This window comes from Tauraco erythrolophus, chromosome 4 (genome assembly GCF_009769465.1).
Source record: "Tauraco erythrolophus isolate bTauEry1 chromosome 4, bTauEry1.pri, whole genome shotgun sequence".
Lineage (NCBI taxonomy): Eukaryota > Metazoa > Chordata > Aves > Musophagiformes > Musophagidae > Tauraco > Tauraco erythrolophus.
In genome coordinates this window covers 56918626-56989538 of record NC_141468.1, presented here as the reverse complement: position 1 = coordinate 56989538, position 70913 = coordinate 56918626, and the positions used below count along the sequence as shown (strand labels likewise).

Below are 70913 nucleotides of genomic sequence, written 5' to 3'. Positions count from 1 at the left end.
TCAGAGAGCAGCTTCCATGTACTCTCTGCCCTGCTGCAACCGGTTCAGGAGGAGGAGGGTAAGTGGAGCTGCAAATTTGGCCAAGGTTTTCTTTGTTCATTGTCCAGCTGTTCTAACTGAGGGGGTACTTTCCAAAACTCTCCCAGCGGGGTTTGAAGAAATCATGCTCCAGACTGCAGCCCCTAGACATGCTGCTTTGCTGCCCTCCCTGCAGTGTAACAGCAGAATGGAGTTTAAGAAAGGAGGCACGCTGAATTTCCCTCTGGGCAGTTGATATGGGGATCTGCTGCTGGACACTGTGTCATATGGTGGGATGACTGAGCGTGGACTGGCTCTGGCAGAGGATCTTTGTAGTCACATTTGAACTTGTGCTTCAAGCACATTTATTTAGGGCCAGTATTACAGCACTGTGGCTACCAGTTAGTTATCAGACCTGGCAGAAGCTGACAAAAGAGCAGGGCCATGGAAAAGACCCTCCTTTTCTGTGCACGCTGCTTTGCCTCAGCAGAAAAGACTTACGAAGCATTAAGCATCCATCTTTGGATGGGGAGATAGGAAATGCTCTCCCTTGCCCTCCCTTCTGGAAGTGTAAAAGAGCACCTCTGGGTCTCTTACTTCTTCCTGCCTTGAAGGAAGGGTAAAGAAATCTCATCTTTTAGTCCTTTTTCATTACTTTTTTTGTAGGAGAAGAGGAGGAAGGAAAAAAATTAGGAGTGCCACACCCTGCATCCTACCCTGTGTTGTGCTGGGTGACAGTGCTGGCACCTCCCTGTTGAAGGGTACAGGCACAGGAGCCCGCTGAGATCAAAAGGGTCTAGTAGGGCTATTTCTTGCCCTGTGGGGCACTTGAGTATCCGAAGGCAAATCCCAGCCCAGCATTGGGTGCCTCCCCCTTCACCCTCGGGTGCAGCGCTCAGTGGAGAGCACCTGGCCAGCAGCCAAAGGGAACTCGGGGGGGGGCGAGCAAGTGGAAATGTGCCATGGAAAGGGTGTTGCAGCTGCTGCGTGGGGTTGATGGGGCCTGCAAAGCCTTGCGGGAGCGGGCAGGGGTGAGGAGGCAAGTCGTACTCTGCCATCTCTCCCACTTGTGCCCTGAGGAGCCTTAAGCAGGCGCAGGCTGAATGCCATATGCCAGCCTTGCAGCTGGGAAGGTGAGGAACAGAGAGAAGGATTCGTGCTTGCAGCAAATCTCCCCTGTCTCATTCTAAACAAGGCCCTGAGGTGGGTCTTTTACCAAAAAAAAAAACCCAACACCCACGCTGGCTATTATCAGCAGATCTCCCAGCACTGTTTCAAAATACAATCTCTGCTCTGCCCTAGGCCACCAAACAGTCATTCCTGCATGCACTTGCATTGCTCACACACTGCAAAATTCGCAGACCACTGCCTAGGCCAGCAAGGCCAGTTTTCCAAGCCCAGGGCTCTCTGTACTGAGGAGCACTAGCAACCCTCCAGCCCTGAGGCACCCGCTCCAAAACTGGGTGTTTCTCCACAAAACCCGGAGAGTCTCTCCTCCATTAATGTGTCCTTGGGTGTGGCTCGACTCCATCTCTCTCAGATGTCTGTCTTGGGATGGCACATGCTCAGTGGATGCCCAGCTCTCACATGAGAGCAGCCTGGATGAATGGCTCGACTGCGCGCCACGTGTTTGAATGGTTACTCATAGCTGGGGAGAGGGGGGGCTTCCGCAGGAGCCCGCGGGGAGGAACTCCTTAGGTGGGTGTGCAGTGCTCCGCGGGAAGGAGCTGTGTTTCAGAGTGTGCTTCCAGGCACCGCAGTGATAGTGATAGTAAGATACCTCAATTTTGATCCTTTTCCTATGCTGATCCTCAAGGGAGCAAATAGAAATAAGCTACCTTTAAGCCCATGCTTTCTCAGTGGATGCAGTCCCCAGGTTTGGCAGTTGTGTGGGGTGGGCTGGGTAGAGGCATTTAGCTGACTTAAACCCTTTTATCACAGGAACAAGAGCTAATGGGCTCCAAGTTTTCACACTCTTCATGCCCAGCTCCCTTCTGTGTGTTTGCTCAGAAAAGAATCCCACTCTGTCCAGAAATGTCAAGTGGGCAGTTCCTGGGCAAAGCTGCTCTCAGAGGTGCCTTGAGGAATTCAGAGCTTTTGAGTGAAAGTTGCTCTGTGGCCACAGCATCATTTAAATTTTTTTTTTTTTTACAAACTGCTTTCAATGTTAATCAGGGTAAACAACAACTTCCGAAAACTCTTTCTACCCAGACTGATTGCTGACTGCCCTGGAAACACTCGCTGCTGCAAGCCAGCTTCCCTACTACTCAAACACATCTGTTCCTCAGGCAGGAGGACATAGGCACCTCTGCATGACCGAGCCACAAACAATATGGCCAGAGGGGACCTCAAAATTCACAAAATCCATCCTTCTGCCACAAGGTTAAGGTCAGCTCAGCTTCTTGGCCATTCGTATAGTAATTGTCCAAAGCATCAGCCTAAGCCTCAGCCATTCTCAGCAGGACTGGGCTAAACACTGTTTCAGACTCTTTCAGACCCATGAAACTGTGCAGGGGCGTGCTGGGTTCCTGCAACACGAACCAAAGCCTGGTGCCACCAAACTGGCTTTGCTGCACTCCCTTTCTCAGACCTCAAAAATAGTTTCGGCATTTGACCACAGGATACAAACCACAGCAGGCAAATGTAGCAAGAGAACTGGTGAAGACGGGGAGAGAGGGAGGGGGAGGTTGCACGGAAAAAGGCAGGTGAATAGGGAAAATTGCCAGTCTCTGAAATCTTACACTTCGTGTCAGCGCCTCCCCCCACCACACCCCATCGTGCAGCCTGTGGTGCTCCTGGCAATTCCACCCGCTCCCTCACTTTGCCTCCTGGTGCTCCCCACTTCAGGATCTGTGCTGCTAAGGAAGGCATAGCACACATTGCTCCCCGTCACGTGGCTTTGCTTAAGAACTGGGGCTCGGCATCAGCCTCAGGGGCCGGGACCCCAACAGAAAAAGAGAACTCCTCCCATCGAACCCCAAAGCCTGCACCTTTGGGGCCTCTCAGACTTCACTTGGACTGATCATTGTTGTTTTAGATTAAAGCTTGGCAAACTATCAACCGAGAGGAGAGAGACAGGAAGAAAAATGCAAGTGAGAGCCAGAAACGCTGAAGCAGCAGCCCAAATTTCAAGCAGGCGTTTTCCCACGTTTGTAAACGCCACTTCAGAAATGTGTGGCACTTCCTACGGAGGGGCTGGCCCAGGTTGAGCGTCCCGTGCCTTCGCCCTGGGCTGCGCGTGCCCCGTGCCCTGGAGGTGACAGTAACGTTGCTGCTGCCAGTGCCCTACAGCTGCAAGCAGGGCGTCTCGCAGCGTCCCTTCGACCCGCAGCGCAGCTGGGTTTCAAAGCAAAAGCTGAAAGGTTAAGGTGCGTCCCGCAGCCAGCTTGAGTGCCAAGTTGAAGAGAATCATAGAATCATAGAAGCAGCAGAGCAGACGAGAAAAGCAGGCTGGAGCTGCTGGGTGAGAGGAGCAGCCACCAGTGAGGGAGAAAAGTCGCTGAGGATTTTCCAGAGCAGCTCTTACCGTGCGGGCTGGGGTCGGTCCTGGCACCTGTGGGAGCAGGAGCGTGCTGGGCTGCAGCGCTGATGTCCTGGAGCGTGGAGCTGTAGTGAAGGGGAGTGACCTGGTGATGGTTTAAGTTTCCTCCTGTGGTGCGGGTGGAGGGTGGTTCCACTCTGTTTTAAAGGAGTTACTATGAATCAGTCTGCCTTTTAAGAGAGGGAGAAGGGGGGGACGGGGGGGAGGAAAAATAAAAAAAAAATTAGCTACGCCCTGCTTTGTTGGCAGGGAGTCAAGAGTCGCTGGGAGGAAACCAGCGATTCAAAGAAATCTGTTCAGGGCTGTTCCTGAGTCAGTGTGCAGTACAGAGACCACAGCCTGGAAAAACGACTGACGCTGATCCAGCTGAGTAATAGAGGCCCACAACAGCATCTGTTTATAAAACTGAACTTCTGGTTGTCATAAAAAAAAAAAAAAGTATAGTTACGAATGTGGCAACGGGACTTCAACAATACAATCCTTCAAACAAACAAACAGCCGGTTGGCAGGGGGCATGGCAAGGCTGGGTGAGTCACCACATCCCCTCCCCATGCTGCACAGAGAGAAGCCGCCAAGGTTGGCAGCACAAGGGAATGCAAATCGGACCTGTGGGGTTGGCATGGACAAGACTTTTGGGAATATAACAAGGAGCAGAGATGCTCAAAATGCAGCTCTAGCCTGGTAGTGACTCTGGAGCAAGCTGGCCAGACGGTGGTGGTTTGCTTCCACGGAGAGAGAGCTGGCAAGGAAGATGAAATAAGGAGTCTGTGATCCATAGTTTTCTGAGGTCAGCATTTCTTGTCATCTTGAAGACTTCTAAAAATAGATCCTTTATGTTTGCAGAGAATTGACTAGTGTAGTTGTCTCGTGGATGCTACGCGCAAGACTGAGTGGGGGCGTGCTTGAGATGTGGGTGAAGGGGGAAGAAGTCTGTCAGGAAGCATCTGGGTTAAAATGTGATCCATACTTTGATACAGTTGGTGATCTGCTATTGCAAGGTATCAAGCCTGCCTTTGCAGAGGCCCAGAAATAGATAAGCAGATACTGATAAAATACCTGTCAAGAGCCTTTCCCACTTTAATGAGGAATACAGCGTGTATTGCCTTTATTTGAAAGACAAAGCTGGTGCTCTTTGAAGTCTACACAGACTAAAGGACTTTGCTATTTTTCAGCTTATTCCTTCTCTCTGGTGTTATTGATATGTGTCTAGACTAATTTTAGGCTATAGCAACCTGCTTAAAAACAGAGCTATGGACAAAATGCAACAAAGATGACGCATATGGTGGGCAAAGACATAGTACCCAGACAATCCCATGGGAATTTTGCCACTGATGGAAAATAAAGACAGATTTTTGTTCCTCGAGGATAGAATAAGCCTGTGTTTAATACCTATGGGTTAGAACCTGCTTCTTGGCGATATAAAAGAATACGATATCCAGGGAAAGGAAAATATATTCGCTTACCCTGCAGAAAGAGCTGCCGTTTGCATTGAGCTGCACTGTCCATTTTTCCTTCCCTATTCTCCCAACAGAGTTTATTGGAGGGCTGCTCAGCTCCATAAAAAATACTGGAGTGCACTCTCCCAAAGCAGACTCTGTGGACCAGAGTTCAGGTGTGGTGGAGCATCCTCTGCCTCAGACCTGTTCACAAGTGATTGCCCACCTGCCAGAGGGCAGCTGCCTGCACTCTCCCAGGATTGCTCATCTGAGACCCAGCAGCCGAAACACCTGCATCTAAAACACACTCGCGTGGGACAACAAGAGTGGAGCCCCCTAAGATGTTGGATATGAAGTGACCCGTGACTGGCAAAGCATTATTTGTCCAGAGAGAGCAAACTCGTCTTATACAAATTGCGCTCTATCCTGGGAGGCTGTGTCAGGCAATGGCCAACATCAGATGCTTCACAGGGAGGCAGTGGATTCTGCAGTGTCAGCAGTGGCTTGCCTGCAGGAGCGTTGCTTCGTAGCTCTGCATCTGGAAATGTTGGTGCCCAGTCGGCTGAGTAAAGGAAAATAACCAGACGAGCTACATAGGCTGTGACTGTGGCCCTGGAGAAGCACTGGGACTCTGCCAACAACCGACTTCATCCCTGTTGCTCTACCTGTCAAGCTGGGTATGCAGGGGGGGAACAGCGAGTGTCAAGTGAACAAAGGTGTGGATAGCTGCTCCTGCTTGTGGGCAAGATGATGGTTTAAGCAAGTGAGGGTGCCCTCCTAATGTCAGGGTACGGTATGGTCAGGGGAGAGCTCAGCTTCTACTGAGCAGATCAATAGCTATTTGGGATCTTTCCACTTTGCATCTGGACAGGGAGACAGAGTATAAGTGAGAGAATATTCTAGCAATAGGTAAAGGTAGGAGAACATTTCAAGTTGATAACATTTGTTGTATTTTCTGTAGCTATTTATCTGTGGATGAACTGTTAGCTCAATAAGCTTTTATGCATGTGTGACAGAGAACCAGCTCTATCCACCCATCTAGAGAAGAGACTGGTCTTTCTGCGTGCCTCCAGCAACTTCTTCCTTTAAGGTGTGTGGTTTTCACAAGGCAGGTTGCAATAGAAAACCCATGACACGAAAAGTCTCATCATGGGATCAAAAGCCTAAAGCATGCTGCCAGTTTGACAGGCTAAGTTTGAATTGCCTAAGATCCCCCCACCATAATCCATGGTGTCCCTTGACCTAAGCATCGGTCATTTCACAGGCTTTTGTGAATGCCTACAGCCAACTAGTAGGAGCTGGTCAGGTCAAAGCTGTGAGAATTTAAGCTATGGGAATCTGGATTGGCATTTCCATAGGCAACGAGAGGGTGAAGCTTTCCCATGTGTGCCAGGCCTTTGCTGAAGCTCTTTCCATACAAGCAGCTTGCAGCTGCTGTATGTCTGCTTGTTTTGCCATGCCCCACACATTTGTAGACATCACTACTATGTGTGAACAGTAGCCCTTGATGTAACAAGATGAGCAGCCACAGTGACTTTACATAAGACACACATTAAGCTTTTGCAAGCTCCGATCAAAGGAGGAATGGACGATAAGGAGTGGGAGGAGTGGGAGATGGGGTGTAGAGTTAGGAGTGGGGGAGGAATGGTCAGGCTTAGCTGGAAGCATCCAGAACAGACCATTTCTAGAGAGAAGGGTGCCAGGGGAAATAAGCCATGATGTCTCTGCACTTTCTTCAGATGCCAGAATCTATGCTTGGGAGAGGTCTGTAGCTGAGTTCCCAGGCTCTCTGGGATGATTTCAAGTACAAATTCAACATATGCTATTTGGACATGCTTTTCTGGATAATTGTCTGCAAACGCACACTGCATATTAAGCCCCCCCCAGTCTAAACACCACATCTTTACACCTAAAGATACTTAAACTCTTTCTTATCCCTTTTATGTGCTATTTACTCTGTGCAACATCCTGCTGGCTAGTTGCAGGACAAGTGGAAGTGATACGCTCCATGGTGTTTGCTACTTGTACGCTTGTCATGACATGGAGAAGGCAGGGTTGAGCCTGAGCTAATGTGTGGGTTTAAAAAAATAGAAACCAACGAGTTTCATACTGCTCTGTAGTGGTGTAACTGATGTGTGTTTATGTGTGCATCCTGGGGTTAACCGTGTGGTACAGTAATTTGCAGGCACATATGATACATCTCAGAGCCATATAATAAACTGCATTTGTCATGCGTGACCCTTCAGGGCTTCAAATGGGAGAGGAAAGGGCGACGGTTCCCTTATTTATAGCTTCACTCAATTCTGAGGAAGCAGATATTGGAAGTCACACCTTTATGGTTTTGGCCATTTGTCTAATGCGTCTTGTCATGTTCCTGCCCCCGCAAGGACTGGTAGACTTCTAGTACTTAAGGAAGCTGAGTTTACAAGCTCAGTGGTACAAGAAAGGAGTGGGTTGCAGTCATGAACAGATGTAACTTTTATTGTGCACAATCTGATTTTTAGGTTTGGGGTTTTTTTGATGGCAAGGATGATCTCTGGACAAAGTACTCGGGTAAACTGTACGAAGAACAAAACCTGCAGAAACACCTACATCTGATTTTTCCAAAATCACTAAGGACTGCTGAACTGACTGATCTTTTGAAAGTGGGTGATAGGTACAGAGTTGGAAATGTCCTGGGTGTATAGGAATGGTTTGTCGTAAAGCTTTAACAGGCAAAAACTGCAATAGTTCCTTCCAGAACGTGAGCATTATGAGTGGAGTCTATGCCAGAATGTATTCCCTGCATCCTACCTGCTACATCCGGGAAGCTCCCAAACTTTTCTTGTTTCGTAACAGGAGTAAGAAATTACTATGGGCATGAGATAAGGAGACCATTGCTACCATAATTTGCATAGTGGTTAGAATTTAGTTTTGTACTACCATGTGAAAAGGACCATAGACTTCGTTCTTACTTTGGAAAGGGAGATAAGGATGAATTATGATTCTTCTGCACAGTGTGTGGACAGACATTTCACACTGTCTTAGAGTACTGACGTTCACATTGTGGTCTCTGCAGTTTCTGCCAGACTGGGTAAATGGCAATCCGTTAACTGGCTGAGGGGTTTGGATTAGTTCTCAGTGGGGCAGTTAACCCAGGAGTGCCCTGCCTTCCCAGAAGCTGTTGGGTGGGCTGAATGTGATCTTCCATCTGAGCTTCTGAGCACCTGGAGGAGGTAGCTTGAACTGGCTGGTGCTGGGAATAGAGATCTGAACCTGGGAAAACATAACTTTCTTCCATGCTCTGGAGCAAAAGAAGGTGTGATGAGATGAGAGCCATCTGAAACGAGGTGGCGTTCCCTTGCTTTTCTGAGAGTGGAGGAACTGCACTCTCCATCTTATTTTCCCTTACTTTAACTTGTACCTCAATCTCTTCCTTTTTTCCATTGGAAACAGCCCAGCCAAAGACCTTTGCTTGCAATGTGCAAATGGTATCTCTGCCCTGGCAAACCCATCTGAGCTGTTACTTTCTCCAAGAACCTCTCCTATTCCACATCAAAGAGGTAGTGGCTGTTGGTATTCTTCACCTGCACATGAAGGCCTCTCTCATCCGTTCTGGCAACCGAGGAGGTTTTCTTTATTGCTTTCTCTTGCTCCTTTCTCATTTCTACCTCTGCTTTCTGTGGCTGTTGTATTGTGCAGTATACGCTACTGATTGCTTCACTGACAGGTTTTACCATGTTAGTGGGAAAAAAAAGTCCTGCAAGCACCAAGAAATGGCATGAGTTGGCAATGCCTTGTTGTTCTCCTTTCATTCATTGCTGACAAAGGAAATTAGCTGCATGACTGTCCTGCGTCCTGGACTGCAACTGTGTCATTGGCTGTAGAAACGGACCTTGGCTAAGAGGCCAAGGCAAGGGCAAGTGCCATTTGTGCTGTGGTTGAGGTTTGAGGATGAGACATCTTTCTGTTTACCTGCTGCTCCCATGGACTGTTTGCACGAGTTACCTTTACCCGAAGTTTGCTGGACTTTCTTCTTAAAGCAGATGTTGGCATCCTGAGAAAGCTGTAGGATCTCCTACTGCAGCCAGAGATGAGGTTTGGAGAGTGCTGAAGGCTAACAGTACTTGCTTCTCACTCTCTGAAATATCTTGCTTTTTTTAATCTCGGGATGCATTTAGTTAAGTAACATTGTAGTGTCACAGGTTCTACATGTATGCTAACCCAGGAAGATAAATGGCAGAGACTGTAAGGGACCTGCCATGTGAACAAACAAGCAGGCAGATCACTTACTCAACTAAGCTGGAAGAAAAGCCCAGGGGAGGTTTGCTAGGGAGGGCAGTGGTACCTGTACTGGTCAGCACCAAGCTCAATGCATAGTGAGAATGAAGGAAAAGGAAAACAGGGAAGCGTAGCTGAGATGGAAAGACAGGCTGGGCATTGACAGGGTCGGGTCAGGGCAGAGAGGGCTGAACACTGTGGCTGGTGCAGCCAAGAAGGAAAGAGCTTCTGAGCTCCAAGTCCCTGAGCAAAGTGCAGAGGGCTGGCAGGAGGCTGGGAAGTCCTGTCCCTCCTGTTGCTGTTGCATGGCAGAAGGGAGGGGACGATCTCTAGGTTTGCTTTTTAATTCCCTAACAACGAGGAAAATGATTCCTGTGACTGCAGAGCAATGGTTCCCTTCTGAAAGAGGAAACATCTACATGCGTCACGCTATGGGCCAGCTTCTGAGTTTATTTGCAGCAGTGCAGAACTGGAACAACTCGCATCTTCTTCATGGCAGTCTTTCTGTTTTGCATCAGGGATTGAAGCAGTGCCACCTTGTCAAGAAACTAGTGGAAAAGAGAGAATTTGTGAGGGGGAAAAGCTCTCACCTCAGCCCAGAGGCTGAGTATCGGACTAAGCTCGCTCTCCCTCCTTGCGACCAGCTCCTTTGCTTCTTGCCAGCTGCCCATTGGTCTTTTGAGAGGGAACATAAATTATGCTTTGCTTCCCCTCATGTACACACATTCCCTTTCTGTGCCTTACACATTTACAAAGACAAAAATTTTCATGACTCCATTCTTTCCCCTTTTGTAACGTACAGTCACCACTTTCGTGGCTCCCTTGTGTTTGAGGCAGGATATGGGCGGGAAATAGTAACACAAGATTCAAACTGGAAAAATGCAAACCTATTATCTGGGGGAAAATAAGCCCAAAGTTAGCTATTCAGAAGGCGGGAGCCTTTGGAACTTGCAAGAGAAGTAAAGCTGGAAGCAACTTAATGGGGACAGCAGACAGAGAGCTGGAGAAGAGCTTGCAACGTGATATAGTAGTTAGTGGGGGAGAAGGCAGCCAATGTCCTTTAGAGCTCTTCAGATGTTGATGTCCCTCTTGCATCCACAAATCTCACAGCCGTATTTCACCTCCAAAGAGGCCCTATCAGTGGTAATGACAGCAAAAGCTGTAGTTTCTCATTGCTGAGAGAATTTTCCTCAAATCTTGTGTCAAGGGATCACTCTAGTGTAGTCCAGCAGTGCTGTGGGACTGAGGAATTACCTGGCTGGTTTGTGGTACCTTCATACTAGTCAAAGTCAGAGGCATCATGTGCAGCTCCATGCTGGGAGCATGGGGGAAGACATGAGCTAGACAAGGGAGAGGAGAAAGGGAGCATTTACCACATTGTCTGGCTCTGAGGATGATGAGATAGCACAAAGAATTAAAAGCCTGGGCTTTTTGACTTCAAGTGTGCTTATAAAGGCTGATGCTTTGTGAGTGTGGAACAAAAATCAGCAAAATGTCTTGATGGCACAAAATGATTGCTTGAATTCGATAGGTGTGTCTGGGCACCATCACCCCTGTGAGATATATGATCAACCAGACAAAAAATGAGAATGAATTAATTTAAACCAAGAACATGGCAGACTGGTTAAGATTGCTGCCAGGTGAAGAATATGGACTCTTGGAGGTGAACTGAAGAAATGCTTGGGAGGATGTGGTTATCTGAGGGGATTTTTGAACCTTGGACTGAAGCTTAAGGGTAACCCCAAAGCTGCAGGTACTGCCTTGCTGAGAATAAATGTTAACGTCTCCTGTGATATGCAAGAGCGTGGGTCTACTTTATAATACTGTTATAAATAGGACTAGAGGATGAAACTGAGCAAAATGAGGCACAGGCTGAATAACCTGCAAGAATAGCTTTGTGGTGGCCAGATTCAGTGTGAATGATGAGTTTACTGGGTCAAGGTGAAACACAGAGGAGCAAAGGGCACCGTCATCTTCATCACTTCCAGAAGAACAGGGCAAAAGCCTTCTGAGTGCAGGGTCTGATCCTCTTCACAGTGCTGCTGTGAGTGTGTCAGGGTGAGCAGCATGCAGACAGGGTGACAGGCCACTCCAACATCCCATTTCTATTGTTGTGGCTAAAGAAGCACTGAGCTATGTGTCAGGAACTCCTGTGTGGTACCTGAGTTATATCTCTTATAGCTGGTTATATTCCTTAAGCTGGTAATGTTTCCTACAGGTGATGGGGAAAGAGGCCCTTCTGCCTCATAGACCACTTGCAGAGCAGCTGTTCCCACCAAGCATCACCAGCAGCTCCATCTGCCTGGCTGCGGAGGCTTTTCTCTGTAAGAAAAGTGGTCAGGGTGGAGGAGAAGGGAGGTACTGATCTCCTTTGAACCCTCCAAGTTTCATGGAAAGGATGGGCTCTGCGTGACTCCGAAACAGTGGTGCGGCTGGGCAGACCAGCTCTGATCAGGCAATGAACACTTGTGAGCTGCACTGCTGCTTATGGAGGTTCCTTGTGCTCGATATGGAGGTGATATTCATGCCATGGGCATGTTTTTGGTAGCTGGCATGCATCTCAGAGGGGTTTTACTGCTGTCTCTGCTGTCCCCTTTTTGGGGAGTAGGATATGTGGGTGCATTGGAGACACGAATTCCTCACCTTTCTCTTTGCTGGAAACTGATCCCACCCAATAATCACACAAGTGGTAACTGCTGGTTGTCCCACTCTCCGTGCTAGCTGGCAGCTGAGTCTGTCCCAGCAGCAGCTGATGCCACAGACCAGTGTGGGTCACTGGGTATGCACTGTGTCCGTCCCAAAATGCCTAGAGAGAGTCACCAAGCTGAGAGACACTGAGTCACAGGAGATCTGAAATCACTTCAGAGCAGTCTCTGAAGGCAGACTGCTGCTCAGCCCGTGCCTTGCTGGCTACCACGTACTATTTGTAAAGCTGAGCTCTCAACACAAGAAAGGCCAGCTTGTCACTGTAATTTAAAGTCCTTTTGCCATCTAGGGAAACGTCAGCAGGCAGAAGCAAGGAATGGGAGGGTTTGACCCAGACACAAAGAAGCTGTTGTTTTCTGCCTGTCCGGGCTGTTGGTGGTGTTGGGTTGCTCAACGCTGCTCAGGAAAGCAGCTTTGGAATTTCTCTGCCTTCCATGAAGGCAGAAGACGTGTGAAGTGTAATGCCTCTGCCTGAATAAACACCTGCCAGACTGTCATGGGAAGAGCTGGGATGCTGAAACGCAACAGGGTGAGGACGGGCACTGGGCCCAAACTGAGAGTCGAGGAGAATCCTCTGGCAAAGCTGACATCTTGGTTTGGATCACTTGGTTTCCACCTGCAGGTGTAATTGATACCCAGGTGGTGGAGTGACTAAACTTGCCCGCTGTTGCTGCTGCTGCTAGGTTTCAGCTGCACCAAGCAGCAGGCAGGAGTAGAGGGGAGGGAATGGGTGTGAGAGAAATTCCTGTCTCGAGAACCACAGAAGCATTTTCATGCCTGGGATACTTTCCTATTTGCTTTCCCCCAAGAAGGCCCCTCTCTCTCACCTTGGAGACAGTGTGGCACTTGAAACTGTGGGCCATATGACTGTGAACTTATTTACAGCTGCAAAGTCAGGAGCAGGAGACATATTTTGCAGGTCAGAATCCCAGCTGAGGGAGCCTGAGGGACTGGATGTGGAGGAGCTGGGGTGTATCAGAAGAGGGTATCAGGGTGATGTCCTGGCTCAGAGAGCCTGTGGCTTGGCAGAGGAGAGCGGAGGGTGTCCTTTGCCCACACTTGGCCCACTGATCTGTTTTCTAATCCATCCCACTTTTGATGGATGGCTCAAGGAGGATTCTTCTGTGTGCAGGCTTGTTCGCAGCTGGTGGAAACTTGCCCAAGGCATCCTTGCCTGCCATCACCAGCCCCACAGAGAAAAGACTCTCCCAAGTCAAGGGAGAGGAGTTGCAGTGAGATGGTGCAGATCTGCACCGTATTCCCCAGCGATGTGAAGAGCCCCAACATTTCCTGTGCAGTAACCCTGTTTTTCCTGTGCAGCCCTCACATCCCCTGCAACTCAGCAGCACAGAAACCAGCAAGCATCTGTGTCCAGCTTCTTCCCTTTCTGGATTTGCTAGATTTAAGGTCCAGGCCATTAAAGCAATTAGGTCTAGTTATCGCAGAGAGTGTCCTCACATACCTTGCTGTCTGAGCACACTGCATCTGTAAAAGGCTGGTACCAGGCAGCCCTGTGCACTGAACCGCTCTCAAAGGTGAGCCCTGGCTGCAGAGAGCTCTGCCAAATGGGATCACACTTGAGAGAATAAGCGTCAACCTGAGCACTTCAAATGGTCAGTCTCGACAAAGAGCTCATCAGAAGGACTTTGCAGGGCTCTGTGCTAACACTAGCGCTATTTAACACACTTGTGATCTGGAGAGGAACGTGAACAGCAAGTTAACAGTTTACTCGTGGTCCACAGTTATTCCAGAAAGGCAATATAAAGCTGACTGCAAAGGATTGCAGAACATCTCCTGGTGCTGAGTGGCTGGACACTCCCTGGCAGATGAAATTCAGTGGCAGCAAATGCAGAGGAGTCCTGTGAGGAAGAAAACAGCCTGGCTGTACAGATACACCGAACAGCTCTAAGTCAGCTGCTGCCAACAGTGAAAGAGATCTTGAATTCATTGCAAACAGCCTGCTGAAAACAATCTCTCAAGGCTCTGAAGAGGTCAAAAAGCCAAACAGAAATGTTAGGAATGAGTACAGAAGAAACAAAGAACATGATTACACCTCTGTGTACGTCATGGTCTGCTGAAAGTTTGAAAGTTGTGAGTGCTTCTGGTTACTCCTTTGAAGAGCATAGAGAAATACTAGTGAGAACAGAGAGGACATCAACAATGATCGGAAGTAGGAGATAGTTTCTGGGCAAGCACAGATTGCTTGTCTTGGAAAAGAGATGTCTGAAAGGGAATCACAAATGGTATGGAGAATGTCAAGAGAGAAATAACAGGCTGGAGCGCCTCTGCTACGAGGACAGGTTGCGAGAGCTGGGATTGTCCAGCCTTGAAAAGAGAAAACTTTGGGGGGACCTAATAGCTGCCTTCCAATACCTGAAGGGAACCTACAGGAAGGCTGGGGAGGGAGGGACTTTTTACAAGAGTGTCCACTGATAGGACAAGGGGAAATGGGTTTAAGTTGAAGGAGAACAGATTTAGATTAGATCTTAGGAAGAAATTCTTCAGTACGAGGGTGGTAAGACTTTGGAATAAATTGCTGAGAGCAGTTGTGGATGCCCCCTCCCTGGAGGTGTTCAAGGCCAGGTTGGACGGAGCCTTGAGTAGCCTGGTCTAGTTGAGAGGTGTCCCTGCCCATAACAGGGAGGTTGGATTAGATGATCTCTGAGGTCCCTTCCAGCCTATGCCATTCTATGATTTTATGATTCTATGCCACAAAAACTAATGACACCTGAAAAAATGGGTAGGCAATAGGTTTAAAACAAACAAGCTATGGAGTTTTCCACATAAGCATCAAGGAATAATGGAACTCATTGCCACAGAGTGTTGGTGGAAGGCAATGCATTAATGAGTTGGACACGTCTATGCAGCATATTTCCTTTGGTGACCGTTGAATGCAGCAGCACAGGTGCTACCTTTGCCCCAGAATTATCCTAAACAGCAGGCTGATGGAAGGTGAGCAGGTGTACTAGCATGTAGTTTATGTTTCCTCTGTTTCTTATGCTTCTTTCTGTAATACCTGGTGACCGCTGGAGAAGAGATAGTGGTTCTTCAGTCTAGGCTAGTACAGGTCGTCTCACATTTTTAGTAAAACTTTTTTTTTTTTTCTCTGTAGTCACTTCACAAATTATTATCTGACAGCAGGTGAGATATTACAGGAGTGGAAAGTAAACCAGTGAGCTGGAGAAGACCGCAGACTTCCAGATGGAGAGCTGACATCTCTTATGGACATTCCTAATGTTCTTTCCACTGGTGTGCTAAGCCATATCATAAGCCAGAAATAGGGACTTTTGAGTGAAAGTAAGAAAAGACTGTGGCCATATTTTTAAAATGAGAAAAGCGCTGTTTTCCCTATTAGCTTTGCCAGGGGAATAGATGTCCTTAGACATTCAGGAGATAGTCATAGTCTGCCTTGGTGGACAAGCGGTAACTATGCTCTGGCTGTCTGATCCAGACATTTACACCTGTCCAAGCAGAAAATGCCAAGTTCCATATCAGCAGTGAAATTTGGATTCTGCATATTTGCAACTGTGAGTAGAAGATTTACAGAAATAACTGAGAGCAAAATTTGTCCCCAGGGATGCTGGTCTATCCAGCTTGCACTGATTCATTGCTTGGGGCTGAATTTCAGTTGAGGAGAATAGTTTTGCATGAATAAGCTAGAAAGTGATATAAACTATCCACAGACAATCTTTGCAGAGGAAAAGATAACTAGCTACAAGCCCAGAACTGTGGGGTGCTGGTAAGAGAAACATGCTGGTTGTGGCTTAGCACAGTTTCAATCAGCAAGCGGTCCTGGCTACAGCTTCTCTGGGGACATTTCACAGTGTAAGATCCTGTCACAGCCCCGAGGAGGGAGGAGGAGAACGTATTTTCCACAAAGAAAACTACATTTTGTCTTATTTGGCCCTTTCCCTTTCAAATACCTTGATCGCTGATGTCTGCCATGTTGTTAATGACCAACCTCTACCCAGAGACTACAGCTTTTAAGATTATATGTGTCCTGAACCATTTCAGCTGTGGTTCTGCTTTTTTTTTTTTTTTCTCTGTTCTGTTCTGCCCAGTTTCTGACTCCACCTTCTCTGCCTGCCCACCCTCCTCGGCAGACAATGTTTTTCCGTTTAATTTTATGACACAAATATAAGGCATTCTCATCCCCTCCCCCAGGCCTGGAGAAGAAAAGCCCACATCTGGAGGCCATTCACAGCTGGAAGATCTCTTCTGGCATTCATTGCTTTGAAATCCAACTCATATAACCCCCTGTCTAAATGTTCTCTGCAGGCATGGCAGAAAGGGGCTTTGTGAGGGGAGTCCGTGGAGAAGCCTGTGACCTCTCCATCCTTTTGCAAATGCCAGACTTCAGGATTACGGACTTTCTTCCCCACAAGGAAATTGTTACTTGGGTTTAGGGCTTCCTAGTTTTGAGGTCTCCAAACACGCACTTTGGAAGCAATTCAAAAAGGGGACTTTATTCTTCTGAGGTGTTAAACATAGCCAGCAACAGTTAAATGAAGCTGTCTGAAGCATTGTGTAGGTTCCAACATCCACAACTGATTTTGTGGGAACGGTCCAGCCGGTGGCGTGTGGGATGCATTTGGTCTGTAGAGCAGTTCACTCAGGCTTATAGTGACTTTTCTACCACTGAAGAATATAACTTTAGGTTTCTTTCATCGTCCCTGACCACTTAAAGTAAATTGCTGTAATCTGACACCTGCTTGCCAGAAAGGTGGATAATTTGTAATTCCATTTTAAATACCTTGGAACAGAGACTTCCTTATTATCTCTGCGTTTGCTTAGCCGGTATATGCTTTCATATACGACTACGTTACTGAGTGCTTTACAACGCTAGCAACCACACTCATCATTGTCGTAAATGCCCCTGTCATGACTAATAGGACAAAGATTGTTGAGCTGCTGGTCTGGTATTTAAGGTCTGGCACAGAGGAAGCAGGTGTGTCTTTACCTCAAAAAAAAAAAAAAAAGCTAGAGGGGGTCCTGTGTGTTTCCCAATGGGATTCTGTCTGCTTTTACATTTTGATAACGGCCAGTGGCTCCCTGCATCCCGTAACACATCCCTTTCCTGGGGGAGCGCAGCAGTCCAGCTGTGCAATAGCCTCGGGTGTTTCACACTGTATTGAGTCTATTGGTTCTCGGGGACCCAAATGGGTCCAACTACCTTAACTTCTGGCGTCACACCAAGGTACTGTTGCACTTGTATGCCTGCTTGCCTGGAAATATCTGCCTCAATGTTCTTTCTTATATTTCAAATCTGAGCAGGCTAGAGAAGCTATATTCTTCTACGTTAGTATAATTTGGGAACCATTCGTGGTTAGTTGTTCAATTTTTACCCTTAAAGTAAATGAGACATGCTGACAGGGATAGATATATGTGTATGTACATGCACTCAAGAGATGGAGGCATATATTATAAAAGAGCTGTATCAGTTTTCTAGTTCTCAACCTCTGAGAGATGAAAGGTATCCATTCACCTTTTTAAAAGTGAACTATCACAGGATATGATATATCCTGTCCTCTTTCCCTTCATACTACTACAGACACTGTTCAGCTTGTGCATCTTAGCTGAGAGAATAGTAATAAACTGCTTAACAAAAGTGACTTAAACTATGCCACATTTTATAGGGACTTATCTGACTCAATTTAGCTTTCTAGGCTGCCTCATATAATGTAATGTAATATAATGATCTGCACGTATCTGGCCATATTCAGCCTACATGCTACCTCAGTTTGACTCATGCTGTGACTATTTCCTTGAGAAGATTGCTGAGGGAACAAGGTTTTGATAGCTCTGAGGAATAAATGACTTTTTTTTTCCTTTTATCAAGCTAGAATTGCTCTTTGTGTGATACAATCACCAGAACATCTGGAATAGGCATGTATTTTGGGGAATATGGCTGCTTGTGGCTATAGCTAAAATGTCCCTAAGGCTTCATATACCCAAAGGAATACCTTTGTAGCACTGGGATTAAATTTGCACTGGTATGAAAAGCAAGCACAATGCTCAATACTCTTACTGACACCTTATTCTAACAGCTTAAGGAAACAAACCAAACCATATTATTACTAATTATTATTACTGTTATTTGGTACTGTTATACCTGTTTTACTGTTATACTGGTAATCCTGAGAAGCTAGGGCCCCAACATGCTAGGTGCTGGTCAGAAATATAATGAGCCACCACTGTCCTTAAAAGTAAATGTGATACTGAAATGTAATAGTGATCACTAGTGTGGCCGTCACAGAGATCTGGGTCCCTGTTTCAGAATGCAAGGGTAGGCTTGGAAGGAAGCCATTTTCTTTTCATATGCTTTTCAGCTTGGGTGCTTTGGAGAATATTTCATCGAATCATAGAATCACAGAATGGTTTGGGTTGGAAGGGACCTTAAAAATCATCTAGTTCCAACTCCCCTGCCATGGGCAGGGACATCTTCCACTAGATCAGGTTGCTCAAAACATCATCCAACCTGGCCATTTCTACATCTGTGATGCTGACCTTTCCATCTTGGTTACTCTGTTGCTGGTGACCACATGGCTGTCATCAGCTGCAGTGAGATCTGCTTCTGGAGACAATCAGTTCGGTCACACTGAGATTGTAGGCTCTTTGCCTGCTGTGGGCAGCTGGAGATGGTCACGACTGCTGATCCCACAGGCTGCTCTGGAACTGTGGTTTCTCATCATAGAACACTTCCAGGGATGGGGCATCCACAAGTTCTCTAGGCAACCTGTTCCAGTGCCTCACCACTCTCAGAGTGAAGAATTTCTTCCTTAGATCTTACCGAAATCCACCTTCTTTCAGTTTAAAGCCATTTCCCCTTGTCTTATCACTACACACATTTGTGAAAAGACCCTCTCCAGCTTTCTTGTAGGCCCCCTTTAGGTACTGGAAGACTGCTAGAAGATCACCCTGGAGCCTTCTCTTCTCCAGGCTGAACATCCCCAACTCTCTCAGCCTGTCTTCATAGAAGAGGTGCTCCAGCCCTAGCATAATCTTCACAGCCCTCTTCTGGACGCATTCCAACAGCTCCATGTCCTTGTGTTGGAGGCCCCAGAGCTAAATCATAGAATCATAGAATCATAGAATCGTTAGGGCTGGAAGGGACCTTCAAAGGTCATCTAGTCCAACCCCCCTGCAAGGAACAGGGATATCTCCAACTAGATCAAGTTGCTCAGGGCCTCATCCAACCTGGCCTTGAACGTCTCCAGGGATGGAGCATCCACCACCTCTCTGGGCAACCTGTTCCAGTGTTCTACAACTCTTATGGTAAAAAATTTTTTCCTAATATCCAACCTGAATCTACCTCCCTCTATTTTAAAACCATTACCCCTTGTCCTATCACAACTGGCCCTCCTGAACAGCCTCTCCCCATCTTTCTTGTAGGCCCCCTTGAGGTACTGGAAGACCGCTATAAGGTCACCCCGGAGCCTCCTCTTCTCCAGGCTGAACAGCCCCAACTCTTTCAGCCTGTCCTCATAGGAAAGGTGCTCCAGCCCTCTTATCATCTTCGTGGCCCTCCTCTGGACCCTCTCCAACTGGTCCATGTCCTTCTTATGTTGGGGACTCCAGAACTGGATGCAATACTCCAAGTGAGGTCTCACGAGGGCAGAGTAGAGGGGGAGAATCACCTCCCTCGACCTGCTGGCCACGCTCCTCTTGATGCAGCCTAGGACGCGGTTGGCCTTCTGGGCTGCAAGAGCACATTGCCGGCTCATGTTGAGCTTCTCATCCACCAGTACTCCCAAGTAATGCAGTACTACTAAATGCAGTACTCCAGGTGAGGTCTCACAAGAGCAGAGCAGAGGGGCAGAATCACCTCCCTTGACTTGCTGGCCATGCTTCTTTTTATGCAGCCCAGATAGAGTTGGCTTTCTGGGCTGCAAGCGCACACTGCTGGGTCACGTTGAGCTTCTCATCAGGCAACACCCCCAAGTCCTTCTCCTCAGGACTGCTCTCAATCCATTCTCCACCCAACCTGTACTTGTGCTTGGGATTGCCCCGTCCCATGTGCAGGACCTTGTATTTGTCCTTGTTGAACTTAATGAGGTTCTCACAGGCCCACCTCTCAAGTCCGTCGAGGCCCCTCTGGATGGCATCCCTTCCCTCCAGCCTGTCGACATTATCACTTCTGAAAATCTGGCTCTTGCTCCCAGCATTGCAAGTGTCGTGCTTCCTTTTGACAGGGAGTTGAACCAGGGCAGGGCAAGGCAAGGCTGGGACAGGCAGTTCTTCTGAAAAGCTGGGCTTGCACACACAGTGATGAAATTTTGTCTTGGAAGGATGGAGGCATGTGGAATATGCTGCTTGAGGGAGAAGATCCAGAAGAAAATAACTGGAGTAATGGAGAGTTTGAGTGAAAGGAAATTTTCAGTTGAATATCAGAAAATCTTTGCTAGCAACTGACTATTGTTGGTGTGTGGAATAGCTTCCCAAGGGAAACGCAGTAACAGAAGCCTAGCCGATTAGTTCTAGTCTCCAAAACTGAACTGGACACAGAAGAACATGCTGCAGGCCAGGAAATGGACTTTGCTTTGGCTGGGATGAAGACTATGGGTGTGATCTTGCACCATAAAAAAACAATGCGAGTGTTGCCAGTGACCTCAGGGAACACAGGCTCCTTCTAAACAACAATCCAGTGATGATTTTCCATCTCTCTTCTGCACTCGAAGGTGTTTCTTGGCAGTGCAGTGGTTGTGGCAGGGTCACCAGGACATCCAAATCCATGCCTTTCCATTCAGTTTTGCTCCTTGTTCCCTTCAGGCAGCTGTTAAGGAACGGTGGGAATCTCTGAGATGCACAGAGCATTAGGAGGAAAGTGCCAGATGTACTTGTCACCAGCACAGGTGGGAAGGTGTGCACAAGGCCTGTAAACTGTGTTTATTTGACTAATTAAAACTCACTCTGGACTCTGATCTAGCAGAGACAGGGAAAGGGAAAGGAACAGATGCCAGGCTCGGACTTAGTTCACTTGTGCCCTCTGCTCCCCTGGGACCCCTCCGCCCAGTAGCCCTTACAGCAGAGGCAGGTGACACATTTTTGCTCTCTCCTGCTGATGACCGGTCCTAGTGGACATCTGTGTCTCCTGCCAGATGTATCTCTGAGGAGCCATCCTCCTAGAGCTCTTTAAAGTCCTTCCCGGTGCTCCCCATCTACGCTGAGGTGTGTTGGTGCTGGGGTGCACAGGGTGGCGTAAGAAGGGTGGAGGCAAATAACTGTGGTTTTAAAAGTAAATAATTCAAGCACCAATAACCTCTCCACCCGAGTGAGCAAACATTCTACATGTCAAAGGTGTTTCTGGAGATAAGAGTTACACAGTAAGTCTCCGGCTTTCTTAGCTTTATCTAGTGCTCAGTCCTTCATGCCACCCAACTCTCTGCTGAAGGCGAAGTCTTGTCCCTCTAAGCCCCAGTGCCCGGGTACAGGTTACCAGTCATTTTTCAAGGGGAATTCTTTGTGCTGACAATAAGATCCTGGTGTGGCAGGTATGGTGTTTTCCAAATGGGTCTGGATTTAAGCCCTAAAAGTTTGCCCTTGACTCAGAGAGGGCAGTATTTGTCTGGGGGAGGATAGAAAAGGGACAGATATAGAAAAAAACTCATCCTGATGGCTGGGAAATTCAGCTTCCTAGTTGCAAACTGCACTTGTGCTTGCAAAGCAGGCTGAGGCTTTTGTTTTCCCTTTTTTCTTTTTTAATTACCTACGTGAATGTCACTCGCTGGAGAAAATCTCTTTCCTGAGCTACTTGGACAAAGGGAGCTCTACAAAAAAAGTCCTGGAGACTGCTGTTGAAAATTTAGCCTTGTGACCTTCCTGCCATGTATTGACAGGCCACTGCCGTGTTGTGATGGTTGCCTAGGAAGGTGGTGACAAATGTGCAGAGGCACAGTGACAGCTATGCCACACCAGAGGGCTGGTGAGGCTGAAACTTGGTAGTATTTGTTTCGCAACAGGGTAGTGCTTGCATCAGCGTATCCCCAAGTTGTGAGCACGGGCGTAGTGACAGGGTGACGCTGTCTACGTGCTCACCTAACTTATGTCACTGAGTGCCCTGCAGGGGCTCCCTGGTTTGGTGCCACCGACATGCCCGTGAACAGAAATAACTGAGCCTCACTGTGCTTATAGAGACGAGAGGCGGAGTGGCTGAGCGGCAGTTCTGTAGACCCATACAGCTGAGCTTGAAACTGTGTTTAGGAGCAATGCCTTACATACAAACCCATCCTTTCATTTGTAATACAGTTATTTTTGCGTTATGATGTAATGATCAAGACCATGGCATGTAAGAGTCCATGGGCTGTGATACGGAAACTTTCTTGTGGATGGCAAAGTTAGAGGCAAAGATAACCAACACCACCTCTGTTGCATGACTTGAAAGCTTATCAATGGTTAGACTTCAGAAAATACCTGCGAGGGGGGATCCTGTTATCAGCAAGTGCTTCTAGTGGGGTTCCTACAGAGGTAAACTTTTAGCCTGATAGTATTGAACTCATTTATCAGGAAAATTTAATTGCTGGCATATTTTCATGTCACTCAAGTAATAGCAGGGAGGGCAACAACAGCAAGGTCAGCTCAAATCGCACAGGGGGAGAAGGATCTCTTGAGTGCATTTCAACAATGAAGTGCCACCGTTACCTTCGTGTATCAAAGTGTATATGTGGGATGTGCCAGAGAGACTGGAGACAGTATCTTGGAAGACAGTGACACTATAGAGGATATGGACATCACAGTAAATAATCTTCAGGCTAAAAACCTCAGCAATGTAGGAAAGACATCACTCTTAAATGTATGAGTGGAAAAGCAAGTGGGGCATTTTGATTTTTTCAGTTTCACTGACCTCCGTGTCCAAGCTGAGCAGTGGAAGTGTAACTTGGCACCATTTAAACTCTTGGTCCCCTGAGAGCTCATGTCAGGGACCACATTAGTGTATTGTCTAGTTGGTCCACACCTGCAATATTCCTGGCCATGGAAATGAGGTACACAGGTGAGGACAGGAGGACTTGTGCCTTGTGCTATGCTCATAAGGGGAAGGGAAGCTGAGAAGGACCTGGAGTAAAGGCATGGCTGGTGAGATCATGCTGGACTACTGTCTCCTATTCTCCTGTTTGTATTTCTCAAAGGATGTTGAAAACTAGAAAGTACTGAAAATGTAGTTTATATAAGAGAAAGTTAAGAATTGACTTAATCACAGTCTACAAATACTTGCATTGGAAGAGTCATTTCTAATATTAAACAACGCTGACAGAAAAGGTCTCATACAAATCTAGGTTACACCTACACCAGTAAATAAAGCAATCCAGGGTCAGTTCTCTGAACCTGAGGGCAGGTGGCACAGCATCTGTCGTGGTTTAGGCCGCTCCAGCAACTAAACTCCACAGAGGCGTTCACTCACCCTCTCCCACCCCCTGGGAATGAGGAAGGGGATTAAAGGAGAAAAGGGAGAGAGACCCGTGGGTCAAGATAAGAACAATTTAATACTACTACTACTAATATATGAATATATATGTACAATGATAAATATATACACACAAGTGATATACGGTGTAATTGCTCACCACCCCTTGACCAAGGTCCGTCTCGTCCCAAACTAATGATCCCAAAACAGATAAGTCCCAACACTGCAATCCTGGACAAACAGGAGGCCTGAAAATAGAGAGTGAGACAAAGAGAGCACTCCGAGAGTCCGAGAGTGACAGCCCCGGAAGAGCAAAGTCCCCTCTTTATGGCTGATCCTCATTTTATACTGGGCACGTCACTGTGTGATATGGAATACTTATTGGCCAATTTGGCCCTCAATCCTAAGTCTAAGCACAAATCATAAGGAGAGTCATGGACTCTTTGTCCTGGCCGTGCTCCTCCCTATCCTGTTGTGCTCCTGCACACTGGCAAGAACATGGCAGCTGAAAAGTCCTTGAGACTCAGTGCCAACTATAAACATCAGTGCGCTGTCAGCGTTCTTCTCAGAGCAAGTCTCAGACTAAAACCAAAACACAGAGCTTTTCTAGCTGTTCAAACGAAGAGCTAACTCTGTCCCAGATGAAACCAGGATAGTACCCCTCTGAATATAATTTCTTCTCCCCCAAAGAAGGTAGCCTTCCCCAAATAACCTTTTGGGAGCGATGCCTGACCTGTGGCGTCAGACTCAACCCTGCTGTATTTTAGCTGCCACAAGCCAAAACTTGCCACAAAATGTGTTAACAGTTTAACAACGCGACAAATTGCATGTCAGGACTTGAGTGCATGGTCTGAATGGCTCAGCTTACTGATACAGAAGTCACCTCAGTGGCTGGCATTGAAGACCATCTAGAAATAGAGCGTGCACTCTGAATCGCAAGGCTGGCTAGCCGGTGGGACAGTTTAGGGACAGTAAGTTCCTTGTCTTTTGAAATCTGTCAGTCCAGCTTGGATGTCAACCTAAATGGACCGAGATGTAAGAGAAACCATGGCCATAGCGTGGGCAGGAGAGAGCCCAAAGGTGAATGCTGTGCACAGGGTCAGAGCAGGTGTCTGCAGTGTCCAGAAGATGCACCTGTATCCCTGAAGGGTGTGATCTCTCCGCTACGGGGGGAGAACCTCCTAATGATCGGAAAGAGACTTATTCTCCATCATCACTGGTAGGAGCCCTAAGCTCTGTGGAAAGCACTTGATTAAATCTCTCTGCCTCTGGGACAGGAGATGGAAGCGGCATTCCCTGTGCTCCCTGCTGCTCTCTTCTGTGGCAAGTCTCAGCGTCTACATGTAACCTAATAGCCAAGAGGGGCTGTGGGGGCTCAGAAAAAGAGAGAGAAGCTTTTTAGGGGTGGACATAGGTATTCCAAGCCATGGCTGTTTTCCAAGCAGTGATGGAATAAGCTGGCTGAGATCCTGCAGGCATCAGGTCACTTTCCCTGGCTGTACGTTTTGGTCATGTGCCAGTGAGCTGGGTGTCTGAGTCAGGGCCCTGGTGAAAGCCAGAGAGTGAGGAGGTGGAGAAGGGATAGTACAAGAACCTTCCCATTAGGAAATACAGTAAAGAAGGCCAGATTGGAGATACGGCTCCTCTGACATCCCGGCCTCCGCTTCCCAGGATACATCCCCAAGACAGTAATTGGTGCTGTCTGGGACGCCTTGTGCCTTACCAGATTTGATCTACAACCCACAGGTTTTTTCTTTAGCAACAACAAAAAGAGGATTTCAAAACCTCTTGAGGACCACATTTGATCTTTTAAAAGAACAGTTCAGTGCAGAGGATAAGCCAGCTGTAAAAATGGCTACGAAGGGTTGTGAGGAAGTTCAACCACTCTAAATTTTAATTTTCATTTAATAATTATTAAACGCATTTTAATCTATGAGGAGAGGGGAACAGCAGATCTGCTCCAGCAAAGCTGTGAAACACACATTTAAGGTCAGTAACAGGCTGTGGGTGGAAAGAAAAAACAGTGAATACCAGAATGGTTTCGTTGAGAATCTTAGCAATATTGCACTTCAAACATCACCATCATCCCAAACCCAGAGCACGACGATGGCAGAGGGAAGTGTTATCCTGGACTGCTGTGTTAGCCCAAACCAGGAGGTATTCCAAGGCTAGAATAGTAAAACATGTGGTACAGTAGGACAGATGGATTTTCCTAGGGCTGATTGAGGATTGCTAAATACAAGTTGGACTTCAGGTGCCCATTAGCAGAGTCCTAGGGCATCCTCAGGTTCGAAACACAGACAGACTTACCAGGAGTGGTAAAGGGCTGTAGCACAGGCCAGTGACCTGCTCTGAGTTTCATGACAGGGGAGCAGCTGACCTGTGACTACAGCCAGTCATGAGCCGAAACGCCAGGGATTTTGAAAGTCAGGACTTGTGGTGCATTGGTAAAGATGCGTGTGAGGCTTCAGGACTGATGTGAGTAATTAAGGATGTTTGTTGTGACCAGCACTGGATTAATGAAGGGGTGAAAGACCAGGTCTGCAATCTCTGTTTTAATCCAACCCTCTGAAAGTTGTTTTTAAACCAAAGCAAAACAGAAGACTCTTGCTTTAAAAGGAAGGAGGATGGGAGAGAAACTCCTAATCAAATGTTCTGCTAGCTCAAAAATCCTTTCGTGAAAACTATCAGGGGAGAGTCATGCAGAGAGCTAGAGCTGAGCCTTCCCTCTTCTTGCCCAATGCTGAAGACCAACCATGAGTGACCGCCGCATGCTTAAGTAGGCTCACAGTTCTCTCAAAGCCACCCTCTTTGCCATTGACCTGACCTCTAATCCTTACTCACAGTGTCCTCGGCAGAGCTCACCTGTGTGTGCATCAGCCCAGTGGGAGCAGCCCCTCCGAGCTGCATTCCCTCCTGTTCTCTCCAGCCAGTCTTTCTAGTTTCACAGCCCCTGCGAGGCTGCAGGCTGCTTCTTTTTTGTGTCATCCAGGAAACACACCCACTTCTTTCTTTCCAGCCCCATCTTATGCTTCGCTCAGAGATTCTGTAACATGTGTGAAGGAATTTAAAGCAATGTGAACTACAGCCAATTTAAAAAAAATAATAAAAAGCATAGAAATTAGAGATGGGAAAATGTTGCTAGCTCAACCAGTTCATTTTCTCACATTCTAGCCCAGCCCAGTTCCTGCAAGATTCTTGCCTACAGTACATTTTCCAGTGCATTATCCAGTCTGGTTGTGTATGATTTAAGCAATGGACATCCTTTACTTCCCATGAGAGACTGTTCCACAGACGACTGCTTTTCACTGTTTGGAAGAGGTTTCTGAAGTTTTCTTTCCATTCTGCCTGACCTAATTTCCCTGAGCTCTGCCAGTGGTAAGACGCTAGCCAAATGTTCTCCTTCCTTCATGCTTACCCTGTTCAGGTGATGGCAAGTAATTCTTGTTCAGTCAAGCTGTTTAGCCACGACGCTTAATGCTTAGTTGTAAAGCTCAGCAATTATAATCCTTGGCTACCTGAAAAAGACTAATGTTGAGATTAGCATGTTAATGGGTGCACAGAACATAGAAGACATTGCTAGTAGCATTGCCTCTTTATTATAATAGTCACTTGACACATGCCATCACAAGGTTTGGCTTCAGTTGCTTTTGACTTGACTTTGCCAAACTTGGAGCCAATGTCTTCTAGCTCATGTCTGCTTCACTTGTTTTATTGTGTTCTTTTTGGTTTTGTTTTTAATTTCAGTTAAAACCACTTAGCTGTTTCTGAGAACAAGGCTGGCAGGGGAATATTCGGTTTTATTCACATTTAAAAAAAAAATCTTGATGACTTCTTTTTAAAAAACACCTTCTGAGCAGTGTCTTGCTATAAAATAAATCACAATTTTTCTGTCAGGATCACGCCTTTTGCCATCTATTACAAATGCCCCCCCCGCCCGAATTTGGCTAAATATTGAGCCTTTGAGCAACTTCAGCTTGAGCCTGCTCAGGAAAAAAAAAAGCCAAGAAGGACAGTTGTTTATTTTATTTTTTTTTTAACTGTGGGCCTGATGGAAATAATAGCACATGATTTCAGCCCAGATTACAATGCACTTGCACAAAAGATCCTGACTGTGGCTCCAGGGTCACCTCTCTCCGGCCTCTCCTGGCCCAGGATGGTGTCACCTCTCCTGGACCCCTCCTGCCCACGGCCAGGGCCACCGTGGGGAAGTGATGTCCCCGTTCCATGCATGGGACTGGAGTTGCCCAGACAAATGGAAATTTGACTGCGAGGGAACAGGGAGGTACAGATTGAGGAGGAAGAGAAAGAAAAGAAGAGAAAACCAACAACAACAAAAAAAATAACAAAAAAAAAGACAGCAGGTGAGAGGGAGACACCCAAGTTCTCTGCTGGCATGTCCAAACTATTTCTTGTTTCCGTTTCCACCGATCAGGGCCCTCCCTTTCCCCAGGGCATGTAGGGAAGCCTGGGTGCCCCGAAGCTCCCCGGCCATGGCACACACCTGCTGCATCTCCTAGCACTGCCTGCTCCCTCCAACCCTCCAAGGTGCAGGGTCAGGGGCCCAAACTTGAGTCACCACTGCCCTGTACCAACCTGTCCCCTCCATGGCACACAGGCAGCCCTGCTGTGCTGCCCGCTGCAGTGTATGAGGGCTCGGGAGGCATGAGCAACAGATATCGTGCTCGGCAACAGAACGTCTGTGAAGCCACAGCTCCAAAATACCATGAAGGAATGGAAAGGGATTCAAAATCCTCATTAAATCTGGGAAAAAAGGAGATGTCCTCAATCCTGGATAATTACCAGCACATCCAGAAAGATAAAAGCTGCAATTATAGTATCTAGCACTGTTGTTTTCAAAGCACCCACTGTAGCATAACCCCCCATGCTCAGTGCTCTAAATCAAGCTGGTTTCAGTGTTCCCTTTAGACCAGTGTATTAGACCTTGGCTCCTCTGACCTGTGTTGGCTACCGTCTCTGCTCCGTCAGGGAAGTCAGCCCGAGAAACTCGCTTGTGCCTTCTGGCCACCCTGGTTGCTGTACCTCTTGCCATGCTGCCTCTTTATTCATGAATCCTTCTCCTCCCAGTTTTCTCTCTCCCCTCCCCCTTTTTTTTTTTCTTGCCAAAGCAAGGAGTTTTTAATAGCTAAAGAACGAAAACACCTCCCACGCCTCACCTCAGAAAAGCTAAGTCTCTGTCTTACTCACTCTTTCTGATTTCTAAACCTCTCCTGCTAGCTTAGAGTCTTCCTTTGAAGCACTGGTTCCTCAAACGCTAGCGTGTGAGTATAACTTTGGTAAACTGTGTAGTTCAAATAGCCTCAAGGGAACTATCCATGTGAGTAAATAACTCAGATGTGGGATAGAGACCATGGTGTATAGCAGAGATGGGAAAGTTTTCTGTTGGATATTGTGATTTGATTGGAATTGAGATATTGCAAGGGAATGTATTGACTTCAATCCAGGATGGAGTAGTATCTGCCTTGCATAAAATTTTAACAATAGGCTTAAAGGTCTTCAGGGTGCCTAGGTCGTATTGATGCAGGTGGATTGACTAGATAATGTTGGGAGGCTTCCTCTAGCTCTGCTTATTCTGATTCACAATAGTGAAATGGAAGAAAAGATAAATTGAAGCAAAGAACAATTGCTTTGACTTAGACATTTCCATACATGGAACCAAAGTGCCATGGGGTTCAACTGTAGTGTTTCAATTTATTTTGTTTTGATTTAAAACAGACATTAAAGGCTTTTTTTGTCTCCAAGATCACCTGCGTATGTGATGCACTTTTTGCACATTAATTTTAGATCCTTGAGTTTTGTCATTATCAAAACAGAGTGCCTCTTTCCCACCAGCTTTGTGCTGATTCCAACATCAACAAGGATCAGCTGTGCCGCAGATTTGTGTCTGTGGGAATGACTATGAAAACCCAACTTTATAGTGTAGGGAAACAAGCATTATATTTGAACTATCAGTTCAGCCATGGCAATGTGGAGTTCAGCACAGCTCACTGTACTGTTTCTGGACTGAGGTTTGTACCCTGCATTGTGCTCCATATTGCTGGAGCGAAATTGCTAGCAACACCCGATCAAAACAAGCACTGAATGTTTACTCCCCATCACTGCCACTGCTTTGACTGCAGTGTAAATGCACCACTAATGACTTGGCCAATGGGAGGGGAAAATCATGTGTCAGAGCCAAGTACAGAACCAGGAATTTGGGCCATCAGCCAGCTCATTAGATCACACTGTGTGACTCTAATGAAATGCATTGATTTGTGACTCTTACAATAACATTTTTAGGAAATCATTTCACTGTCTATTTATCTGTGTGTTGGAGCAGCCTGTTGAGGTTGGAAAACTAAAGCAGACACTGTGCTTACAAATCAAGAGCAAAATTTTAAGAATGAGGTTAATTAACCATTGGAATAACTTTTCTAAGGATGCAATGGGTTTTCCATCATATTCTGTTGCACAGTCAATACTAGTTAGTTGTATAAAATATGTGCTATGGCTCCAGCAGGAGATATGTATATCGCTAGATGTGATTGTCTCAAGTTCTTTGGGTTCTGTTACACTCAAGATGAGACTATGTTGTTTTAACAGTCCCTTTTGATGATTAAAAAAAACATGAGCCTGTGACAGCCATTGAGTCTGGATGTTTGTGATTCTGTGGAGTAACAGACTGAGATCCCATAAGTGGTAAATTTAAACTTGGTGACAATTTTCATAAAGGGGACTACCAAATTACAGAGACGCGTTCTGCAGAAGGGGACGCCCTGCCAATCCTGCAGCTGATATAAAGTACTGTGATGAATTAGCGAGCTCAGAAAGAATTAACCCATCAATAAAATGACAGACTTGGTACATTTCAAAGCATCTGGTCAGATCTCATGGAATTTCTTGGCTGCTACATGTTCAGTCAGAGAGAAAGAAATAGTGGGGAGAGCCCAAGATCACCTTCGTAGTATTTCACTGGATGGCTCAGAAGAGCAGATGGGGATAGCGAGCAGTGGATAAGGTAAGCGTTTATCTACTCGGGAGTTTGTATGGACTCTTTCCTGGACTGACTCCTCTTTAACATCCTTATAGATCTGTATAAAAAGTTGTCTTTTTCTTGTCTGCTTGCAGTATATGGTTGGCTAAGTTTCATAAATGACATTTTTTTCTCTGTGCTCAGATGAACACATCCTAGAGCTGCCAGAGTTTAAGTACTCTGTGAAAAGTAATCCCCTTTAAGTAATCTTATGTTGCCTACCTAGAAATTGAGGCATCTAGAAGCTCTAGTGAGTCCTCAAAGTCTGTGTTGCTGCATTTGATTTTTTTTTTCTTGTCATATCTACTTTCTGTGTGTTTTTTGAATGGTTGATAATCATAAAGGTTAGAAAAAAATCCGGCTAAGACAGACTTGTTTTGAGAAAAAAGAAGGGGAAAAAAAAAAAAGTAGGGGGAAAAAAATGTAGTTAGATCCAAACTGATGACAAGCTTCTTCGTTTGTTTTTAAGATGCATTTACTTATTCCAATTCAATTTTTATTTCTGTTCTGCCACAGACTGGATGTCTAGCAATGTAAGCTGTTCACGTTTAAAAACAGAATTCACCTTTAAATGTGCTTAGAGTAGAAAAAATGTGCCTTGTGAGGTCATTTGCAGAGCAAGAGTTAATGCATCATGCAAACAGCTAAATAAAGGTTACAATCTGAGTGGAATTATTCAGAGCTCAGGGAGAAATCTGGCATTTGCAGTCTGTCACTGGGTTTGAGAAGCCTGACTGCCACCCGGAGACATCCTGCTTTCTGTGTGGCAGCAAGGGAGGGTCTGCAGCGCTGGACGATCTTCCCGTATAAACAGCAAAAACAGGAGCGGTGGGAAGTGTCATGTGCGAGGAATGTGTGGAATGAGGGGTGAGTATGAGCCCGTCTTTGTCCAGGTTTCACAGAGCGACAATGTTATGGGTGTAAATAGCTGCTCTTCCTCCTCCTTTTTCCTTTTCAGGGCACCTGAAAAGCCAATGTCAGGACAGCATATGATCCCTGATATCCCTGGGGAGGATTGATGCATGGAGGGCTGTGAAGAGCCGTGTGCCTCTTGAGACCTGCTAGTTAAGTATCACAATTTTTGGGCCCTGTTTGATAAGGGCTCCTCGCCCTTCTTTTCCACCAACACCCTTGGGAGTTGAGGGTGTCACTTTGGGGCAGGATACACCCAAAGTATGTATGTGATACAGCCAGGATAAAAATGCATCACTTGTAAACGCCTAGGCTGTTTTAGAGTTGGCAATCTCCATAGAGGTGTTGTGCTAAGATTGTGTTTTGCGTTTCATTTCCTTGTTTTGTTTCTATAAGCCAAGCGCTTGGCTGATTGCACAGGAAATCAACTGCTATGGGCATTCACTTCAATAGGCGAACTTTAAACGAGTCACCAGGGACTGGCTGCTGCTTAGTTCAAAGAGAAAGAGACATCCAAAACCTCTATCCAAGCCAAGTTATGGTGGGAAATATCAGATACAAAAAAGAGAAAAATGGAAGGCACCATAGGGTGAAAGACAGATACAGCTTGGTTTTCCTGACCATAATTGGTCAGATTAAGGCGAGGTTGAAACAGAGATTTTTTTAAAAAATAACAAAACAAAGCAAAAAACAACTCATAAAATTTTGCTGAGGGAAGTTGGTTGAACATCAGGAAATGTGCACTGGTGTTGATGTGCTATGAGCTGTGTTCAATTATCTGGGGATAGAAACGCATTGAGAAAGTTAATATGGTACTTGACAAAATATTGGAAAACGTATTAGAAAGAATAGTTCTGTGCAGGGCAGAAGGTGGAGCAAACGCCCTGCTAAGCTCCTGCATCCATTCCTCTTTTTCTCTCTCCCCAATGATTTCAAAAGTCTCCTCAGGCTCAGATAACACAAAGAGAAGGACCCATCCCTCCATATCGCAGGCAAGGTAAAGAGGTTGTGTTCATAAAAATGGAAAAAAAAAGAGGAAGATAGAGGGGAAAAAAAAATAAAGGGAAGGAACAGAAGTCTGAACTTGGGTGTTGCTTCCTCTCAGCATGCACAGGAGCAGCAGACTCCCAAAACAAGACTAGAGAAAGATTGCCATCTTCTGGAAGGATAAATATCTGCTATTACTCAGAATACTAAATCTGATATATGCATATTTTTGAAACCATAGCATATTTCTGATAAATTTATTTTTCAACCTGAATTCTTATCCATATAAATTTAATTCAGTCTCATTTCATCAATATGTATTCTGTGATCCCAGCTTTAGAAACTGACATAGTATCCTGGATTTTAATGAGGCTCTCAGCAAGCTTGAAATTAGGAACATGTTAACATTAGGGTTATCAGCAGATAGATGGACTTTATTTATTCTTGAGCCCCAAAACCAGGCCTTTTTGTACTGAGCATTTAGAAGTCAAACTTCTGTCTGGATGCAGAGAGACTGAACCATGAAAAAAAAATAAAAATCCCACTCTCCTTTTAAACAGCAGCAGCTGTTTTTCTACCTACTTCAGTAAATAAAGTACATCTGTGTCAAACAGAACCTTTTTATTAATCAGAAAACCTGCAGGCAGCCCATGGAGCACGGAAACGTTTAGCATTGCTTTCAGTTAGCCTGTCTCAGAAATGATTATCTATATTAGAGGAGCTTATGCAGTGACAAGGACTAAAATAGCTGCAGAGCTAGTGACTTCTGCTCAGGGCAGGAAGGGTCAGGAGCCCGTGATAGCACAGCCCACGTATGGGACCGTGGACCTGTTGGCTCCGCCTACTGCCTGTGCTGTGCATGGGCTGTCATGGGCTGTCCCGTTACCCGGAGCTGTGGGTACCCCTGCCTCCCAGCCTCCGGGCTTTCGTGTTGGAAGTGGGGGACGAGAGCAGATGGACCACTGATTTCCTCTGTCCCAGCAGAGCAGCAGGGCAGGCGTGTGGGGAATCTGCTTTCCTCCTTCCCAGTGGCGGTGGAAGCCTCAGCCTCTCAGAACGGGGCAAAGACGGGGAAGTGCGCCTTTGTGGGGAAGATGGGGTGTGTGCCTTTGGGATGCTCCTCTCCCTTGCGGTTTGATTCAACGCAGCACTGCTCTGTGCCTTCTAGTGACAGTTTGTTCTCGTGAGAGGTGATGCCATTCTTACTGTACACTGTTACAATACAAACTGAGGTATATCAACACCCTCAGATATTGTGGGAGCCTTATAACTTTCAAGATGAGAGCTCAGAGAGGACTTTGGGTGAGTGTGAATCTTTCTGTCTCTCCTTACTAGTTTCCCAAATTCTTCTGATGTGAAGCTGCTGGAAGCTGGGATTCCTAGTGAACTTTGCACCTTGGTAAAACCTGCAGCTACCGAGAGACACTGACAGTCTTCCTCATGCTCCTGTCCTTTCAGTATTTCACTTTCTTGACTCATCACTGTTTCACACACCTCTTTCACAGTGGTGATGCCATGATGCCAGTCTGCCACCCCAGCAGTGCTTCTGCTAAGGCGCTCCTTTAGTCTTTAAAATTGCCGGCGCCCATGGGGAGAGCTGGATTGATGTCTCTTCAGGGTCTGAACTCCTCAGTCCTCAGAGCAGATGCTGTCGCATAAACTTTCTTCTCCCCATTTTTTTCTTCTCCTCTTTCTGTGACTGGCAGGTCTGGCCAGGAAGATACCCCAGGGCTGGGGAGCTTATGGCCTTTGCCATTCTGCTGAGACAGTGCACAGGGCAAGGGATGACCTGACGTTAAGGCTGCTGGTAGTTTCCGAGCTAAGGTCACTTGTCCCTGAATCCTCAGCCAGAGAGCCGCCAGTCTGCTCTGTACAATTTCCCAAACAGCCACCACATGGAGATGGCTAGGATCTTTGTGTGTTTTACAGAAACTTTCTACTCAGTTAATACAGGTCACCCTTTTGCACTTAATCTCAACACACAGCACCAATCGCTTCCCGTATAATCTCCTAGAACAGCTGTGCTGTGATTGCATTATGGATTACAAAATGACCATTTTCCACAAAGCAGCTGCTGGCTGGAGGGATAGCATGTAATAATCACTGAGGGAGCAAGGGGAGGAGGCAAAAAAGAAAGGGGTTTTGAAGCAATTGGGTTTCTTGGAGGACCTAGAGATGAGCAAAACAGCAGACAAAGCGTGAGTCCCATTTCTGTATTGCTCCTCCAAATTAACAGGACTTCGAGGACTTGCTGCCAAGGTAAATTCAACTACCTTTTCTTTTGGGCCTATCTAGGTATTATGGTCAGTTATTGTCAGTAAGTGCCTGGCTTTTATGGAGGGAAACTTTTCTGATGATGTTCTCATGAAGGAGTAGTTCAGATTTGCTTCTAATTCCCTAAGTCCTCTGCATCCTTGATCCAGTTCTTTCTTTTGACTCGTTTCTTATATTTTTTTGCCTTTTTCATTATCACTTGTGCTGAAATTATATGGCCTTTCAACTACTATCACAAATCCACTGGAGATAATATTTTCCCCTCTATTGAAGATTTAAATTAGATTTTTGTCAATAAATGATTTAAAATGATTTTTGTCAATATTATGAGTGGAAAGATTTTTTTTTAAATAAAAGCATGAGCAAACCGAAACCTGATGACAGAAAATCTTATAATCAAGCATTGACAAAAAACTGAAAAACTTTGTGTGCTGAAGGTTTCTATTTTCAGATGAAAAATAATGTTCTTCAGGAGAGAAATTTCATCTATAATTTCCTTTTCAATCACAAGTCAAATTTTCCACTGAAAAAACTTTTGGTAAGGAATTTGCTACCAACTCTTAGCCAGAAACCTTCATGTAATTAACTGTTCCTAATAGGTATCTGCTCTGTGAAAACGGTGATATCCAACATGCCTTCAGATCATGGAAGTCATTCATTATGGTATCACTAAGATATTACCATCTCCAGGGTGCAGCATCTCTATTGCTGAAAGAAAGAAATGCTCTGGTGAAGAGACAAAGGAAGCCACAGCATAAAACAATACAGGAATTTTTCAGGAGGTGTGTATTTTCTTGCTTTCAATGAGGATGTTCTGGATCAGGCACTGTTTTCTCAGTGAGATGAGATGCTAATGAAGTCCTGCTTTCCAAGAGGAGCTTCAGCACCGTCTTTATTGACCATATTTCCAAGCTTGCTGGTCAGCAGAACAAATGCTTCTAACAGCACCACTTTTAGCTGTGGCACAGTCACAAACAATGCAAAGTTAAGTCTCGTATCATTTATTTATAGTAGTGTCCACAGCATGCTGGGCCTTTCTCACACATTCAGCATTGGGTGAGTCAACTGAAGAGGACCAGCAGCAGGCAATGTCTGTGCAAACTGAATCTATTCGTGGCCAAATAGATTTTGAGAGTCATAAATAGGAAAGGGTGGGAGTATCTGGACGAAGTTGCGCCAAACATAGGGAGTGCCGTGTGGGAAGAGGCATGCGTTGATTACACGAAAGTTGATATGTGGGTAGATGGCATCGAATCAATCCATAGAGTGATAAGTTGGGGTTCTCAGAAGTCAGTGCAGGGTTTTGCAGGAACTGTAAAATCTCGAGATTCCCTCTGAATGAGAAAGACCAGAGGACTCTGGTATACAAATTGCTTTCTGAAATACTTTTTCTGATGAGATGAAACTGGGAAGAGTGTTTGTGGCAACTTTGTGTGAGAGCAGAGACACTGTCATCCCACCACCCTACCAAATTTCTGATGGGCAGAGCAGTGCTTGCTCAGGTGGGAGGTGCTGCCCTGGGGTTTGAACTGGAGCTGCCAGGTCTGGGTAGCTGGGGGTCCCTCCTGAGCAGATCACTTCTTTGATGCGTGACCTTCAGTGATCTGCGAACATTTTCCTACCTTTCCTCACTGTGAAATCAATACACTCCCTACCTCCCTAGGTTCAGTAATGAACTGCCTGAAAAAGTGTTTTGGGACACTTGGCAGCAAGAATTCTCATTTAGTTGGACAGAGCATTCATCATACCCCATCTAACGGCAATGCATGGTATTTGGGAAAGTTGGTTAACAGTTTTTCCCTGTCATCTCAGAGATGGAGTGAATATGATGACCCTTGCATTTTGGTCATGTGCTCACACACCTCAGTGCACTCAGTACTGCTATGTCTACTGGGTCATCCTCTCTTCCCCAGTACACATATTCAGGGTACTTTGAAATGGTTGAAGCTGACCTATTGCTCCACCACCTTGGCTCTCAGGAAATGGTTCTTCCATGCTGGATGAGCTGTTGGGATGTTGTGAGGAGGGCAGAGTGCTCATATTCCTTTCTCAGAGGTGCACACTGAGAAAATTCATAAGGCTACGTGAGACAAGTGGCTGGTGTGACAGTCCCTCCTGTTTGTGTGTTGTAGATGGAGCTGCTGAAGGGATTGCCGTGGCGCCGTGCTTTCCTGGCTGTCATCCTGAACCTGCTGGCTCTCAGCCTCTCCACCACTGCCTTGCTCGGCAGCTACTGGTGCACTGGGACCCAGAAAGTGCCCAAACCTTTATGTGGGAAGAGCAAAGCCACCAAGTGCATCGGTGTCCCCATGCCACCTGACGCAGGTGCTAGCAACGTTTCATCTCAGGATGTGGTGCACTACAGCTGGGAGACCGGGGACGACCGCTTTGCCTTCAGATACTTCCACACAGGAATGTGGCTTTCCTGTGAAGAGAGCATGGAAGGGCCAGGTAGTATCTTGCCCAGGCAGCCACAACTTCTCTTGTATTTACGCCACAGGAATTTTGAAATGAAAGGCAGGAGGCTGACAACAGTTGGGAGAAAAGCCTTCTTTATTTTCCTAGATGGCATTAGTCCTGTGCACTGCTGCGGTCATTCTATTTCTGTCTTCTGTTGAGATGTTTACAGAGAGGAGCTAGGGAGAATGGTTGTCTCTGGTGTGCTCTTCAGTCTGGAAGAGGGGCTCCGAAATGCAAGAGGTGGTGGTGGCGGCAGTGACGTTGTGGTGGCATCGTTCATCCTGATGGGAATGGGAGTGAGCCTCCTTTCCCTTTCCCCATATCTCCATTCCCACATACAGCTTACTTCATGCTCTACAGGGCATATTTGTGCATGTTCCCTCTGAAATCTAAATGGAGTGATTTTATGCAGTGTTGTCAATTCATAGTTATCACTGTGAGGACAGCAATAGTTGGTGTTCTCCTTAAATCATCAAACTGAGTGTTTTTGTGAATTGAACAGAGACTGGGCTTTTCTTAAAAAAAATAATAATAAAGAGACAAAGAGAAATACTGCCTTACAGACAGAGAAAACCTGGAGGATCTGAATCCAGAGGAATTAAAGCTAGGAGGTAAATTGACCCAAGGATTAGAGCTGCAGTATTGTAATTTTTTTAGTTGCTTTTGTGATATTGTGACAGGTTTCATTTGTGATTTTTGACCATGTGAGACTGGCACTGTAAACCCTGGAGTGCCAGGGACTGGTTGTGCAACCTGTACTAGATCCCTTTGGTGCCTCCCTTCACCCTTGACTTGCTCCTGCCCAGCCCTGCTGAAGTCATTCTGCTGAAATCTGTGCCACACTAGCACAGGTGGATGCTCTGCAGTACATAGATGCTCTTTACGGCCTGACACACACGGAGGATCAGAACTGATCTGGAAGGTGGCCAATAGGGAGATTTATATCTAAAGATATGGTGATGAAAGTTGCTTTCATCAAGCCCGTTCCCCTGAGCCCACCGCCCTCCCTTCAGCTCTCCCCAAGCACAAACATGTCACCTTCTTTAACTAAGCCACTGTCCTAGTATAGCATTCCTCATTTTCTTATCTATCGCTGTCAGTTTGAAAATAAATAACTGGTGAATAAAAGCAGACAGAAGGGAGGTGGGAGCAGAAGGGAATGTGCTTGAAACTCTCATGTCCCAGTGAGAGGGCTGCTTCATTACGAGCATTTCCAGACATGCTGCAGAGGGAGATGTATTTATTTGGGACTGGTTTGGGTTGAGGTGTGTTTCCATGGTGCTTGTGGGAATGGAACTACATCCCTTGACAGCTTTCTCTGAAATACTTGTCTGGCCACTGGGCAGTCCTGGAATAACCCCGATGCCTGAAGGAAAACAGAGAGTCCGTTACATCTGGATCACAGCAGAGCACGGGGTAGAGCACATAGTCAGTCTCGGCCTCCTGCTTCCTGTAAATCCGGTACAACCCACCCACTGCTGTGGGTCTTTGAAGCAAGTGCAGAGACAGAGACAGCAAGAACAACAACAAAAATGGGCTACTATGAGCAAAAGGAGTTTGAGTTGAGCTGGAGAAAGGATTTCATTATTCAGGCTGATCTCAGGATCAGTTTAGATGAGCCATTACTGAATAACCTCATTAAAGTTCTAGATGAAGTAGCAAACCACAAGTTAATGAGGACTGCAGATGGCACTGAACTGGGAAGCGTCCTGAGAGCTGCAGATGACAGAAGTAATATGGGAGATTGGGAGAGATTAGAACCGGGGATAGAAATTAAGAAAATTAGATTCTTACATGAAAAGCGGCAGGCTGATACTTCTGCAAGAAAATACCGCGCCAAGTAGAGGAGAGGACCCTCAAAATGCACTAATGCAATATGCAGTAAAAGAGACTTACAGATAATAATTATAGACTCTCAGCTGAGACAAGAGTTTGCATCTGGCCAACATAAAAAGCCAAGGCAAATATGAACACCATTTGTCCAAATAGCATGCCTAAAATGTGAGAAGACCATATTTCTGTGTGATTCTCTGCCACAGAAGAGGGACTCACACCTCTGTCACACAGTATTTCACTTGGGAAGGTTTTTTTTTTCTTTCTTCTTTGGGAAAGAGTGCTAGAACTCCTCTGCTGAGGCTGGGGTGAGTGGCAATTCGCTCCCTCAGCAGAAGTGGTGGGTCTGCAGTCTGTTGTAAGCTGCACCTTTAATAGGCCTGACCAACAGTAATGTTGTGAATGAGTAGCAACAGATCTTTATATTCACCAGAGGCTTGTAAGATTTACAAACTGCTGATTTTTTTTTTTCTGGAAAGGCCACTTCTAGTTTTCCAGGCAGACCTTGCCTTCCCCTACCTTGCCCCAGTGAAGGTCTGGAAAGATGGTCAGAAAGAGAGTAGAGGTGAGAAGATATGATGGGTAGACTCAAGGGTGACTGGAGCTATGCAGTGAAAAGTGAGTGAGAGGAAGAGATTTTATTTTCCCTTATGTACCCTGCATCGTTTTGCAAACTAATACCTTTGTTTTTCTGTTTCAGAAGAGAAATGCCGTAGCTTTATTGAGCTTTCACCACCAGCAGAGAGAGGTAAGAGCAAAACCCCATACCTCACTGTAGCTGCCCAGTGCACCTTGGTGGGATGAGGGACCTGCAACATTTCACCTGTGTGAGGACAGCAGGGTGGGTCCCCAAAGAGCCAGGCACAAAATCTTGGACTCATGGTTGCTAAAAGAACAAAGATTTCCTCCCAGATGTTTGCCTAAACCACTGCCATCTGTGAGGTCAGTGCTGGAAAGCTCTGACCTCCTCCCATATGAAGTGGGATTTGCCTCATGTAATACATTGCCCAGTCTGTGCTTGTCATCTTGCTGTAGTCAGCAGGAAGGGGACGGATGCCACCCAAGCGCGGTCCCTCCCACATATGCCACATGTTGACTCAGTGCTTCAGTTTTGGGGTTTGATGTGATGACTTTGGAAGCTGAATGACCTCTTACTTTGTGGTTAAGTGATCAGGACATCTGAAAGTTACATTTTCAGGGTGAAGTCCTTGCCTCATTGAATACAAAAGTTCATTAGGGTTGGAGAGCTCACCCCTCCTGTCATTGTCACATGTTCCAAATTATTTTGGGGGTAACCGCAGTATACCTGGATGTATGAGTACATATGCAATGGAGATTTCACTTACTGGAAGCTTTTCAATTGGTGTGGGCTTGCTAATTGTTCCCTGAGAGGGAGGCTGGAGGCATGTCATTTCAGAGGATGTTCATATGTGATGAGAAAGGCCTGGGGTGCAGAGCCTGTGTCAGCATTCGAGCCAGGAGAGCAAGGGCTGGAACAAAGATTGGGAAATCACAACAGCCAGGAGGGAGATGAGTACTTTTGGAGAGCTCATCTTCTTCTTCTGCCTTGTTTCCTCTATTCTAAGAACACTGGCCAATAATGCTGACCTGCTTTTATAAAATGATGCACATTCCCCTGGGTTGCAAGTGATGTGCAGCGCCTTTGCTGTGCAGATTAACCTGGGTCACTCTCGGCACAACAGCAGGGTAGAAAAACGTCCCCTGCTTATGCTTTTGAGAAACAGTATTCACACAATACACACATTGTAATGATGGTGTTATGAGATCATTTTGAAGTCATGCAAATCTTCACTTTGTCATAAAATGAATGACTTAACTGCATTTACTGAATGACTCTTGCATTTACTGAGAAATGCTCACTTCACAGGGAGTAGCAATGTGTTTTTCTTCTTTCTCACCTTCTTGTGCTTCGTTCCCTGCCCAGGCCTCTGGCCCTGTTGCTTCCAACGTCTTCCTTATAGACTGTTTTCCTAAGAAAGGAGGTTTATGCAACCAGATTACATGTCTTTGTAAATCTTTCTGTCTGTCCCCCCTCACACTCTTCCTACTGCTCCTTGTCTAATTGCAGCCCAACACTGATAGAAAGGCCATGTTCTGTAAGATATTGAACTCGTACAAATTAATTGGAAGATCACTGTGAGCTTAAGCATGACACTCATAGAGACACTGTGGTCTTAACAGCTCTGTCACCCACTTTTGCGCCCTCCTGTACATAGAATCATCTTAAAATGACCTTAGCCTCCAGCACAACTGCCATCATATAGTTAGGCCAGCACTAGAGAAGTTGGTGTGACTGCAGCTTGCAGGCTGGGCTGGCTTAGCTGGGTGTGTGCAGAGCAGCTTCACATTTCACAGGCAGCATTACAAGACCAGATTACACAGCACGAGTGGTGAGCCTGGAATCACAGGGAAAGAGATGCAGAGACCTCTGTGCATAGAATCACAGAATCGTTTGGTCTGGAAAAGACCTTTAAGATCATCAAGTCCAACCTTTAACATAGCACTGCCAAGTCCACTAAACGATGTCCCCAGGAACCACATCTACATGTCTTTTAAATACCTGCAGGGATGGTGACTCAACTACTTCCCTGGGCAGCCTGTTCCAATGCTTGACAACCCTTTTGGTGAACATATTTTTCCTCATATCCAGTCTAAACCTACCCTGGCTCAACTTGAGGCCATTTCCTCTTGTCCTATCACTTGTGACTTGGTAGAAGAGACCAACACGCACCTCGCTACAACCTCCTTAAAATTGCGTGGTACCTGCAGCCTCCAGGACACTTTTGGCAGTCTGGCATCTAACTAAATATTCTCCCTGATGGTGCTGCAGCAAGCAAGCCAGTTCCTTTAAGCAGGGAACACAGCTCATGAATTCCTGCTAAAGAGCTGGGTGACTCTATGGCACTAATGACGTTGAGGAGTCAAGTCAGTGCCACATTAACAAGGGTTTTCTTCACGCTCCTTTTCCCCAGCTGAATGTCTCCTCTATGGCCATTAATAATTGCTAACAGTAGTGTTCACAGTGCTGCTTCATTTGCCAGATTAATATTTCTTCCTCAGTGAATCCTGTGCTCTTCCATGGCCTAGCATTACAAATTACTCATTCTCCTCCAAGTCCTACTGCACAGTGAGCTTTGCTGAGGGCTGTGATAACACTTAAGTCTCACTGATAATCCTAGCATGAAAATACTTGTGCTCTGTTCAAGCAGCAGAGTGAGCGGTGAATGTCATTGTGCTAGCTGGATATTCACCCCTGAATTCCAGAGGCTAGGTCCCAGCCACTGCTGCAGAAGAACCATACCGTTCTTCTCTTAACCAGTTGAGGCTCACGTTAAACGTAATTTGCTTCCATTGTTGTGATTAGAAACCTACTCTGAACATCACTACACTAATGGGTAAGAACCTTCAAACACCCAGCTCAGATGTGCTCATGGCCAGCCTATGACCACTAAGTCTTCTGCTAATACTCAACAGCTTTCCCCCTGCCTGTTTCCCCATGGCTTCTGCCTTGCTGTTTATGTATAATGTTGGCTTGTTTACAGATAGCCATTTTAGTTCCTTTCAGCTCTGCGGTGCTAGGCCAGACAAACCATCTTCTGAGACAGGCTCTCTGTCTCCTTCAGCATCCTTTGAGACCTTGCTCACAGGCTGGGGGGATTGCTTTTGGGTGTTTCTTATTTTCCTTCTTTCCCTTCTTCCCAAAGGACATAATTTCAGGATTGGGTTGGGAAGAGGGAGTACTCTCCCTTGAACAAGCCATCCTGTATTGATGTGAGGAGTTTCTGGTTCCTGGCAGGAATCCTGTGGCTGTCCCTGGGATCAGAGATGCTGTACATCAGCTTGCTGCTCATCAGCTTCATCCTTCTGATGGTGGAAATGCTGCATACTGGCAATCCTGTCTGTGGGTTGAAGCTCAATGCCTTTGCTGCTGTCTCCTCAGTGCTGTCAGGTAAGTGTGTTATTGCAGTCTTGGAATCACAGCAGCAAGAGAGCCTTCTCTCCCACAGAAAACTGAAGTATGCTGCTCTGGCTCTGACTGTAACTTCTTTGCTGTCTTGTCTTTTGCGTCCAGGTCTCCTTGGGATGGTGGCCCACATGATGTACACTCAAGTCTTCCAGGCAACGGTTAATCTGGGACCAGAGGACTGGAGACCACACTCATGGGACTATGGCTGGGCATTCTAGTACGTGAGCTCTGAAGTCACCTTCACCTCCCCAGCCTTCCGGGCTTTAGCCAGGCTACACCCTGCCAAAACCCATCTCCTCCCTTCTTGACATTCCATGTTTCCAAAGACAGGTGTACCATGGTTCTCCTACTGCTAATCTCCTGTCTTTGCCTCATCCCTTGCTTTAACAAATAGTTGCCAAGTTACTTAAATGAGTAGCTACCAAAGACTGGCAAACAATGGGGTCACACCTAAACAAGTGCCTTCAACCCTGCTGACTAATGAAGTTTGCCCCTATGCTGGTTTGCCCTGTTTGGTCTCAGCTCTTCCTTGTGTGCAGAGACCAGAGTCACACCTGTGATGGTGCTCTCAAACATGCCTTGCTTTCTGCAGTTTAAGTTGCATGCTGGTTTGGCATCTTCACTAACCAATGTCCAAAACGCCTATTCCTGCAGCACCATGCCTAGACAGATGCTTAAAGACATGGACATTGTAGCCAGGAAGAGTGGCTGCAGAAAACGGCGGCTTAGGGTTCCTTTCTTTAAAGCCTAAAGAAGCCACTTGCAGCTGACAGGCCATAACTGACTTGGAAAACAGTTGGATGAGCCTTGCCAAGTGCTCATAGAAAGCGCACACTCAATTTGCAATGCTGTACTGAAGATGACCACGCTGATTTTTAAGACTCAAGATGCTTTAAGATGTCAGCAGAGGCATCTGGTTATGCTCATGGACATGCCTCATGCCCAGGAAGACACTGAGCAGCCCTGCAATACAGAACTTGCTTTCAAACTGTGCTGTCCTGCTATGACCTGTTACAGATTTTCTTACTGCCCTTTTTTATTTTCCCTGTATCCCTCCCTTCCCTGTGACCAGGATTTACCCCACCTTTCCTATCTGTAATGACTCCCACATGCTCTCTTCTTGCTTTTTCCTCCAAAAGAAGGATCTCGTGGCGGGATAACCCTCAAGAACTGTAATGTTATGAGCCTGACACTTCCAGTCTTTCTACTTCACGTCCATGCTCAGCAGCTTCTGCCTGGCAAATCAGGGTTCATCGCAGGACAGGCAGTTCAATTCCTTACCCTACTTGGCTTCTCACAGCATGTGCTATTCTTGTGTCTCTCCTGTAGCATGGCCTGGGCCTCCTTCACCTGCTGCATGGCCTCTGCTGTCACCACTCTCAATACCTACACCAAGACGGTGCTGGAGTTCAAAAGGAACCACATCAAGGGCTATGATGGGAGCTTCAAGAATCAACCTCAGCACCACCAGTGCTTCATACAGCAGCAAATTAGCAGCTACTATGAGCCCCAAGACAGGCCCCTCCATTCACTCTCTGAGGGAGTCGACTTCTACTCTGAGCTGCAGCAGAAAGTGCTACAGCAGGAACCAGAGCTGGAACTGGATGACATCTTGGGACAGACAATCGGAGAGGACCGCTGTTAGGGATGAATGCACAGAGGCAGAGCAGTGGGGTTTGGGAGGCACAAAAGCTCTCAACCAAACACTTGCACCACTGTTAGCAAGTTCCTGGGGAGCTCTTCCTTACTCTACCATTTGGGGAGTAAGAAGGTGGGCACTGGGAAAGGGCAACAGCAGTGCCAACAATAGTAGGATAGGTCCTCCCTGATCACAGTTTGACAGGTGTCCTCAGCTGGGAAGGGTGAAACTGGAGGCACCTATCGTTGGTGCCAGCTGTCTCCAAGCTCTTTCAGACTTGTCCTAATCCCAGCAGTATTGCACCTGGGAATAGACAGTCAGCACCATCCAGCTGGCAAACTGCAGTGCTGGGCCTCTTTGGGTGGTGTCACATCAACCTTCCAGCAACCCCCCTGGTTCAGTGCTTCAGTGAAGGGCATCAGTGCCCATATTGATTGGCTGTAATCCTCTATGAACACCCTATTTATTCTTCATTTCCAGGCCCAACCTCCTCTTCTCCCTTCCCATAGATGAAAAATGCTGCTGCAGTAGGAATGGGGAGTTGCTTTCAGACATCCCTCTCCTCCTCTTTCCTATCTGTAATGACTCCCACATGCTCCCTTCTTGCTTTTTCCCCCAAAATCTCCCATTCTGAGGTACTTTCATGTTTGTCTCTTTCTACTGTGCTTCTCCCCAACCTTTAAGAATCCTTGGCTGTTTTTTTTTTCTTTGTTTCTCTTCATCTGTCCCTTTTTCCCCATTGTAAAAATATCACAAATAATCCCCAAATCAAGCAAACTCATAATCTCTCAAGGGTGAAACACTGGTTCACATGACACTCTGATGCTGTACACAGTATTTATTTGCTCCACTGCAGTTCACAGTTCAAATACATTTTCCCAACAATATACAGACAGACTCTTTATTCACAGTGGGGATGTGTGTGTGTACGGGCAGGGTGGATTCACATTATTGTGAATTGGGAATTCTGAAACTGGGAATTGCTGACATCGCTGCACTTGAATATCAGTTCTCTCAGGAAGAACCTCAGGAGAATAACTACTTCAGGTAACAGCCGTTTCACCTTTCCCAGCAAGGTGGTGGCTAGACAGGAGGGAAGGAGCACTCCTGTTTAATCTTCGTATGTTACTGGTCCTCACACTTTCAGTCCCTATTACGCAGCTGCATTAACTGACAATATATTATAAACACTAAACCCTGTCTGGAGGAAAATGCCAGGCCTAGAGCCACTGCTACAGTTCTGCTAATATATACAAAGCTATTTACACAAAAATACCATTAAACATATACAAACTGTTCAGAGGCTCTGACACTAAGAGAGCAGGGCCCAAGGACCAGCCTTGGGGCTTGCAGCTAATCCTGAAGGGCTATCCTGGAAGCTTTATATGGTGATGCAGGGAAGGAGAAAAGAGAGGGTGATATAGCAAGGAGAGGTGTCAAGAGCCCAGGAGAGCAAACTCACAGTAGGCGTGCACATCCGGAGGCAGAGTCAAAGTCCTGCCATCACCTCACCACTCACAGGGAAGTGCAGGGAGGCTGGACGGGCACGTGCCAGCTGAAGGACTGAAGAGTCCATTGCAACCCTCACCTAAACCTGGCTCTGCCTGATGTTAAAGGTCAGACCTAGAAAGGCATACTGGGAAAACAGTCCTATATTGTTGCCCTGCACTGTAAAGAGCTGCTGAGGCACCAAAGCAGTTGCTTTTTATATGGTCATTTCTATTACAAGAATATTCTTGTAGATGCTCTGCAACTACAACACAGGAGACTGATGGCATACTCAGAGGCACAGTTCAAATCACTAAACATACTGTGAGCAAATGTGCCCTGGGGGTGGTCCATTCCTCCTGGAACTGCACACAGGGGGGTAAAACACACAGAAAAGCTTTCTAGTTCTGCCTCTGTCTGAGCCTTTAAACCCTGAAGCAGTGGTGTGAGAATCAGCTTTGCTGTGACTGGATCTAGTGTGATCTTTATAGTGCCAGTGGGGATCTGCTGGGAATCTATCCTACAAGGGATGTGATGCATGTGCAAAGGGGGACTCAACCCACTGGACTACAGTGTGATGTTACAGTGACACTTTGGGCTCATAAAAAGCTTAGAAATAAGATAATAATGGATAGAAATAAGATGTTAACTATTCACTTCTACATCATCTACATGAATCTGTCCTGAATTTGGGATTGAGAAAAGAAATATGCAAGTGCAAAGGCTGGAGAATGCTATGGGGACAATCTTTCTCTAGATCAAGTAATTCAGCCAGAGAGCTAGTTGATTTGTGAGTTCGGGGAAAGACGGAGGAGAGGGCTGAGAGCACAGAAAAGGTTGTAGACAAGACTAACCCTGCAGGAAACAGACAGAGGCTTCTCTCCAAAAATATGAAGATTAAAGCCGGTGGCGTCCTTTAGCCACAGCATTCGCCTTGAGTCATCAAGGCCCACTCTAGGCCTAGAGCTTGTTTGACTGCCTGGGAATACTGTTTGGACACAAAAAGGAGTGTCCTAAATCTCATTCATAAATTAAACATACAAAAAATATACATATATTGTATAAATTTATATATATATATATATATAAAAAAAAAGGTTTTATATATATATATATATGTATATAAATTCTAAATTCACATTTCCGTGTTACCTGGAAGGAAGCATGCAAGAACGGCATATGGAGGGGGAGATGCTGAATAAGGTTCCTCCGGTACAGGATAGGTCTGCCTAGGACAAACCTGCCTCCAGAAGCATTCCCCAGAGAACTGAAGCAAGGGGAAGTGCTTTTAGCCCCCATTCCCTCTACACAGCAGTTTTCCTGAAGATCCACAGAGCAGCTTCCTGTATTCCCCATACAGGCCACAGGTCCAACCAAAATCTGAGGAACCACCAGGCTAGAGCTGGAGAAGGAAAGACAAACAAAAACTAAAGCCAAAACCTATTATCATCCAGTCTGGAAGAGAAAAGTGATAATTCACAAGTCAGCAACTGAAACTGGGCACCACTATATGGAGGACCCTTGTTTGCCCATGTCAAAACAAGTGATGTCTGTCCCACCTCTCTGGTCCCTCTGTGAGTCTCTCAGTCCCTTATGATGATCACCCCCGGTTCTTTCCAAGATTCCCTTCCCTGTCCAACTGCCAAAGTGCATCTGGGCCTCACAATCTGTCCAGCATATGCCCAAAGGGGCAACCAGTCATCTTGCAAACAGTTTCTTTGCACCCCATCAGTCTCTTTGCATCCCAAAGAGCACCTAAATGTGTCTGCAGGGAAGAGATCAGATGTTTTCAAAGGCCTGGGTTTCATTAGGGGCTCCTGCACCATCTCACCTTCTGAGGAAAGTAAACGAATTTCAGTCGGGCAAGAAATCGCCTCACTTCTCCACGGCTGATTTTGGGAGTCATGGTGTCCTTTAGCCACACCATTCGACCTTGACTCATCATGGCCCACTTCAGGCCCAGCTTACTGACTGACAGAAATCCTGGCTGTTTTTCAGAGGTTGCAGTTGTTGTCACAGTGATGTGAAATGCATCCTTCTGGAGATCGTTAATTCCAACTGGTGCATCAGAAAAGGGAGAGAAAATATTGGTAAGGAGTAAATTATTAAATTTGTTCCAAAAGAAATTTTACAGTCTTTACTCAGTCAAAACATCCACTGGACTGAGGGTATACTCAGTCTGGGTTTACAACTATATGTACCACAGTTAATAAGGGAAAATGATTTTAAGTTCAAAATTGTCCATGGAAATAAAGTGAAACTTAGGTCAGAAATGGAAGGGTTTGTTTCCAGGTGATGTTTTTGAGTTTGATATAGGAGATGCGCATATTTCAATAATGCAGTTCTTTTTCAGAGAGCTTTCCTTCCCACACCTGTTAGCAGTTATTGTTTTACCTCTATAGAAGGGAAAATTGGTAAGCATGGTTAAGTTAGTTCACTTCAGTCACTGCGGAATGATCTGAACAGACCTCAGAAATCCCAGTTTCTAATAAACCCCTCTAAAAATTATATTCTATTTGTTCTTGACTGAGCTGTGGTTTTGATACAAATCCAATTAGATGTATCACTATGTAGCAGCTTTTCTATGCTTCCCGGTCTACTGGACTCAGTGCTGAATGAACTGATCTTTTATCCCACACTGCCATGCTCAACAGGCTGGCTCTAGCTTTAACTGCTTTAGAAAGAGCAAGGAAATACAACAGGGACTGTACAATCTTGTACAGATGTTAAATCCAGACTTAACTTTTCCCTGAAAACACACGTTCAAATATTTTGGATTCCCCCTTTCAAAAAGAAAGAGGAAGAAGCAGCACAGCTGCTATTTCAGAGAGCAGGAGAAGATGGCCAACATAGGCAGAAGTGTATCTGAGGTGACAGAGAGAAGTTTCACAGTGATTCTTCATGCATTGCCTTAAATCATAAATAGCTCCATGGCAAGCAAGGGAATTTCTCTGGTATAAAACATGCATGAAATCAAACTCAGACCTTTCCTTGCTTAAACACATGCAAGAAACTTGGCGGGTCTTTTATTTGCAAAGTAGAGGTTGGACAGGACCTTCCTTCAGGAGGAAGATGAATCTTACTCCCATTCATTCTGGCCCATGTGTGGAGGACCTCAGGTGCTATCTCTAAAGGCACAACTACAACTCACTGTTTCTCACAGCTACCTCAGCCTTCGTATTTCTTTTAGCTTAGGTAGTTTCTCCTCCATTTGTACTTACCTGCTGAAGCAATGACTTTGTCTGTTGCATTGGTGAGGTCCAAAAGGACTGTAGGAAAAACAGGATGGAGGAGATAGAGGTGGTGCAGCACTGGGCGCTCAGGTCTGGGACCAGGTTGCTGTTGGAACGAAGGACAGAGAAAAATGTTACAGTGGGCTGGCAAAGAGGAGATTAGCTTTGCCAAAGAAATAAAGAAGTTTTCTAATGCCACGCTGTCTTTACATGGATCAGAGAATCAAAGGCTCTGTGGTTTTACAGAGATGAAATTCTGCAAAGTTTTTTTTCTAAAACAGAATTTGCTCCACTACTTCTGTTTGGTAAGGCTGAGATCTGGCTCTGTTAAAGCCTGCTTGATGGGCAAAGCTACTGTCTGGAAGTTTGCGTCTCCACGCCAATTCGTGCGCCTGCGTGCAGAGAAGAAGTGGTCTGGGGCTGGGAATAAATCTGCAGTAAAAATATCTCAGTCTTGCAGAAAAAAAATGAAATTAATGCAGAAAGTTTTGGTTTTGTTGACGTAAACTTTCTGTCAATAAAGCTTTCTAGTGAAGAACTTGCACACAAAAACTCCTGTGTTCAGGCTCAGAGAAGTCAGAGGAAGCAAGAGGAAAAGATGTCCCTGACAGCCTTTTTGTATGGCAGATTTAAAGTTCAATTATAACAGAAATAAAAGACAAAGACTGCATGTGCCTCACAGAAAAATCTCAAAGTGAAGAAAGGATGCTTGCTCACCAAACTTTGTAATACAGGCTGTGCTTCATCAGCCCAGAAGAGAAAAACAGACTTCTTGTCCAAAGTCATGACTGACAGTGCATCGAGTTGCTGCTTCTGCCACGGGAGTTCCTGGTTCCAAACAGGGAGTCCGGATTTGCCATCTATCACCACCACCTCAAGGCAGGGGAGAAATCTAGCATTAATGGGTGTCCAGGTGTGGCTGTACAGAGAGCCCTCTTGCAGTGGCATGGCCTGTACTGTTCCCTTTCATGCCTGTGGCCACACAGTGATGAGTGTCAGCCACAGGAAAGGGAAGAGTGAGGAGCAGGGAATGATCGTTCCTTTCAACTCAACCTCCCTCCCTCCTGTGCTGCCTTTGCCCTCCTTGCCTTCATTTGCTTTACCTTTTTATTCCCAGCTCCAGTCTGTGCTTGCAGCATGAAGTCCAGAGTTTGGTCAGCACCAAAGAAACCTGGTACAGGCTGGCTGCAAATTTGGAAAAACAAACACTCAGCCCCATGGCAGAAAAGCAGGGATTTCAGATAGAGGCGGCACAGTTGCTTTCATCCTCCATTCTACCTCTTAAAAAGGCAGGATTTGCCCTACTAAATAAGATCTTTCGTCCACTCAGAACTGTTCTGACTGGCAGGAACCATTCGTTGGTAAATCAGAAAAGTGAAAAATGATCAAGCGGCCCATGGTGCTTGTTAGCCATTCAGAGTCGTCTGAGGAGGGGCGTCCCTTGCTGGGCTGTGTAGACATCTGTTTATCACTCTGTGACATGACTCTCAATTATTCTTTCCTTAGCACAAGAACCTGTACAGTTTTTCTATGGTCATAAAAAATTACCCAGCCCTTTCAAAATGCATCAGCAGATTTGACCTCCTGCTGAAAGTATATTTCCCAGTCTGCCTTAGCTGTGTGAAATGGCTCTTAAAATGCTCACCATTAACATCAGCCCATGATTCTTTGTTTTCTTACTGCTGGTGGTTTTACAAGCCTTTTTATAACCTTTAGCAGTTTAAATGAAGTCCCCTCTCATCCTCTCCCTTCTGGGTGACATAACACTATTAATTTAATATCTCTCATTATAACTGTTTTCTAACCATCTTGCTTGCCTTTGGCTTTTTTAGTCTTATATATCTACCTTAAATTCACCACAGCTAGACATAAGGCTCTAAATAAGTACAAACAATTCCTCAAAATTCAGAATCAGAAATTTTATGGCAAGGCAGGATCATCAGAACATGTCCTCCCCCCTCTTGTTTATGACAGATTGCTGTATTTCACTCGATTAACCAAGTATCAGTAGGCTGAGTTTGACTAGATTTACCAGCCATGAGGCTTGCTACAGAAATACAAAGATGAGATTAATTCATCGCTTCTCATGACAGTTAGTTCTAATGATTAATCTCACCCAAAAAAACACGCCTGCATTTTCATTTTCTTGAACATGAATGCCTTTTGCCCCAAGGCACTTGTTCTTGCTACGGCAAGATTAAAATGCCTGTTAGCTCCCATTACTTACACAAGGTTATGAACTCACCTATCAGGCTTCTCTTTGATCATATAAACCCACTGACTTAAATCTTCCACGCTAAAGCATTTTTTCCAGATCTCTTCTCCAATTTTTTCCATCTTCCTCTTTAAAATATGCATACCAGAATGGTTCCTGAACAGCAATGTCAGAGTACAGCAGCGGCTTTGACTTTTTATAGTCACTGTGTCAAACAATGTAATTCGCTTTACAGACACCTTTGACAGCCAGAACCGACGCTTTCAAGGCAGTATCATGGGACACTCCTATAGCTTGAAAGCTCTCCAGTAGCAACAGGAAGTAGTAGGTAGCTCTATCTTATGGACATAAACTTAAAATCTCTCCTAAGGTGCCTCTTCTCGTGTCCCTTATGGGTTACAGTCAGCAGCAGATCCCACAAACTGAATGCAGGCAGGCATATGTATTTTAGATGCTACCAATCAACTGAAAAATCGCCTGGGCACTTTCTCAAATGAACCAGGCGGCTAGTAATTATTCCTGCCAAACAGTAATCCCCACAGCAACCTGCTATTAATCCTCTCTCATCTGAAACATTCATTTACAACACAATTTTCAACAGCTTACTCAATTTCATGGTCTCTGAACTTCGCCCTTGTTTTATGACTACTGATTCTCCTTTATAGTTTTCCAGGGATCTCGTTAAAAGCTATCTGGAAATGCAGCACATCTGCAGCAGCCAGCTTGTTTTTCTCGGAGACTGCTTCCAAAGGGCTGGACTCAGTCTGCTAGCTGGAGTGGTGCGTTTGGGGCAGGTTAACCCAGGAAAGGAGGAGCTCAGCTGGCTCTGTAAGCTTTCTCTGATGAGGAACTGGGTTTGAGTCTGTTTGACTGTCTGGTCACACTCCTGAGCTGAATTTGTCACCCAGCCTGTGTTGCTAAAGCAGATCTCCTCTAAGTCCTAAAAAAAAAATATCCTCTTAAATAAACACCTGTCCACAATATATTCAGTATATCATATTTCATTTCTCTCAACTCTGAGGAAACAGGCAGTCCAGGACTTTAGCACAGAGGCCTTGACCAAGAATTGCTTTCATTATTTTCCAATGCCTATCTGGCAGCTCCTGTACACATGTTGTACTCTGTCCCTTGGGAGGTCATGGAACCAGAAAAAACATGGCTGAAGTGCAGCAACCTGGAATACTAGTTGCCCAGAGAGGTTGTGGAGTCTCCATCCTTGGAGATATTTAAAACCTGATGGCACACAGCCCTGAGCAACTTGCTCTAGCTGAGCCTGCTTGAGAAGGTAGGTTGGACTAGGCAATCTCCAGAGGTGCCTTCCAACCTCAATCATACTGTGATTCTGTGAATGGAACAGGTAAAGCAGTCTTCAATCCTTCTTGACTGGAACCCATAGAAGTTTTCCAATTAATTAGTGGGTCCATTTAGAAATTCCTTGCATATAACTGATTTTACAGCATCTGTGAACTGGCTTTGCTTAGTCAGAACACAACTACCCTTTGAACTAGACCCCAGACACATCCAGATGTCTGCAAGCTCTGGGCCCAAAACACTTTCAGTCCATCTCCTTTCCCCACAGCAAGATTAACTAGCTATAAGCCATTCCTAAAGTCTTTGCTTATGTCACCCATCAGCTCTCAAGAAGGCGGACATTATCTGAATATCAAATCTAGTTGAACACCGATTTGTTTTTTTGCTTAATGAAGTTCCAATGCCTTCTTCCCATAGATGCTCTTGACAGACAGGTAACACTGAGATGAGCACTGCTTTCTTTCCTCTAGACAGCAAAGCAAGCAATTTGTTTCCCACATAATTTCCCTCAACTGTGCCCAACTGCCCTCTGCAACTATTTAATACTGGGCAAGCTGAAATTGCTGGTTACTATCAACCCACAAGATCTGGCAATTACTTAATTTCCCTGTGTGAAATTAGAGCATGAGCAGTATTATTTTAAGGTTTACATTTAGTATAGATGGTGTGCTGACTGCCATCAGAGTGCTCATTTTCAGCTTTCAAGGAACATTAAGATCTGTGGGCCATACACAGACACCTTCACTAAATACTTAACATCACTAATGCAACTGCTCCTCTCCACCGAGCTGACAAGTAGCAGCCCTAGACAGCAGATGGGCTGAATCACACACCAGTAATCCTCTGAATTCCAATGCCACAGTAGTCATGACATCAATGTTGGATACCTGAACCAAGGTCCTTATTTGTGATCACTCACAAGCATACAGCTCAGATTTCCAGCCTTCTGTTCCTCGGTTCCCCACCCCTCTCCTCCTCACTTGCTCAGTGATGCATTTCCACATCTCCATTTCTAAGATTTCTCTGCAGACATGGAGAATTCTTCTTAATTGCTTTCTAAGGAGCACACGTGCTTAAAAGTGAAAGGCAGGAAATGGTACAGAAAGAAATAGAAAAATGTTCCCAGTGTGTATGTAACCTGCTGATGTTCTGCAGTTCCAGGGTCCAGCGGGGCTCCAAGTCCTGTCCTCGCAGTAGGATCAAGCCCTCCTTGGTTGTGATAAGCAGGTTGCTGCAGTTTGTGTCAGGTGTCTTCACCATCTGCAGGAAGTCAACACCCCCACTGGGACAAACGGAAAGCAGAGAGGAGATTCTGAGGCTTGTATCTGCACATCTCAGCACTAGCTGCCTGTCTACATGGCAATTCATCCAACCTAAGATTCGAACTGTTCTTGGAGAAGCCCATCTCTTGCCCAGTGATGAAGCTTACCTTCCTTTGGAGATTCTTCAGCTAAGTGGGCTAAATTCAGGTGTGGGCTTTTCTGAACATTTTGAGTTACTATAAAAAGCATGGAGTGTGGAGGTTCACATGTGTTCCCTCCCCTTATTCCTATCCAGGCTGACCTTGACCACAATTTGGCAGTAGACAAGAAGGAGCTGAGAAATCCAGGCCCATAATGCTGTACATAGACTGAGCTTCCCAAACAAACTCCATTAGCTGGGACCACCTTTTTTTTTCTCCTCTAGGTATACACAGGGGGTGGAAGAAAGGAAGAAGGAGCAGAAGCAGCAAAGGATTCCCTTTTACCAAACTCTACACTTCCTCTGTTAGGACAGCCACAAGACAGGAAGTTAAAAATGAGTTCTCCAGAGTACTGTTATCAATTGGGCAGCGAAAAGAAGTATTGAAGTAGGAGTGACCATTTCTTGGAGCACTAAGAAGTGCCTGCTCTCCCCTTCCCTTCCCAGCAGAAGCAAGATGACAAGTCTATTTCCTACCTGTAAATGTCTATGAGCTCTGACAGGTTGACAGATCTGCGCTTTTCCCACTCCGGCTCCTCCTGCTGCAGCATTGCAGGAAAGCTGTCCCGATTTCTGGCTTGGGTAAAGATATCCCTCAGGGCAACTGCTTGAACATTACCTGCCAGGAAGAGTAAAGATGAAGAGACCTGCCTGCAAAAGTTAACTCCTAGTAGCACAGAGGGTCCTTGGGACCACTGTGGTTGTGGCAGAAGGTAAAGAAATGCCCAGAGCTGGAACTTCCTCAGCATGATGTGCCTTTGGGAAACTCTAAGGTATTACAGGCTAGCAGCTATTGGTGCTCCTGCACTTTTCCACACCATGGCAGTAAGACTCATTCCCACGCCTTCTACTCCTAGCTTTTACAGCAAAAGACATGGCAGAGATATCCCAGGGATGCTCTGGGCCATTTTAGGTAAAATGAATGTTTTCTCAGTAAGGTGTACTGCTGGACAGGCAAGGTGCATCTTACCAAAACCAAACAGGATGTAGATGGCTCCCCGGTTGGTGATATGGACTTGGGGGCCAATCACTTTCCCTTCTCCATTGGTGCTGTACTTCACAGGCCCACCTAAAGCAGTTCCAGTCTTTCCTGACACCAAGACGAAAAACAACTCAGGCTGCAAAGAGAGAGATGTAGGAGATTTTTAGCAGTGCTTTCATGCACTTGCGCTCTCAGAATCTTCCCTGGTTCCCACAGCATGAAGCTCCACTGCTTCTGCCCTCCACAGCAAGATCTAGCTAGTGGTCTCTGTCTCTTTGCTCAGTCTGGCTTCCTGGGAGTCTTACATTCATGCTTTTCTCTTGACTGCAAATGCATCAAAGATGGAAGGGATTTCAAAAATCTGAACTCCTCTAACAACATTAATGCTAGAATTGTGGGGAGAGATGAGCACGGCGGAAATCTGCAAATGAATTAATCACACAAGTATTTATTTCTTTTGGCTAATCTGAATGCTTCTTTCTCCGGAGATCTATCTCAATATGGCTCCCTACACTGCTGCTTAACACTCACTTCAAACCAAGCATTCACTGAACAGAAACGGATAACTCTCAAGCCTCAGCCAGGGGTAAATAATGACCCTTCTGTTCATTCACAGTTGACAAGAAACACAGGTAGTGTCATTATTGCTTGATCTCACTGCTCTGACCTATTGAAAGGAAAAGGGTGCTTTTCAGGGAAATGTTAAGAGAACAAAAATTAGGGGCTCTTGCAGCTCCTGTTACAGCCTTTCCAGATCAGGCTTGTCTGTTCTTCCTCTAGATAATCAAGATCTTTTCAGACCTTGAGCAGGGATATGCTGTACCTCTGTCTCTTTGAGGGCCAGAACAACAATATCTCTAATCCCATCTCCATCTACATCCGGAAGAGTTGCAGCTGGTGCAGCCAGGATTCCACTTGAAAGATGGATGGAGTTCAGCGTCCAGATGGTCTTGCCTGCGGAAAGAACGGCATGAAACAAACCTGCAGCACTTGAGGAACCAGTGAGTATCCCCAGAAGGTTCCAAAAACCTTCCTGGAGGAGGGAGCAAGAGAGCTTGTCTCCACTGTTATCTGAGAAGGAAAGACAAGTCTACAAACTGGGGCAAGCTGCAGTGGGAAGCAAAATTCTTCCCCCAGCATTTCTTCAGATTGTCTTTGAGTCCTGCTGTGCTACCTTCTTAGCATCTCTCCAGAAAGGCCTGAGCCCAAAACACTTCCTGAAGTAGCAGAGAATATTTGAGGTTCACTCTTTGAAGGAGAACTTAAATGAGAGTGCTGCTCTGCAGGACAGCAGTTGTTTTCCTCAGCCAGCAGTGAAATCTGTAGGTAGACTGCAGGAAAGGGAACAGATGGGCAGTTCTGATATTCAAAGTGCAAATCTGGGTCTCAGCTAAATTCTTAGCAGCAAACAGCCAAGCCAGAATGGCATGCTCACTCCATCTCAGGGTGAAAGCATGTTAGCAGACGTGATGTCAAATGGTTCAGCAGTCCAGCATGGACTGAGCTGGAAACTCAGTAAAACCTGACTTGCAAATTGGCAAATAAACCCCCCCAAAAAAGGAAAATGAAATTCAATGCTTTTAGTTCTCTGTGATTCTTTTGCCAACACTTCTGCTTTTTCAATAAGAGTTTAAAAATGCTCTTCTGCTGCTGCCGCTCTGTAGAACAGGGTTTGCCCCTGCATGACAAAGGAAATCAAAGGTCAGACCTGCAAACGCTTGTGCACATTAGTAACACTACTACTGCTGGTAAACGAGACAGCCAGCAGTCCGTGCAAACATTGCACAAGTCATCTGGTCCCTAAAAACATTTGAAAGGTAAGTTCCGCTGCTCGTTGACTTGATCTGTCACTTAAACCCAAGGTTTCTTGTATCTCTCTGTTCTGATTCCAAAATCATCCCTATACCTACCTATGAATATTTCTACCAGTGAATCAATGTGGTAGAACAAACAGTAAGCAGAGAATGGACGCGCACATGATCAAGTGATCAAAAATGCAACATTAATTCACATCTAATAAATTCTTCTATGGGCCTAATTTCTCTGGAAGGTTTACTGGCTGTAGCATATGTCCTTAGATAACTTCTCCAAGAATATTCAGCTTTTCAGTGCTGTTAGGTAGGTGCTGAGTTGTACTAACAGCTCAACGCTGATGATAACAGACCTTACATATCCTTTATGCCATGGGGATGCTACAGGATAAGATTAACACTTTGAAATGTTCTAAGATGGTAGGATGAAGATGCTGTCACAGAGCAGCAATGGTTTGGATTCTCTCTTAACCTGTGTAACCAGAAATTCATTAGTGCTTTGACCTTTTCCTGTGTCACTAGATAACAGCCACCATAAAGTGCCAGCACTGAATCGTTCAGGCTTATTAGTCCTTTAACAAAAACAAAAAAATAGTTGCATATTTCTAATATGCTGGTAGTTGACTCTACCTGTGGAGGCCCCGAGCAGGCTGAGGAATTTCGATGTTCCTGTAACAAGGCAGACGGGCTCTGCGGGTGCCCCTAGTGACAGGCCTTTGCACTGCACACTTCGAGTCTTCTCTGGAAGCTGGATGGACCACAGAGTGCTGCCATTCATGCCAGAAAGGGCCACCACAGTTACGGAGGGCCTAGAGACACCTGGAAGAGGCAGGAAAGAGAGAGCAAAATCCCTTGGCATTAGAGGCTATGTCCATGCTGCCTTGGGTCTTTCCGCATGAGTTCCAGCTCTAGCTTCTGGACCTGAGCAGCTCAAGCCAGCCACATCCACACTGCCTGAAAGTGAAGGTCAAATCCCACCCCAAGGCTGAGTGTCTCTGCCTGCACAGTCTAGCAGTGACCTCCAAGACAAGCTGGGCTGTCAGCCAACAGCACAGACAAACATGGAGGTTGGACCTGAGCTCACGGCAACAAATGTGGTCAGCTGGGCACAGAGGAACCAAGATTCTGGGGACAACCTGCTCAGTTGTGCTGACTTGCTGGTGTGAAACATACTGCTGTCAACCAGACTGATCCTTCCGATTCCTCTCTCCCTCAAGACACTGAACGGAAGACTTAAGTGATTCCCAAGACAGATACCACCTCATGTGAAAGTCCTAGGTTGTCTGTAATTCTGGGGCAGCAGCAGGTGACTGGCAATCTGAGAGCTTTTTACTTTGTTTTCCAAATGAGTTTTATTGTTGTGAAAAACAAACTGATCGAAACCCTATTGGTGTAACTCAGGGGTCCTTTCCTAATTCATCTATTCCACATTCATCATCTTACAAAATAATTGTAAGAAAAGGTGCTCTATGGTGTTTCAATTGACTATTGGCTCTCATTCCAATTCTGAGTAACTTTTAGTAGTTCAGCCTGTCTTAGACATAATTGTGGTTACTGTAATCTCCACCTGATATGCTCATATCACAATTTAAGAGGGACTCCTACAAATTTCAAGATAACAACAGCCCCAGTTGACTCCCGTCTTACTGGCAAAACAACAAGTGACCTGATTACATGAAGGGTGTATTTGGGCCACTGACTAAAAGCAAGTCTGAGCCCACCCTCTACATCAAACTCATCCTTTCTCAAACTGAAAATCATCTGGCTTATGCTAAGCAATTGCCCCAGCCCAAGTTCTCTTCATTGGCTTGGCAAGGACCAAGTGCAGATAACTCTTGAATGCAGCTCATAGCTGTTGTTTGTACAAGCTGGAGAAACAGCTAATGTCATCATAGCTTATTCCAGCAGGTACCTATCCCAAGCTTCTCTCTACTGGACACGGTGTGAATGCTCTGAGCACAAGCTACAGGAGGGATGATGTCCAGCTATGTGAGTTTAGGATTGTGACATGCTTACACCTGCTTTAGTGCCTGCTTTTTGTCTTCCAGCATAGCTATAGCCCAGGGTGCAGCTAGGTATGATTAGTTCCATTCAGAGCATGCTGAGAACTGTACATGTGTCTGCAATGAAAGATAAATACAATGCAATGGCAAAATACAGAACAAAATGACAACCTCTACAAATTGAATGCAGCCTTCATGTCAACAGTATCTCCCTCTCTCACGTTCTTCTTTAACTTACTCTACAGTTTTCTCTCTGCTTATAGGTGTTTTTCTATAGGACTTGCTGTGAAATACCAAGGACATTGCTTGGGCCATGGAGAAGAAGCATTTTCCCTCTCTCCTAACTATACTTTTATTACCCTTTGAAGAGCCAAGGCATTTTGCTTTCACAAGAGTTCTCTTCAGGCTGTGCAATGCATGCTTGCTCCCTGAATATGACTCTGAGACCAAACAGATTCACGTAACCTCACGTGATGCCAGGCTGGGCAGATGCAGTACAGCAGGCAGCTGGGAACCTCCAGAAATTCAAAAGTCCCATGCAACCGGATGCCACTGGACTTAGCAGCCCCTGTATAACAGTGGCCAGTATCAGCTGCTGCTACGTCACCTGAGGGGCATGAAGGTTAACAGAGAAAGGAAAAGTAGCCAGGAGAAGGAAGCAGAGCGATACCTGCTAAACAGCCAAGCACGGTAGCTTCCCCACCATTAGCCAGTCACTGACTGGCTTTCTATGAATTAACAACGACATTGACCCAATGGGTATGGGAGCACAGGCCTGCAATGAAAATTATGAGCAGCATGACAAAGCACAGGCACAGCACACCAGACATTTTAAGGAACTCTGAAACCAGCAATGCAGTGGATCCGCAGTGTCAGAAACTCTTCTTGTGTGTAAGAGAAATATACAAAGGTCTGTACTGACATGTACAGAAAAAGGAGTGGAAAGGAGCTGAGGTGCTTACCCATGACGCTAGCATTCATCAAGGCAGTGAAGACAATGAGGATGTCAGGGAGCCCATCGCCGTTCACATCACACAGCTCCAGTGGGGATAACACACCACCTGCAACAGTCACAGAGAATCACTGCACTGTTGTCAAAAAGGCCACCCAGCCCATTTTCCATGCTGGAAGGGAAGGGCTGGCCCAGAAAAGAGGCTTATAGACAGTCAAGCCTCATAGAGTCTGCTAGGTAACCACCAATGCCAGGCAGCTCCCACCACGGCAAGATCTTTCATTGCAAGGAAAGGCAGAAATGTAGCATCTGGCTCACAGAAAGAAAAGGGAAAAGTGGAGGAACTAACAGAAAAAGATTTCTGCTTCCCACTTCACTTTCTGACGTGATGTGGAAGCAACATATCTTATGAGAGACTTGAGAGCCAAGGGCAGAAAGCAAGGAGGGAGAGACATATCTAGACCTGTAAGAAATTATTTCATAAACCATGGTTACTTTACTGCAGAAGTCAGAACGGGAGATACTTTAGAAATGTTACCTGTGGCCTGTATAGGATGAAAAAAGATCTCAAATGTTGATTTATGGATTCAAGCAGGGCAAGAAGACAAAAGAAATAAGGTTAGTTAAGCCAGTTAGAAGACACAAAGACTTCTATCCCTCTCCTCCTGAACACATCCACACAATTCAGCGTGGAGGTGCTGGTGAAACCCAGGGTGTAGAGAGGGAGGCACTATGCTTTAAAGTGGGCTGGGCCATCTCCATCTGGAATAGAGAGCACCATCCGGTCAAAAAGGCAGGATGGGAAAAGAGTCAAATTGCTTTTCAGTGTTGACAGAAAGAGGATTTTGTGGCACTGTTATCTAATGATGCCAGATTTCACAGGCCTCAGCTTGAAGAATGAGCAGGACACAGCCGCCTGTCTATTACCTCGGAGCATCTGCAGTGGTGAGGAAGGGCCTCTGCTCTGAGCTGACTCTCCCAGATAGGTCTCTCCCGCCGATGCCCAGCCTGGGAGCTGCCACCTCCCCCACGTCAGATGCTGTTCCTGGGGCTTTCTCACCTGCTCCTTGACCTAGGTTGCGGTCCCATGTGTTATGCAAGTCTCTAGGGGGACAGGGAATTAGAAATGCGCACACCAACACGAGAATCATGGAGATCACCACAGTGAGCAGAAAGATAGCTGTGCGCAGGTATGGCATGAGGGAGGAAGCAGCCTTCTGCTCCAAACTCCCAGACGTCTCTGCAGGATAACCCTCGGGTACGCTTTCTGACGTGTGCTGCTTTGTCATCCCAACCTCCACATCAGAGTCAGGGTCCTGCACCTCCTCGGGAGGGCTCTTTCCATTCTTGACCCCCCCATTCTTCTGGATGTTGAGTACCAGGTCATCTTCACTTTCATCACTGTCAGCCTGAGTGAGGGGATCATATTCCCCAAGGTCCGGGCTCTTTTTTCCTGAGGAAAGAGAGAGAGAGAGACAATAAAGCATAGGATCCTTGCTTTTGCAGGATCTCAGAGGATAAATGGCTGCAGTGATACAGAAAGAAGGACAGCACAGACTGCATTTTGCATAGATCCAAGTGAGAGGTGTAAGAGAAAAGACAGGGTCTGTCCATGTTTCAGAATAGCAGCTTGCAGCAGAAAAGATGCTGACAGTTTATTTCCCCAAGATAAAAGTGTATCTATATATAATATCTATATACATACACACACACACACACGTATGTGTATATATGTGGAATTCATGGCTGATTTAGCTCTAATACTTTCCTGTTCAGTAGTAAAACACACTGACATGAAGTCATGCTTAACACTCCAAGTACCTAAACCACAGCACTCTGTCTTGACTTCAGACCCTGAACTCCTTTAGCATTTGCCGATCTCTAATCCCAACACAGCCTCTATTCACTCACAGTCTGTGTTCTCTGAGAGGGCTTCCCTCTGCAACTCGTTTTTCCCCTGCTCCTCCTGCCTGGTCCAAGCAGCACTGCTCCCTTATGGTGTGCCACATCTGCTGCCCTGCTGCACAAGGGATATAAGGGATAGAGCACTACGTACAGTTTCTCTGCCGTGATGGTAAAAATGGGTATCGACTACCTGAAGACAAGGGTAAAGTGATTTTGCCCTTCAGGGCTGCCCCTCTAAGACACCAGCTTCTCGGCTCAGCATTCCAAGAGGTAGTGCTCCAGCCCCTGCAGTAGGAAACCACAGTGCTCCTGCCCTGTTCCAGTTCCTACCAGAGCCGACAGCTTGCACTTGGCTTTGCCAAGATAGAGAATTTAGTACTGATGCCTTCAGGTGATGATACAAGAAAGTAGCTTAGCTTTAGGTGTCTCACCCACAGATGCCTGGCACATGGACAACTTCACCCTCAAGACCTAGACGGCCGCAGGGACTGTGACGAGGGCAGGTGCGGAGCTCGGTCATACATACTGGCGTAAGGCCAGGGCCATCTGTTTATGGGGGCAGGCAAGATCACGCAGACTCACCACCCTGAGCTACGAGTGGAGGATCACGTCTCAGGGAGCTGCCCTGAGCCACCAGCCTGGGCATGGAGCCATGGCCACTGCCCTGGTGACCGCAGGGTCTCAGACTATTTCTCTCTCTCTCCTATTCCAAGGTGGGACTTTGCTATCCCAGATATCTGCCTCATTTCCCTTTGCCTAAAACTGACCCGAGACATGAGCTAACTTGTGCCTGAAGATGCCTGAAGTGATACATGCAAGGCATAAATAATAAGCAAAAATACGCAAGCTGTAACCACTCCCAGACACTAAGATGATGGGAAGGCTTTACAGAGTGGAAATTGAAAGGCTTTCACGATTATTCCTCCTGCATGAGATAATATGCCTTACTTCTGTTCTTCCTGTTAAAGGCAGACTCATAGTTACAGATGTACTATAGTATCTAGTTAGTGCAATGCACCTATTTTGCATCATCTAGAACCTATTTTGCGGCACGTGCATCTCATTTCTTTCTCATTTCTTGTCCTACAAAAGGACCTTCACTTCCCCTTCCTGTACCACTCATAAATGGTATTCAGTGTCAATTTTAGGATTTAAGAAAAACTGTCAATCCCACTAAAGGCCAAATGCCCCACACTAAGTGGAGCACCCAGGACAACCCAAACACACTGAACAGAGAGAAACAGAGATTTCTAACAAGATCCACTATCTAAATCAGACTCTTCCTTTTTGAACTAGGAGCTTCTACAAAATACTCACATTAAAAGATCTGGTGCACATACACACTCCAAAAAGCTGTTCCGTGCAGAGGCAGAGCACCCAGCTAAAAGATATCACATTCCTATGGGATGGTTCAGTGTATCCCTGTGAGATACTGCAGTTTCACATAGACCTGCCTTAAGCATGCGTTCAAAGTACGGGCTTTTCTCAGGAAGTCTTGATAAACTTGGCTTCATCCTGTGAGCAGCACAGAAGGCCATCGACCTCAATGACACACAGTTCTCTGCTCAGACTGCAGTGACAGCGCACTGCTGTCATTGTCACTGAATTTCCCAGATGTCTATACAGTAGGTCGTGCTGACAAGTTGCTGAAAGAGTACTCAGCGAAAACAAGAAATTCCAGAGAGGACTCGCTGGGAGGGTATTGGCAGCTTCTCACTACAGATCCAGATGTGCCAGTTCAAGCCAGGTCAGAGTGATATGAAAAGCAAATGCTGGCCCAAGCGTAAATGGAATTTAACATGGGAAGTCAAAGCCTGACATTTAGGTTAACCAGACTGCTCCTGGTTTTGGAAACTGGTGTGTTTGAGTAAAACAACTCAACACCATACTTAAACTCCAGATATACTGTGATTTGTTGAATTATTTTAATTCCAGACAGTCAACCCAGAAGACTGAAATCTGCTGTTCACCCTTGGGGCAACTAAAAGCATTGACAGGAATGAGCTTTATGTGGAACAGTTTCATTCTGGATCTCTAGGAGACAGAAAGGACCTCAAAACTATGGCTCACCCACTCCTTGAACTCGCAGGGATTGAGATGTCGACAACATCGACAGTGCTGTCAACCACGGATGACCCATAACAGGAACACCTTTCCTGCTGAGAACCACTGATCAGAGGCTAGAAAACAGCTACTACACAGTAATGAGTTACAGCTTTTGGTGATCTATGTAGGAAAGGATCTATTGAGTTATAGAAAAGCTATAAGGCACAGAGCTGCTCAGTCTTATTTCATGTCTAAGCCTGACCAGGAACCAGAAACTGGCTCTCTTTCTCCCTGTCTTTCCTCAAAGTTTAGTTGGCACTCTCACAAAGTACAGCCACTCAGTAAGGTCAGGCATAAAACCCCCTGCTGATTTCTTTTTTTTAAGCCAAAAGGAGGAAGACACTGCCCTTTAACAACGGCTGTTGGAGCACTCACCTAGCACATGGGAAACCCAATTGCATACCTAATCTCAGAGGATTCAAACACTCATCTCCCGCTGTTCGGGTAGAGCCCTAACAACTGATCTGTAGGTGTTTGGGAATGTGTCCAGAGGGCTGGTGAGGATGTGCTCAACCTGGCCTTCTGAGGCTGTTCTGCAGTGCAGAGAATACGTAACTCATGATTCACCTAGCTGGAGAGAGAGTAGAAGGAACATGACTCCTCCTCTGTGTTTTAGGTCACTTGCTGTGGGATGGATGGATACCACACATGGCTTCCACTAATGATTTTCCAACAGAGGAGTAAAAAAAGAGAGACACAAACAGCAGTAAAGAATGTTTGAAAACAAGGGGAGTCTCACACTATTTAGAGAACTATGATTTACTGAGAAGTGCTCCAGAAGTCAAACTCTTTCCTTTCTGGTCAACAACAAGGCTTAGGCTGGGAGAGGACACTTTGTCCATCAAGAGAATGCTAAAACTGCCTCTGTTGCAACTGATCAGCTGTGAGAAAATCCAATACTCTCGTGCAGTTTTCAGCTTTCCATTGTAGAAGTAGAAATACCAAGACTTCAGACAGCCTCTTGGTCAAACCCTCACCCTATCACCTGCAATGATAATCACTGCATAATCTTCATGATAAATTAGTCCCTGTGCGAAAGAAAACAGACTCCAGATCTACCTTGAGCAGTTCTGTGGCCTTGTGTATGTAATAGAACTGTATAACTCACATCTTTTTATCTGTCTTTTGCACAGCATCTTTAAGTGCAGATAAACCTTGCATCCACTTTACAAGGATGGACTTCGTACCAGCAAAGTCGGTTTCCCTGCTGCTCTGCGTTCTTTCCTACAGGTATAGTAAATAAACTGCTTCTGTTCTGACCTGCTTTTAACTGTATTCCGTTTATTCCACAGCACCAGTGATAAAGCGGTGGTTCCCAGTCAGAGGCCTGTGGTTACAATCAATCTGAGGAACTGTTGCTTGTGGTCTGTGGCTAAGCTACTGGTCATGTTGCCCTGGATGGTTTTTTTCAGCCACTGGAAGAAAAAGCAAATACTGAAGAGGGAGGCAGAAGAGAGAGAAAATGTCCCAAACTTACCAACTTTCAAGGGCAGTTGGACTCTAAACTGCACTTCATGACTTTGAAAATACCCTGTGCATTTGCCTAACAATACTTTTTATAGAAGCAGCTCTTGCAACTACTGCAGTAGAAGAATATGAGCTCTCAAAGAAGAAAAGATGAAACATGTGATCATGATTCGGAACGCAGGCATCTGTGAGGTGATCTGTGTCGGAATCAGGTCTCACTCATAATGAAATACTCATTTCTAGCGCTGATGGTTGGAAGATATTAACTGTAATCTTTTTTCTGGTTTTGACTTACTGAAAAGGCTTTTCTTTGCACTTAATTTGGAGTGAAAATAGCAGATCTTGGACTTTAGACAAGTACAAGTCTCTGCGTTATTCCAATGAAGACATAATGGTTCCAGTATCATTTGTACTCACTTCATGTTCTGTTTATTTTTCTGTTTTTTCCCAGCTGGCAGTTGGCAGGCACCAGTCACTGGGTACTGCAGACATATCTCTAAGTCCATGGGGAGATAAGTTGCTACATATTGATGTAATTAATTTAATGAGATGCAGCAGTAAAACACAGCTATAGCAACAGGCTTTCTGGTTTCTCATTGCTGTTGAAAGCTCCATTTTTCTAGAATTAACCACACAAACAAGGTAGAATATAGGCAATTTAACCTAAGGGCTGATGCAAGAACTGCTTTCTTAACTACAGTTACAAGGCCTGCGTTCTTTTCCAAATCAGTGCCTCCCAACAGCATATATCAAACAGATCATGCTGGTTTCAGAGGTCCCGGAAGAGATCTGTACCTGTTACTGTACAGTTTCCCAGTGGTCACACCCCAACATATGTACTTATACCCAATAGTTCACACTTTTCCTAAATAAGCTTAATGTAAAAATGTTTTCCTTCCCGCTTAGACAAACATACATATAACCAGGAAGAAATTGATTTGTAAACAAGACTTCTTTAAATGAGATGTAACAGGTACTACATAACATAAAAAATAATGACTCCTGCTATGGGTTACTAAAAGCTTGCGGGAAGGGCCCTGAAGACATTACTGTGACCTTCATGGACTGATGGAGGAAGAAAGTACAACCTGCCCACTGAGTGCAGCTTCACAGACTGGGGCACTGTAGGACCACAGTGGTGTGGGACCAGTTAAGCAACCTGGACATCCATAAATCCATGGGTCCTGATGGGATGTACCCGCGGGTGCTGAGGGAGCTGGCGGATGTCATTGCCAGACCACTCACCATCATCTTTGCTAAATCGTGGGGAACGGGAGAGGTGCCTGAGGACTGGACGAAAGCAAACGTCACTCCGGTCTTCAAAAAGGGCAAGAACGAAGACCCAGGTAACTATAGACTGGTCAGCCTCACCTCCATCCCTGGAAAGATAACGGAACAACTTATCCTTGGTGCTGTCTCTAGGCATATCAAGGATAAGAGGGTCATTAGGGGCAGTCAACATGGCTTCACTAAGGGAAAGTCGTGCTTGACAAACCTGATAGCCTTTTATGAGGACATCAACCAGTGGGTGGATGATGGTAGAGCAGTGGATGTGGTCTGTCTTGACTTCAGTAAAGCATTTGACACAGTCTCCCACGACATCCTCACAGCTAAACTGAGGAAGTGTGGTCTGGATGATCGGGTAGTGAGGTGGATTGTGAACTGGCTGAAGGACAGAAGCCAGAGAGTAGTGGTCAATGGGACAGAGTCCAGTCGGAGGCCTGTATCCAGTGGAGTCCCTCAAGGGTTGGTACTGGGACCTGTATTGTTCAACATATTCATTGACGACTTGAATGAGGGAATAGAGTGCATGGTCAGCAAGTTTGCTGATGACACTAAACTAGGAGTGTGTGTCTGTGCTGTGCTGCCATTCAGAGAGACCTGGACAGGCTGGAGAGTTGGGCGGGGAGAAATTTAATGAAATACAACAAGGGCAAGTGTAGAGTCTTGCATCTGGGTAAGAACAACCTCATGTACCAGTACAAGTTGGGGACTGAACTGTTGGGGAACAGCACAGGGGAAAGGATCTGGGGGTCCTGGTGGACAGCAGGATGACCATGAGCCAGCAATGTGCCCTTGTGGCCAAGAAGGCCAATGGCATCCTGGGGTGTATTAGAAAGGGTGTGGTTAGTAGGCTGGGAGAGGTTCTCCTCCCCCTCTACTCTGCCCTAGTGAGGCTGCATCTGGAATACTGTGTCCAGTTCTGGGCCCTGCAGTTCAAGAAGGACAAGGAACTGCTTGAGAGAGTCCAGCGCAGGGCCACAAAGATGATTAAGGAAGTGGAGCATCTCCCTTATGAGGAAAGGCTGAGGGAGCTGGGTCTCTTTAGCTTGGAGGACACTGGGGGGGACCTCATTAATGTTTATAAATATGTAAAGGGTGACTGTCATGAGGATGGAGCCAGGCTTTTCTCAGTGGCATCCAATGATAGGACAAGGGGAAATGGATATAAGCCGGAACATAGGAGGTTCTGCTTAAACATGAGGAAGAACTTCACAGTACGGGTAACAGAACACTGGAACAGGCTGCCCAGAGAGGCTGTGGAGTCTCCTTCTCTGGAGATGTTCAAAACCCGCCTGGATGCGTTCTTGTGTGATCTGACCTAGGTAGTCCTGCTCTGGCAGGGGAATTGGACTAGATGATCCTTTGAGGTCCCTTCCAATCCCTAACATTCTGTGATTCTGTGTGTGGTGCCAGGAAGAAGTCCTCCTCCAGCAGTGCACAGCTGGGCCCTGTCTGTCCCACGGCTGTCCCGAAGGCAAGACACGGTCAGGAGGGGCAACCAGACACTTTCCCATTGTCTGAAATGCAGACAGGTGCATTGGCACCATCTCCAGTTCACCGAACAGCAACTAGCATGCTCTCAAGATCTGTTTTTGACCTGTATTTTCATTCCCTTTTAATCTCCTCGCTGATGAGAATGGTTGTTGGACTGCTGCTCACCGCCCTATCTTTGAAAGATCTGGTTTCCTGACACAATAGTCCCTTATGCTTGAATATCCTTTCATCTCGCTAAAGATCTCTGGCTGGAAGATACGCGGAGGTAGCAGGCAGACTTTAAACATTGACTTGGGTAATTGCAGTGTAACGTACAGAACTCTTGGCCTGGTTTTTGGAGGTAAAACCCAGCACGAGCGGCTCAGAGAGGGAATAACGCTTTCTCGCGGTGGCGGCGGCTGCCTCGAGCCCTGTGCCCACCTCTGCGCGGCCTGTGGGACGCGGCGCCTCCTCCCGCCCTGCCCCGGCGCGGCTCCGCGCAGGGCCGCGGCCAGGCCCAGGCTCCCCCCGCCACGCACGACGCCCCCGGAGCGCCGAGGCACCGCGCCGTCCCTTGCAGCCCTCCCTCCGCCACGGCACCTGGGCAGAGGCCGCCGGCCCCCCCTCACCGCCTGCGCCTCCGGGGCGGCCGGGCCTGCCCCTTGCCCCTGCGCCGGGACTCGCCCCACGTCGCCGCATCACCATGGCAACGCGCCCACCGCCCCCAGGCAGAGGCAACCGCGCATCCCCGCCGCCGGGCGCAGACCGGGAGGGACGTGGCTGCCCCGGCTCGGTGCGGCGCGGCGCCGCCCGGCATTCCCTCCCTCCGACGGGTGCGAACCCCTTACCCGGCAGCTTCAGCGCACGGGACAGCACCGTAGCCATGCTGGAGGAGCGCAGTGCGCATACGCGCCACCGCCGGCTCGCCGCGCCTTCGCGCGGCCTGCTGGGAATTGTAGTTCTGCGGTGTGTGGGAGCGCCCGCCCCTCCTTTCCCTTCCAGGTTGGCCGCGTCGCTCCTCGCCCGCTTCTGTTGGGAGCTGGGGCAGAGGCAGAGGGGTGGCCGCGGGGCTCACTGTCACGGGGAATTGCGGGTGAGGGCCGCTCAGTGGGCGGCGGAGGGCTGCGAGGGGTGCAGGCAGCCGGGCGCTGACGGCTGCTCCCCGCGGGGCTGTCCTTGCCGAGAGCCGGCCTCCGGGTGGGATGGCGCCGGGGTCATCACCTGGGAGGTGCCGCTCTCCCGCGAAAGCGGCTGCCCGCCTGGCAGGAACTTGGGTTTCTCACTGAAAGCGGCGTTCTTCACTGGTTCCGTCGCCTTTCATTTCCTCCCTGTTGTTTTACCAGGTCACCGTGGACAGTCCAGATTCGTACAGCCCCCGCTGTGTGCTGAGCACAGACTCGTGCAAAAATGTGGTCGTTGTCTTAAGTGATTTACACAGAAAGTGCCAGTCCTTTAAGTTGTTCTTGGTATATATATCTGCCTTCATTCTTGGGAAGGTTTTGGTGGGAAGAAATCGTATTTGTTGATTTTATTTTCACAACTTTTTTTTTTTTTTCTTAATTACAGTACGAAAGACCACTGGGGCGTTTTCCAAAGCTGTCCTTGATCTTCACGACAGCCTTCTGAAGTAAGCGAACAAATGAACTCTCCCTTTCCCACGATGAGGAAGTTAAGCAAGGAGAGTTTTGTGGCTTCGCCAAAGCCACAAGGCTCCAGCTTCCTGATTCCCAGACCCATGCACAGGCCGCTTCTTCAGGTCATGACTGGTGTGAGAACTCTCAAGGCTGACTCCTTTGCCACAGAAGAGGAGAAAGGAGTATTGGCTAAATATGTCAAAAGAGAGTCCAATTGTCTAAAGAACACATCATGTTTCCTCAGCATCTGCTGCTGCTGCTTTCCCCTCTTTCAGGTGTCGTTCCTGTGAATAATGTTCTTACCCTTTCCTGTCTATGTCTATCCTGAAACTCTAAATAATAACAGTGAAGGAGCATAAGAGAGACACCAAGTGGTCTAGCTGGTGAAAAGAATTTTTTTCACATATGAACTGAAAAGAGAGTAGTTCTGATGCAAAACCTTTTGGTATGAGAAAGATTTTTTCCATTGATGTCATCAGGCTTCAAATCAGGACCTTCCTGAGAACACAGCACTTGAGGGGCAATCCCAGGTGGCAAACTCTGGAGAAGTCATCAGAGTCATTCTTTTTCTTTCCCTTCCAGGTCTTTCTGAATACAGAGTCTTTCTGTTCCATTTGTCATTTCCCCTCCTCCGCTTTTTGATCTAAGAGCAGTGACGATCCTGTATCTATGTAAATATTTACAGGAGAGATCTTGGATCCTTTTCAAGTCTTGGTTAGCAAAGCCTGTGATACATAGGGAGAAGAGCTGTCCAGCAGTGCAGCTCTTTCTAAGAAAATGCTTCTGGCAGCAATTAGAGCTGGGAGCAAAGGTATGGCAGAAAGCAGCCAGAAGTGAAAACTGTAAAATCTGGTGTCCTCGTTTGTGATCTTCTAGCATCTGGCACACACACATACACTGCAAGAGCCCAGAGTTTACAGTGCTTATACAGTTGTGGTACAGCACAACCCGCTCTTAATTTCCCACAAAAATGTCTCGTTCCCCAACCCCTGAGATCTCTGTGAGGCTAATGGATAGCACGGACAAGTGATTTGTGGTGTAAACTGATGCTTTTGAGGAACATATGAATAAGCAAAGTGTTCAGAGGGTGTAATGATTGGCAA

The 70913-nt window shown here is 46.2% G+C and overlaps 2 protein-coding genes across 3 annotated transcripts; one reads left to right on the top strand and one right to left on the bottom strand.

Annotated features, from left to right (window-relative positions):
- Nucleotides 1–35412: 35412 nt before the first annotated feature.
- GSG1 (germ cell associated 1) lies at nucleotides 35413–44491 on the top strand. The gene is made up of 6 exons (XM_086610123.1): nucleotides 35413–35484; nucleotides 36698–37016; nucleotides 39559–39606; nucleotides 42676–42828; nucleotides 42952–43063; nucleotides 44176–44491. The coding sequence occupies exons 1-6, from the start codon at nucleotides 35413–35415 to the stop codon at nucleotides 44489–44491; spliced, it is 1020 nt and encodes a 339-aa protein (XP_086466249.1).
- A 2629-nt stretch (nucleotides 44492–47120) lies between these two features.
- On the bottom strand, nucleotides 47121–69070 carry FAM234B (family with sequence similarity 234 member B). Of its 2 annotated transcripts, XM_086610114.1 has the most exons (13): nucleotides 69025–69070; nucleotides 61002–61394; nucleotides 59952–60050; nucleotides 57617–57805; nucleotides 55999–56129; nucleotides 55164–55311; nucleotides 54671–54812; nucleotides 53871–54014; nucleotides 50310–50391; nucleotides 49924–50079; nucleotides 49195–49312; nucleotides 47805–48031; nucleotides 47121–47375 (listed from the first exon to the last, which is right to left on the bottom strand). In XM_086610114.1, the coding sequence occupies exons 1-13, from the start codon at nucleotides 69059–69061 to the stop codon at nucleotides 47370–47372; spliced, it is 1872 nt and encodes a 623-aa protein (XP_086466240.1). In that variant the 5' UTR covers nucleotides 69062–69070; the 3' UTR covers nucleotides 47121–47369. The 2 variants fall into 2 exon arrangements, with proteins under 2 accessions (XP_086466240.1, XP_086466239.1); XM_086610113.1 differs by lacking the exon at nucleotides 47121–47375 and having other exon boundaries at nucleotides 47539–48031.
- Between the last annotated feature and the right edge of the window lie 1843 nt (nucleotides 69071–70913).

Coding starts and splice junctions, on each gene's coding strand:
- GSG1 (XM_086610123.1), top strand. CDS start 35,413: ATGCTAATGAAGTCCTGCTTTCCAAGAGGAGCTTCAGCACCGTCTTTA. Junction 37,017..39,558: donor AGAGAGCATGGAAGGGCCAG/GTAGTATCTTGC, acceptor TTTCTGTTTCAG/AAGAGAAATGCCGTAGCTTT. Junction 39,607..42,675: donor TTCACCACCAGCAGAGAGAG/GTAAGAGCAAAA, acceptor GGTTCCTGGCAG/GAATCCTGTGGCTGTCCCTG.
- FAM234B (XM_086610113.1), bottom strand. CDS start 69,061: ATGGCTACGGTGCTGTCCCGTGCGCTGAAGCTGCCGG. Junction 50,080..50,309: donor CTGGAGCTGGGAATAAAAAG/GTAAAGCAAATG, acceptor CCCTGCCTTGAG/GTGGTGGTGATAGATGGCAA. Junction 49,313..49,923: donor AGCCTGTATTACAAAGTTTG/GTGAGCAAGCAT, acceptor TCGTTCCAACAG/CAACCTGGTCCCAGACCTGA.